The sequence below is a fragment of the Phyllobates terribilis genome, unplaced genomic scaffold, assembly GCF_046119375.1.
Source record: "Phyllobates terribilis strain yellow unplaced genomic scaffold, ASM4611937v1 Scaffold_1__5_contigs__length_1240528914, whole genome shotgun sequence".
Taxonomy (NCBI): domain Eukaryota; kingdom Metazoa; phylum Chordata; class Amphibia; order Anura; family Dendrobatidae; genus Phyllobates; species Phyllobates terribilis.
This window is the reverse complement of record NW_027362761.1, coordinates 953,437,353-953,509,441: the sequence shown is the minus strand read 5'-3', so window position 1 is coordinate 953,509,441 and position 72,089 is coordinate 953,437,353. Positions and strand designations below refer to the sequence as shown.

The window sequence follows — 72,089 nt, the reverse complement described above, 5'->3', positions numbered from 1 at the left end:
TGGGGCATTGTATTGTCTGGGAGTGGGGATCTGTTACCCTGAACCTTTTGGGTGGTAGATGGAGAAACTCCAGAATATATCCCGGAGATATAATATTTAACATACATGGGTCCCGAGTTACTGTCTCCCAACTTATGACAAAGTATCTGAGATGCCCCCCGCAAGCCCCTGGCGTCATTGCCTTTTTGAATCTGCACTGGCACCAAAAAGGAGGCTCTACCCCTACCACCTTTCCCTTCCCTCGATACTCCTGCCTTTGCGACGGACGAGATCTCTGAAAGGGCTGGAACTTCTTAGGCTTTTCCTCTGGAAACCCCTTTTTCTTATCAGAGGCCTTCTCTAGAATGTCATCTAGGATCGGCCCGAACACTCTTAATCCTGAGAAAGGAATAGCACATAATTTATTTTTAGATTGAACATCCCCCGACCATGTCTTCATCCAAATAGCCCGACGGGCTGCATTGGATAAAGAGTTGTTATGGGCTGCGAATCTAACCGAATTGGCGGAGGCATCAGCCATGAAACCTGTGGCCAATTTTAATAAAGGGAGAGATTCTATGATGTCCTCTCTAGGGGTCTTCTAACTGGTCAATCCATAAATGCATGGACCTTGCCACGGAAGTGGTGGCTATGTTTGTTTTCATCGTCGCTGCCGATGCTTCCCATGCTCTCTTCAATAAGCAGTCAGCTTTCCTGTGCAGGGGGTCCTATAGGATTAAGGAGTCCCCAAAGGGGATAGACGTCTTCTTGGATACCTTAGACACTGGAACGTCGATTTTAGGAATTTCGTCCCATATCTTTATATCTTCAGGTTCAAAGGAAAGCCGGAGTGTAAAGTCCCAGGGTACTACCAGCCTCTTCTCCGCCTCTTCCCATTCTTCTAAAATCATAGCCCGAATATGATGGTTTACGGGAAAGACTGTGCCTCTGGGTCCGCAGACCTCAAAACATTTCATCCTGGATCGTTTGGCTTCTTTTGAGTCTCTTCCACTTGCATGGTGCTCCTTACTGCTCTTAGGAGCCTGTTGGTGTTCTCAGACAAAAAGAGGTTTCTTTTGCCCACCTCCAGGGTGTCGGACACCATCTCTCCTTCTTCCTCTTGATCTGAGGAAAAGGACTGCATCTCTTCTTCGGAGCTTGCTTCCATCTCCCATCTTAGTCTCTTGGCACAGGGACCGGGCTGGGTTGTAGGAGCGGGGATGAGACTAGATACGGAAGCCTGCACATCTTTTATTATAGATCTCATTTCAGATGGAAGAGTAGACCTTTCTTCTTTAACAATTTTTGAGGTGCAGCCCCCACATAGATGTTTGCTGCTGGAGTCGCTTAGTTTTTTTGCTGCACATAGCGCATCTCTTGGTTTTCCCAGATACTTTTTCTCTGCTGCCCGAGGTAAGCGCTGTTTTGTCCTAATGTTAGCATAGTGCATATATGCATTAGGACTACTTAAACCCTCCAGCACCCCTCACTACATTGTGTTACTCGCAGGAACTGGGATCTAGCTGTATCCTCCATGGTGCAGCTGATATGGATACCCCCTACATGGACAACAGATGGCTTTTATCCTACCTTGTCCTCATGTTTTCATATTGCCTTGTGTTCCAGCCTGGAACGCACGCCGGAACCGCAAGTGAGTGTTGCGCTCACCTCCTGATGTTACCGGAAGTGAACCGAAATTCCACCACCTATTCTCCATGGACGAGCGGCGTCTCCCCGGCCGGCACGAGAGCTGCCACTCTTTGGGGGAAGTGGCTCAGGACCCCAGGGGCTCCTCCGCTTGACTGGGTATGGCTGAGTAACCCCCCTTGGGGGGGCTGGGGTGGGGAGGGGAGGGTGTCGGCCACCGGACCTCTCTACAGGGAGGAGAGGCAGAACCCCCCCCCCCGATCCTCCTGAGCCCGTCAGATAAGCCTTCGGATCCTCTGCTTCCGCTTCTCACGTACCTGTCCTTACAGGGACAGGAAAACCACTGAGAGATGTGGGTGAGAGGGGGCTTTTAATCTCTCACTTTTGCTATCCCTGTAAGAAGAGGAATGATGTCCTCTATAGTGCCGTCAGGAGGGATGTCCTAGAAAGAAGCAATTGGAGCCAGCGAACATCAAAATACAGCTGCCAGCCCAAGTACGGCGGTTACCGGGAATCAGAGAGAAAGGAAAACATAATTTTGGCAGAAACCAGTCTGGAACTTCAGACCCATGTCTACCTCGTAGTGACACTAAGCTAAACTGAATAGCTTGGTTACCAGTAGGTTGGTATAGCGTGCTGAGAAGTAAACTTTTTTCATAGTTGTAATTCTTGGTGTCAGTAGCGTACACCCATGGTTCCTTTGTCTCCCAATGAAAAACCATGATTTTTATGCAGGACAATGCTCCACTGCATGCATCATAATACATTTCTTGGCTTTATCGTAAAGGCCTAAAAGATGAAAGAATAATGACACGGCACCCCCTTCCTCACCTGACCTAAATCCTGTTGAGAACGTGTGAGACCTTCTTAAATGAGATATTTAAGAATAGAAAAGAGGGATTTTTGGTACTCATCGTAAAATCTCTTTCTTGGAGCCTTCATTGGGGGACACAGGACCATTGGTGTATGCTGTTGTCACTAGGAGGCTGACACTAGGCAAAAAATAAAAAGCTCCTCCTCCGCCGTATACACCCACCTACAGGCATCAAGCTCACCAGTTAGTGGCTAAAGCAGTAGGAGGAACTTAACCAATTAACTATGCAATGCCCAACGTGGCACAACCGCGAAAACTATATTAGATGCCCAACAGGGCCCACTGTAGCTACGCCCAAAAACAGGGAGGGTGCTGTGTCCCCCAATGAAGGCTCCAAGAAAGAGATTTTACGGTGAGTACCAAAAATCCCTCTTTCTTTATCGCTTCATTGGGGGACACAGGACCATGGGACGTCCAAAAGCAGTCCCTAGGGTGAGAGAACACAACAAAAAGGTAGCCACAGACTAGGTATGACTGCAGGCAACTGCTGCTTGCAGAACCTTCCGTCCAAGACTGGCATCAGCCGAGGAATAAGTGTGAACCTTGTAAAACCTTGAAAAGGTGTGGAGTGAAGACCATGTTGCGGCCTTACAAATCTGAGAAGCTGAAGCCTGATGGCGAACAGCCCAAGAGGCCCCCACCGCCCGGGTGGAGTGAGCCCTTACCCCCGGAGGAGATTTGTCTGAGACGCGATATGCTTCCAAAATGGTAGAACGTATCCAACGGGCGATTGTTGACTTGGAAGCAGGGAGACCCTTGCGACGCCCCTCAGGAACGACAAACAGGGCGTCCGAACGCCAAAGGGAAGCCGTTCTAGAAAGGTACACACGTAGAGCTCTGACCAGATCCAGTTTGTGCAGGGATTTTTACCCGAGGGTGCACTGGTGCCGGGCAGGAGGGCAAAACAATGTCCTCATTGATGTGGAAAGAGGAGACTACTTTTGGCAAAAAGGAGGGCACTGGCCTGAGAACTACCTTGTCCTGATGGAAGACCAGAAAAGGCGACCGACAAGAGAGGGCTGCGAGCTCTGCAACCCTCCTAATAGAGGTAACAGCCACCAGAAAAGCCACCTTCCAGGAGAGAAGAGAGGCTGAGATGTCCTGAATGGGTTCAAATGGGGGCTGTTGAAGGACGCTCAGGACCATATTAAGGTCCCATGGATCCACCAGGGGGCGGTAAGGCGGCACTAGGTGAGCCACCCCTTGCAGAAACGTCTTGACCTGAGGACGGAAAGCTAAGTTACGCTGGAATAGAATAGACAAGGCCGAAACTTGGCCTTTGAGAGTGCTTAGAGAGAGTCCCGCTTTCAGGCCAGACTGAAGGAAGGCCAAAATGACCGGTAGCGAAAAGGACATGGGAGCTAGCTGATCCTTTTCACAGTGACGAAAGAAGGCTCTCCAGGTTCTGTGGTATATGCGCGAGGTTGCGGGTTTCCTGGCACTAATTAGGGTCTGGATGACGTTGTCCGCAAAACCAGCTTTCCTCAACACTGCGGCCTCAATGACCATGCCATTAAATTCAGAGACTGAGAACTCTGATGAAGAATGGGTCCCTGAGAGAGGAGGTCCGGATGGTCCGGTAGTCGCCAGGGGGAGTAGACGAGCAGGTTTACTAGATCTGCGTACCAGACGCGTCTGGGCCAATCCGGGGCTATTAGAATTACCGGTACTCCCTCTGCCTTGATCTTTTTGACGATCCAAGGGATCAATGGTAGAGGGGGAAAATGATAAGGGAGCTGTAACTGAGACCATGAGATGACTAGCGATCGCAAAGGGATCGCGGGAGCGGGCTACGAAGGATGGAACTTTGTGGTTTAACCGAGACACCATGAGGTCGACGTCCGGCGTGCCCCATCGTCAGCATATCTGATGGAACACGTCGGGATGGAGAGACCATTCTCCTGAGGCAAGGCCCTGCCGACTGAGGAAGTCTGCCTGGAATGTGCACTGCTGAGATTGCCGGAACAGTGTTCTCGGCCCAAACTAGCACTCTTGTCACCTCTTTGAAGACGGACTTGCTGCGTGTTCCTCCCTGACGGTTTATGTACGCCACCGCCATGGCGTTGTCCGATTGTACACGGACTGGGAATCCTGCAAGGAAGTCCTGCCAGTGACGCAACGCCAGGTAAATTGCCCTTATCTCCAATATATTGATCGGTAGGGAGGCTTCGTGGAGACTCCAACGGCCCTGCGCTGTGTAGTTGAGGAAGACTGCGCCCCAACCTATGAGGCTGGCATTGGTTGTGACCATCTGCCAGCGAAGTGGTAGAAAATGACCTCCCAGGTCTGAAGGAAGAAGGACGAGTCCACCATATTAGTGACCTTCTGACATGAGGAGGTAACCTGATGCGTCGATCTAGAGACGACAGGTTCTTGTCCCATGCCGACAGAAGGGCCAGTTGAAGAGGCCGGGTATGGAACTGGGCAAACGGGACTGCTTCCATGGCTGCCACCATTTTTCCCAGGACACTCATGCACAGGCGAAGGCGGCGTGGACTCGGGTCGGAGAGAAAATGAATCCCCCGGAGAGTGTTTATCTTCTCCCTTGGAAGAAGGACCCGGGCATGGGTCGTGTCGAACTGCATCCCTAGAAAGGTTAAGTGCTGAGATGGAACCAGGGAGGATTTGTCTGTGTTGATCAACCAGCCTAACCGAGAAAGCGTGTTGAGGGTGATCTGGAGACTGTGGAGACAGTCCCTGAACGTGGGACCCTTGATCATTAGGTCATCGAGGTAGGGGATAATTACAATCCCCCTGGCTCGTGGAATGGCCATGACCGTCGCCATTACCTTTGTGAAAACCCTCGGGGCGGAGGCAAGCCCGAAGGGGAGAGAAGTGAATTGGTAATGTGCGTTCTGGAAGGCAAATCGAAGGAACTTCTGATGTGGTGCGCAAATTGGAATATGAAGATACGCATCCTGAATATCCACTGAACATAGGTATTCCCCGGCCTCCATCGAGGCGATTACCGACCTGAGGGACTCCATTCTGAAGTGCCGTACGCGTACCTGTCTGCTTAGTTGTTTGAGGTCTAGGATTGGACGTAGTGAGCCGTCCTTTTTTGGAACGACGAAAAGATTTGAGTAGAAACCTGAGCACCTTTCTTGAAGGGGGACTGGAACTATAACTCCTGAACGCAGCAGGGAGGCAATGGCCTGAAGGAAGCCGGGAAGTAGAGATGGATGCGGGTGGCGGGACCTGAGAAATCGTGTTCTTGGTATGGCGTTGAACTCGATCTTGTAGCCTGAGGTCACAATCTCCTTGACCCAGGCATCCTCTATTGCCGATACGCAAGGGTCTCAGAACAGAAGAAGACGGCCGCCCACCCTGGGAGAAATCCCAGGTGGGGGTGACCCGTCATGCTGAGGAAAAACTGTTGGATCGTGATCGGGATTCAGAGGGCTTGGAAGAGCGACCCTTTGCGCGCCAGCTGGGAGTGGGCCTAAAGGTAGGCTTACGTTTGTCTTGCTGTGCTGGGGTACGGTCCTGTTGAGAGGAGGATCCTGGTTGAGGGAACCGACGAAAGGACCGGAACTGAAGGTAACGTTTTCTAGGAAAATGCGATTAGGTCTCGGCTGAGGAAGGGAAGTGCTCTTGCCCCCAGTGACAGTAGAGATGATCTGGTCTAATTTAGACCCAAACAGTCTGGAGCCCTGAAAAGGGAGATTTGTTAACGATTTCTTGGAGGCCGGGTCAGCGTTCCAAGCTTTCAGCCAAAGAATCCTACGTATAGCGATGATGTTGCTGGAGACGCGTGCTGAACAGGTAGCGGCGTCAAGGGATGCCGCGAGGAGATATTTCCCTGCGTGGGTGATCTGATCCGCTAGGTCAGCCAGATCGTCTGGGGAAGCCCCAGAGAGGATGCCCTGGCTAAGCTGTTTGGCCCATGTGGAGACTGCCTTTGATACCCAAGTTGAGGCGAAGGAAGGACAAAAGGAGGTGCCAGCAGCCTCGAAGGCTGACTTAGCCAAGGCCTCAACCTGTATATCTGTAGTGTCCTTGAGTGAAGAACCGTCTGGAAGGGACGGTACTGTCTTAGCCGAAAGACGAGAGACAGGAGGATCCACAGAAGGGGACTCCGTCCATTTGCTGACGAGGTCGTGGTTAAATGGGTATAGCATGTCTAACTGTTTCTTTCCAGTGAAGCGCTTCTCTGGATGCTCCCATTGTTTTTGAAAGACACCATCAAATTCTGAATGGTTAGAAAAGGTGCGTGCCGGGCGCTTAATTCTCTTGAAGGAAACGGAGTAGTCCTGAGAAGGGCTCTCGTCCTCTTTAACATGCAGAGTGTGATTGACGGCCGATCTAAGGCTGTCAACCATGTCATGGACTTTAGAATATTGGTCCATGTCGGATCCAGAGTCAGAATCTGATTCCGTGTCAGATCCCGGAGCGGCCTCATGGGAAGATGTGTGCGATGCAGGGAGCAATTTAGAGTATGGAGAGCTGGAGGATGAGCTTGTGTGAGTCCGTTTCTGAGAACGTGCCCTCGGTCTGCCCTTAGGAGGGGGCAGGGGTGCCTGCGAATCATCCGTTGGAACGTTCGGAGCACTGGTGGACCTGCACCAGAGATTGAGATACCTTGGTGAGATCGGAGACAGACTGGGACATAGCAACAGCCCACTCCGGAGGAGGGGGAGTTACCTCGTCCTGGGCGGCAGGGGGGGTCTTGGGGTGCCAGCATGGTGGGAGGCCTGCAGGTCGAGCAAAAGGCCGTTGTCAGACCCGCGGGCCACTTAGTACTGCAAAGAGCGCAGGAGTAGTATGTGACTGTGTGAGCAGGACGGACAGAAAGCTCCCTGGGTTTGGGCATATGCGCCTGACCAGAAATACTGCAGAGGAGGGAGCCTATGTGGTGCCAGAGTAGGTCCACACCCGGTCTGGAATGTGCACGGTCCCGTATCCCCCTTCGGAAGGTCAGGAGCCGCAGAGACAGGAGCAGGGCTGCGGTGAGGAGGCAGTCAGACAGATGCTGCTGCCGGAGCCAGACAGAGAGCAGCATAGAGGGGCGGAGCGTGTTTCCCTGAGCGAGCTAGGGGAGCCAAAGCTCAGATAGGTAGAGGGGATGGGGGGCGGGCTTAAGAACTTGGCCGCTGCTAGGCCCCCGGGATAAAAGTGGGCGTGACAGAAGAGTCATAACACTCCACAATCCTGATTGGCAGTTTTCCGAGAGAAAGCGCAGGCAGAAATGCCGCGCAAAAAAGGGAGAGAAACGGGGGGGGGTTTCTGTGAGGGGCGCCATGCTGGGGAACGCCATTGAGTACGAGGCCCTCGGTTCGCTTCCCGATGTCTGAGGGGGGGGCGTGGCCAAGTGCTGCAGTAGGTAAGCGTCGGCGGGGAAATGAGATGCTTCCCTTATTAACCCATGATTTGCGGGGCCCGTGCGTAGCCGAGATCTAAGGGACCTGGGAGCAGGGAGGGATTGTACCTTTCCCGATGACTGTCTTGCTCCTTCCCTCTGGGGATGTACACAGGAGGTCCTCCGTGGATAGGAGGGATCCTGGCTTTTCCTCCTTCCCGCACTGACCGGTCCTGGACAGTGCAGGAGACGGCATCGACCCCAGAATCTGGGGGAAGGTCACCGTAGTGACCACCGTCTCCCTCCCAGACCACTCCGAGGAGGGGGCTGGGGTGGGGAATAGGCAAGGGCTGCCACCAGGAATCACCCTGAGACACCCGAAGGTGACAGGGGATAGGTCCTGCCCAGCGGGTCCAAGAGTGGGCGATGTGGGAAGTGCCACACCGCTCTCTCGGTCGCTTGAGAATGGGGATAACAGGGGACGCAGCGTTCCCTGTTAACCCTGAAGAGCTGTATCTGAAAAATAAAGAAGAAATGTTAATAAAACACAACAGGGTTGGATCTGTGAAGATCCAGGTCTACCTCCTACAGACACCAAGCTCAAACTGGTGAGCTTGATGCCTGTAGGCGGGTGCATACTGCAGAGGAGGAGCTTTTTCTTTTTTGCCTAGTGTCAGCCTCCTAGTGACAACAGCATACACCCATGGTCCTGTGTCCCCCCCCAATGAAGCGATAAAGAAAACTACACCTCTCTGAACAGTGTCTGGGAGGCAGTGGTTAACAGAAAAAATAATTGATGAGAAAATTAACATCTTTCATTTAGCTGCATAACAATTCTGCACACAGACAGACAAAACCTCAGTCACAAATATTCATGTTTATGAACGTTTTGGATGGACCAACAGCACTGTAGTTGCTCAATAATAAAATCAAAAATTGCTTAATTGTGCACAGTGAGTAGGTTTCAATGGTGTACTGTGTGTCTTCACCCTAAATTTGGAAGCAAGAATTTTAAAAGGGTTTGGAAACTACTTTAGAAGTCCTTTTCATGTGAACTAACTTCCATAAGGGGTCTTTTGTAACCTCTAACCCGAGCTGCTCCCCTGGACTCATGATCTCTGGCTGAGAATCTTCTGCCATCCTAAGATGTCACATCAGATTCTCAGAGTTCTTGAAGACCCAGCTCTCCCATATGCCTGCACATTTCTCCCTCCAGAACTCTCCCTTGTATCTGTATGTGTAGATCAAAGCATAGATCTTCCTCATGTGCATGCATATATGAATTTCTGATTCATAAACTAGACAAAGCTGTACCAAGTTTGGGAAATCAGTAAATCCGGTTCTTCTATAGCAAAAAAAAAATATATATATATATATATATATATATATATATATATGTGTATGTATGTTTGTTACACAGCTATATTCTCATTATGTATACACACTTATAGAACGCCCACGAATCATCCATTCGTTACACTGGAATACGATTATAGTCAATGAGGAGGAATAGGGAAATAAACTAAACTATATTGCCAGGGCTGGTGTTCTGGTCCTTTGTGTTATTTTTATGCACCGTATCAGTGATTTTCATGCAGCAATATCCTGGACAGGACATTAGGTTGGGGCTGTAATACTGGGGGAGGAGTGAGGTTGAGGCGGAATTACAAGGGGTGTGCTCACTGCTGGCCTGCAGTCCAGCTGAAGGGCTGTGAGGAAATGTAGTCAGAAGACAGAGAATCCTGAAGTGATGGCTGTGACACCAGAGCTGATGCCAGTGGACACGAAGCAAAGCAGAGAAGCACTAAACATGAAACTTGGCTGAACTAAGTTTGGGGTTCTTAGAAATATTACTCTATGGTATTTATGGCATAAACAGATTGAATTAGGGTAGTGGACAAACACTAAAAAACTCCAATACTGTTATAATTGTATATAGAGTGCAAGTATGGTATTCACCCTTTGATAACTGTCTTTCATTCCGTACAAAGCAGGACAAAATTGCATCAGTTTTACGTAGAGAACTCATTTAACTCCTTCACGACCTATGACGTACAGATACGTTATAGGTCACCTCCCCCTCTTTAATGTGATGAGCCCACATCTTTTCTGGCACATAACTGCTTATTTGAGCAGCCGAAGGTGGAATCGCAATCCACCCATGACTGTTAACAGGCTAAATGCTGCTGTCAATCTGACAGCTGCATTTAACTTGTGCTTACCAGAAGTGCGTCACAAACCACGCCCATCGGCAACCCTGTCACATGATCCAAGGGCACCTATGGGTTGGCATGACAGCCAGGAGTCTGCAGAAGACCCCCGTGCTTGTCATTGCAGGTCTCCTATGGACACAGGCGTTCAGAGAAGATGATCATTTTTGCTACATATAGCAGGACTGAAGCCCTGCTATGTGTAGCACAAGCGATCAGAAGATCGCAGCTTCAAGTCTCCTAAGGAGACTATTGAAGCAAATAAAAAAGGCTCTAAAAAATATATAAAAAAAAAAAAAAAAAAATTAAAATCACCCCTCATTTTGCCCCAAAATAAAAAAAACAAAAAAACCCCACACATTTGGTATCGCTGCGTTCAGAAACGCCTGATCTATCAAAATATAAACTAAATTGATTTGATCAGCAAATGTCATAATGAGAGGAAAAAGAAAAAAAAAAAGTGAAGAGCCAGACTTAATTTTTTGGTCGCCATAACACATCGTATCTACCCCAAAATGGCATCAATAAAAACGTCAGCTCAGCATGCAAGAAATAAGCCGTCACCCAGTCCCAGATCCCGAAAAATGAAGACGCTACAGGTCTCGGGAAAATGGCGTTTTTTTTGTGTTAGGGGTGTTTTTGTTTTTTTATTCCAAACTTTGGATTTTCTTTCACCACTTAAATAAAAAAGAACCTTTACATGTTTGGTATCTGCAAACTCGTAATAACCTGGAGAATCATAAATGGCAGGTTAGTTTTAGCATTTAGTCAGCATGGTTATATATATAAAAAAAAAAAAAACCACACCAAAAAAACAACAACAACACAATAGTGGAATTGCTGTTTTTTGCAATTTTACAGCACTTGGAATTTTTTCCCTGTTTCCCAGTACACTACATAGTAAAATCAATGGTGTTGTTCAAAAGTACAACTCATCCCGCAAAAAAACAAGCCCTCGCACGCCCATATTGTCTGTAAAATAAACAAGTTAGAAAATCCTAAGGTTGTGAAGGGGTTAAATAGGTTTGGCACTACTTTTGAAGATGTAGCTCTTCCTATGGTTGATGAGAAAAGGGGAGCTGATCAATAAAGAGCCTTAACGCCTCTCGAGAGTGCCAAGCAGAGAAAACACATTCTTAGGATAGAAGGGAAAAGGATCCCTCTTATAAAAAGATCAGATGGGAATACCTCATTTTTACTGCTGCTCTTGGGAGTTCTGCAATCTGACAATGTGGCACCGGGAGCAGAGAAGGTTGTGCACTCCTGCCTAAGTGACCATATTTTTTATCACTTAATGATTTCTTCATGTGTGTACAATCTAAGTATTGTTTTAAAATGATGACACTAAAGCAAACATTTAGAAATTAAGCAGACAAAAATGTATTTTTCTGAACAATGAAAGTAAACAAATGTATACAAAAATTGTTTTACTGTTAATTACAGAATACTTGATAGCAATAGAGAAGCAATAGAGAAGGAAATAACGCACACATTAACAATAACACATTTCACGAAGTCCATTTTATTACTTCAAATGTTATGGTAAAAAAATGTCCAGCACAGCTGTCTTATTTAAAAAAAGGAGAGTTAACTACAATAAGTACGTCCCTAGTATAATAAACAGCTGAACGTGATGTCGTTGAATGACATAATAGTCGATCAGTGTACAGTACATCTTATGAAGACCCGTAAAGCAAAGTACTACTTCTGAAACTTATTACAAACAGAATATACACTCAAAGCTTAAGCTTCTTTCTCCTTCCTCGGCCATCCGGCGCACCATCCATCTTCCGTTTTTGAGCCTGCAAGAAGAAGAGGTTTTGATTGAACACTATAATTCAACATGAAAGTAAAATCGTAGCACCAGTCTCCTTTAGCTATAAGTGAATACTAGACACAGTAAAAGATGGCCAACTATCATAACAGGCCCTTTAACAGATGCTTGCAATATCTCAATTTGAAAGTTCAGACAAGTGTCCAAGACTCTGTCCCTAGCCAGATAAGCATCACCAGGTGGGTATAAGAACAGTTTGAGGCCATGTTCACACGTTCAGTATTTTACCTCCGTATTTGTAAGCCAAAACCAGGAGTGGAACAGTCAAAGGAAAAGTAGAATAGAAACACGTCACCACTTATGTATTTATCACCCACTCCTGGTTTTGGTTTACAAATACTGAATGTTTCCTAATATGCGAAATGTCAAATATTGGACTTGCACATCTAACTAGCACAACCTGTCTACCTAACAGAAGGTTAGATTTGAAGCGTTACCAAAGCAAAAAAAAAAACTTACAGAAGATGGTGCTTTTGGTCCACGTTTCTTTTTATCAGCTTTTTCCTTCTCCTCCAATTCAAGGTTTTCCCTTTCAATCAAAGTGATCAGAGTATTACATCTTCTTTGCAGTTCCTAGATATTGAAACAAAATAAAAAAGGAAATTTACAACTTCAAAAAGTTTTTAGACCTTTTATGCAGTGAAATAAGATTGACTTCCTCTAGAGCAGTGGTTCTCAACTCCTGTCCTCAAGACCCACCAACAGATCATGTTCTCAGAATTTCCATTCGCACTGCAAGTGATGGAATTATCACCTGGGCAATATGAAGGAAATCCTGACCTGTTGGTGGGTCTTGAGAAACACTGCTCTAGAGCATACACGTTAAACTCTGGCCCACAGGGTGGTTATATTTGGCCTGCGACACCAGAAGCGCCACTCTTGTGGGCCCATTCTACGGTATGGAGGACTATGTGGGGGGCCCATTATACTGCATACTGGTTGGCCCATGACTTTGTCCAAGTTTTTCATTTTGGCCCTGTGTTTCAGTTTGACGTCCCTGCTCTAGAGGCAAACAGATTTCTCAAATATACTTCATTACTAAATGAAAGGAGTACATGGGAAGATTAAAAAGGTATTCATGACATAAAAGGTGTATGTGATTTAGTAAGTTAGTGTCCTTCACCTTTTAGAATGCAGGGAATATGCACCAAGTAGAAATTGCAGCCTGCCAAAAATTTCTCACCATTGCAGTCCTTGACTTCAGGAACCAGTCAAATCTGAACTGAGGAGAGTTCCTAATGCACTGCCTGAGTTCATCATAAACATTTTCTTTATCAAAACCAAGTTTGTGCAACATGCAGATTAGAAAACGATCTTCTTCCTCAGTATAATTTTTCCCCTTGTTGGTGCCGTAAGATATTCTCAGCTGATGAAAAGGTGCCTTGTATCTACCAATCTACATTAAAAAAAAATAATTATACAGTACTCTGGCCACTAAAAGAAATACAACAATGCCTGAAAACAGAAGATAATTTCCAATTACCTTTGTGTCCAATGCTTTCTTTATGCTTATTCTCCTCTGTATCCTTGCTTCTCCTCTTTCTATTTGAGCCATGATTTTCTCTATGTCTTGGAGTTCATTACATCTTTCCCAAAACACAGCTTAAAAAGTGGAAAAAAAGAAAATGATACACCGCTTTAGTATACATATTCTATTTTCACATCTAATGGTACTCACATTTCGGCAAGCCGGACAAAGCCAATGATAAAGCAATCATTAAGAATAAGTTACAAAACTGCAAATTTTTTTAGTATCAAGATATTCAATGTTGAGAAAAATGTAAACCAGACAAACACCAATACGCCTGTGTACTTGTTAGTTTCATTAAAAAAGTGGGGAAACGTTATAAAAGATTTACTAAAGATATTAAGCCTCGTTTTCCAAGTAAAATAAATTTCTACAGCTACCCTGACTGCAGAATGCTGAATCCCAACAGTGTGTAATATAGATACTGCCAGGATTCCACTTTTGTCTGCTCGAGCAGTCGTCATAGAGCCATTCATATTAGAAGTGCATACTGGTGGTCACATGCTGGCAAGAACGTTTGCGGGCTTCTTCCAATACATAATTGAGAGAAGCAGGAAAAGTTGTTAGTCAACACGTGACCACCAGTAGGCCCTTTGCTTATGAGTAGTCCATGTGACGACCACACGAGCAACCCACTGAGCAGAACCTTAACAGAGTTCATATTAAACACTGTCAGGACTTTGCAAACTGAAGGTACACTGACTGCAGAAATGTAGATTTAGCCTGGATAACCCCCTAAAGGAGGTAAGCTTCCCCTGCACCCACACTCCAATGATTGTTGCAGTGGATTCTATATAAACTGCAGATGTTAAATATTGTTGAGGTAATGAAGGGCAGCAGAAAAAGCAGTACCTTAATATTACATACTTAAAAAACTAATGGGATATTTTGCCAATACACCGGGCCATCGGCTACAATCAAACAGGAATGCCATTTTTGTGCAGCTAATTAGTCATAGTTTGCTGCCCCAAAATAAGACAGTATCGCTTTTGCAATAAATGTTGTTGCTATCTCCTCTCATACTTTTCAGGTTCTTTTTCACTGTGTGCCTAAGAGATACGATACAAGGGGAGAATGAATATTTACCTGAATAATCCATTACATCATCTGGAGTCTTCCCTTCCACTTCACGGGCAATATTTTCAATGTCATCCCTTCCCCATTTTTCATTGGCTTTGATAAACTGATTGAAATCTCTCTTGTTCCAGTTGGTGAACCCCTGAAGAATTTAAAGAAAAAAAACAAAAACAAAAACAGGCCCGTTATAACACTGCAATGAAACTGTTCTAATAAAATGTTCCTGTAAATGCATGCATTAAAAAAGCTAACTTTAGTGCATATAGCGCATGCAGAAATATATGCATTTTACATAGGTGACCATCACTTCCTCACACCTGTGTTAGCAACTTTTCCTTTTCGTCTAGCTCTTCATCATTAAGTGGCTCTGCTTCATCAATTTTCAACTGTTCCTCTTTTTGCGCCTGGGCTGCATTGGGCAAATCTGGATTGCGAGGTACCTGAGGAAGCAGAACACAATATTAGAGAACAATAAGAATTAATTTTGACCAATACAAAAAGCGTAAAGAGTTTAAGTGGTACCTTATACCCAATGGTTTTCCTATAATAGAGAATTTCTTTTTCCAGCAATTCAAACAATCGTGGAGGAAAGAACTGGAAGTCCTGAACATTGGGCTGCTTCGGGGGCCGTGGAGCCTTAAATGATAAAAATCAGGATATTTTTTACAGAGCAAAACAAAAACAAAAAAACTATTCATACTTACTTTTGGTATTTTTGGCTCACTGACACGAAGTGCTTCTCTAAAATAGGCGTCCACAGCATAGTTGGCTTTTCTTTCACGTTTTGGAGGTTCAATCCACTCTGTAAATGCCATCTAGGAAACCAAAGCAATTTTTGATGCTACATCCAGCGACCACCACAGATTTAGGAATGATAAATAAATAATCTTTATTTATCTAGCGCCAACATATTCCACAGTGTTTTACTATTCAGACAATTTTCAGACATTATCGGCACAGTCCCCATTGGGGTTCACACTCTAGATTCCCTATCAGTAGGTCTTTGGAGTGTGGGAGGAAACCGGAGACCCCGGGGGAAACCCACGCAAATACAACATACAAACTCCTTGCAGGTTAATCTTACATTAAAGACAGCTGAACCTGTCGACATCGATAGGTTCGGCTTACAGTAACGGTGTAGTAGCTGGATTTTAATGAATGATTAAATGTTGAAAATTTTCAGAGTAAAATCAGATTTACGATTCTTCCAGACAGGCATTGGCCTGATTGCTATGCATGAACTCTGCACGTTAAAACTTTTATTTTAAGGGGCTCTTGTGTATCTAATTTTCTGTTTGTCTCACACTTTTACCAACTAATATTAAGTCTTATGCATTCTAGGAATGAAAAACATTATACAGGTCTGCGACTAAAAAGCTGTTTGATCATTTTCATATAATTTCCATGTATTTTGGTGTTTTAATAATGAAAAAAAATCCTAAACGTCAGGACTTGTCACAAAGCTATAGGTTCTTCTGCAAACTCTGGTGTGAATCATCGGAAAGCCGCTTATTTTCTTTTCCCATTATCAATAGGAACTGCGTAATTGGCTGGTGGCAGTCAGGTGGTTAGTGACCTAATGAAAGGTCCTTATGCATTCAAGAAACTTGCATTGGAATTTCATTCATCAACCGTGTTTCTCCAAATTAGAGTTATGGCTTTGCGGAAGAGTATTAATTCGCCTGACCGTTTGTTTCATTTGTGGTGAATATACAGTGTTGAATCAACAACTGAATATTACAGACTTTGTGAAAAAGTATACTTTGCATACTTCGGACTAAAACTTGGAGATCAAGATAAAGTTTGGGCGCCTCAAAGTGTGCAAACGGAAATTGGATCAAGGGTAAGAAAAAAGCTTTCCGTTATGGGATTCCTTTGGTATGGCGAGAGCAAAAGAACCATAGTGACGACTTACCCTTTCACATTGCAAGAACAAAAGTATAATTCCAAATGGAAGCATTCCATTTCATACCCCAATCGTCACTCAGCAATTTATCCCATCCCCCATGGCACAGATATACCAGTACCCAAGGCCCCAGCTACCTTGGAACAGATAACTAGCTCCGATGAAGGTGGAATCATACTTGAACCAGATGACGAATCAAGGTCTGACTTTGAAGATGATACAAGACCAAAATTTTTTTTCCAGGACGAGATGAAGGATTTAGTAAGAAACTTGAATCTGCTCAAAGATGCCGCTAAGTTACTCAAATCAAGGCTCAAAATTAGGAATTTGTTGTTACCAGGAGTGTCTTTTTCATGGTTCAGACATCGTGAAAAGGACTTTGTTCCTTACTTTGCCCAGGAAGACAAGTTGGTTTATTGAATCGGTGTCGAAGGTTTGACGGGTCAATTCAAAATCCAATATGATTGAGCGTAATGGGGTCTTTTTATAGATTCTTCAAAAAGATGTCTCAAAGCCGTTTTACTCCACAACGGCTGTTTTTACGCCTCCATCCCTGTAGGTCATTCCGTGCACTTGAAGTAAACCTATGAGAACTTGGAATTGTTTTTTCGTAAACTTAAATATGAAGACCAGAGTTGGCAAGTGTGTGGGGATTTGAAGGTCTTGTGCATGCTGCTCGGGCAACAAGCTGGGTATACCAAATACCCTTGTTTTCTGTGTGTGGGACAGTCGAGATCGACAAAATCACTGGACCAAGAACAGTTGGCAGCTGAGGGTGCTCAGTCGGTGAAAAAATTTTTTCCTCCAACCAAGAAACTTTGGTATCTCCCTATAAAGTTCTTATACCAACTCTCCACATAAAATTAGGCTTGATGAAGCAATTTGTAAAATCACTTCCAATAGATGGGAAAAGCTTCAAATACTTGGTCACAAAGTTTCCAAGCCTCTTGGAGGCAAAATTTAAGGAAGGTGTGTTCATTGGACCAGACATTAGAAGGCTTATAGCTGATAAAGAGTGTCAATACTATGACGGATCCTCAAAAAGAAGGGTCGATTGCATTTAAAGAGGTCGTAGACAAATTTTTAAGCAATAAAAAGAAATCCTGACTACAAAAAGATCGTTTAACGAATGCTGAAAGCATTTCAAGCTTTAGCTTGCCTAATGAGTTTGCAAGTGCATTTCCTCCATTCCCACCATGACTACTTTCCTGAAAATTTGGGAGCTGTGAGTGAAGAGCAAGGTGAACGATTCCACCAGGACATTAAAGAGATGGAAAGAAGATACCAGGGAAAATGGAGCATTACAATGATGGCAGACAACTGTTGGATGCTTCAGAGGACATTCCAGATGCTACTCACAAGCATAAAATGTACCAAGAGGAGCCTCACAGGGGAGAAAAAATAAAAATAGATTTTAGTGAGTGTTAGTGAGCTCATTTCAGTTCAAAGATGATTTATGAAAAATTTCTAATAAATGAAAATAGAGTTATAAAAGTAATTTTTTATTTCACGGTACTGCCTTATTTAACATAGTTACCTAAATTGTCAGGAAACGTGATGTCCTATGACAAAACGGAGGTCATTTTCAGATTCAGCGCACCAAAAAACAAAGATTACGTGGAATAACCAAAACAGCTCTTGAAATTTTATTTTTTGCAGACCTGTTATTTTTGCAAAATTGAATAAAGGCGCCGGCATGCATAAAGCGCTGAGTGACATTTCTGTACGTTCAGAAAATATGTTGAGAAGGGGGTTTGAATTTAAAACCTAAAGTGCCAGATATTGTTCACATTAAAAAGTTAAGTGTTTACACAGATACACAAAAGAAAAAAAGAAAAACACCTTTTGCTTTTCTCTGTAATCTTCACCTTCAAAGTTGTATACACTGGAATCTGTGTCCATACTGAAATTTCTCAGCGAGCTTTCACCCATGTTTGATAACTTTTCTTTGAGTTCTGCAGTCTAGGTTGGGAATATCCAAATTAAACAGGCATTAAACACTAAAGTAATTAAAATACTTTTCAGAAATGTCCAGTGTGAAAGCACACGTACCTTTCTTTCACCCCTTTCTAGGATAGCATCAATATCTTCATCAGTGATTTCACTGTCCTTTGAGGCAAACACGTGGGTAGCACCATGTCGGATCATCTGAAGCATTTCATCCTTTCCAAGCTTATTTAAGTTTTGGTCCACCAACCTTCCTGTTCAACGTATGGCGTTTAAATTGTAAAAGAAAAAAGCTATTAGCGGATTATACACTCGATTTATTACACAATGTATTACCGTGTGCCATTAGTAAATAGTGAATCTTCATGGTCTTCTAGATGGAAAGGAGCTTAAAAATTGCCATTTCTCTCATGTATTTAACTTTCATAGTTAAAGCACCACTTCAGCGTTTTTTTTATTGTGGTGTTGGAGTGCCCCTGGTCTGATACTCACCCTCAGCCTCCCTAATTTTCTACCACCGCTGCTCTAGAAGGTGTTGAGCAGTTTGTGACGTGCTGTGATCCGGAGGTCACTTTTCAATGCAAGTCTGGGGAGCCTCGTTCTGACTCTCAGACTTGCATTGAGAGCTTGTGATCGTTGCTTCTGGACTTCCGGCTGTCAGAAGCTGCAGTCCCAAGAAGGCGCCGTAAGACCAGAACGGTGCCGAAAGAAGGTGAAGACAACACGTAAGAATAAGACTATGGGCAGGGACCTTATATTAGAAGCACCATGTCAGCACTGAAAAAGGTCTAAAAATAAAAAACAGCTGGAATGGTGCTTTAAATGGAACAGACACGCACTTCCCAATCCATGGGCAGTATGTGTGGCTGAAATCAGACAGATGCGGTCTAAAGCATGTTTGACACAAACACTGCTGCCCTGGAGTATCAGGTCTCTCCCTACAAGCAAGCAGGAAGGGACTTGTCAGTCACTGGCAGTGAATGAGAAGCTGTCAGGGATCCACCTATTTGCCTAATGTCGTGTGACTTGGTCCCGTGCAGCTTTTAAACTAGGTTTTTCTCTGAAACACTGCAGCATTAAACATATGGCAGAAATCACACAGCCAGTGTCTGATACATGATGCCCGTGGATCGGGCTGCATGTCTTATCTGTCACCTTCCCTTTAACAGCATACACACAATCTGAAGTTACAGCAGTGCCGTACGTGCTTCTTAGGAAACTACATAAGAGCCAAGCAGTCGTTTACAAGAGACATACCTTGTTGAATAACTATGGAGTCCAGACGCAGCTTCATCTCTGCTCGCTCCACAATACGTTCTTCAACCGTGTTGTCTGTTATGTATCTGAACACTCTCACGGTTTTCGTCTGCCCAATTCTGTGGGCTCTATCCTAAAAATGTAATGGAAAACCATAAATGAAGCAGGTTTTCATGTCTGAAAGGCTCATTAAACAGTTAACCCATTGGTGACTTGGGATGAGGGATTGGCTTCGGGTGCCATATGCGGAGAGCTAGAACTTATTTTTGGTTGACAGCTGTATAAGGCCTAGTTTTCCCCAGGGTGAGCTTTCGTTTTTATTTGTACCATCGGGACGACTGATCTTTATCTTATTTTTTTTAATTTCACATTTGGGTGACAAATTTTATAAACTATGTAACAGCTCTCAGTTAACCTCTTCCAACTGCAGCAAATTTTAAATTTTTTCCCTCCCCTTCAACTAGGAGCCATACATTTTTCTGTCCACATAGCTGTACGAGAGGTTTTTTTTTGCAGGACGAGTTGTCATTTTGAATGACACCATTCATTTTAGTATGTGATGTACTGAAGAAAATATTTCCAATTGTGGTTACATCGCAAAAAAACAATTGAGTTCTGCAAAATTATATTTCTGTCAATTGAGTTGCATGAAGACTTGTGTTGCAAACTGACCTTTTTATGGTTACCATTTTGGAATACACGCAATGTTTTGAGCACTTTGTTGTATTTATTTATGGAGGTGCAGTGACCAAAACACAAAACTGCAATTCTGGGGTTTTGTTCTATACGCCGCTTTACAGCACGAACAAATACATTTATATTTCGAGCAGACTTCTGGATGCATCAAAATGGTAAAAATAAGATAGAGATATATATCTCTCTCTCTCTCTCTATACACACACACATACATACAATTTAAAGATGACCTACTGATATGATTCTCCAGGTCATTACGAGTTCGTCGATACCAAACATGTATAAGTTCTTTTTTTATTTTAGATGTATGTATATATATATATATATATATATATATATATATATATATATATATATATATATATATATATATATATATATATATATATATATATATATATATATATATTCCAAAGTTTGTAAGAAAAAAAAAAAATAAAAAATGGAGCCATTTTCTGAGTCCCGTAGCATCTCCATTTTTCGTGATATGGGACGCGTCGAGCTGATTTTTATTTTTTTTTTATTGATACCATTTTGGGGTAGATACAATGTTTTCATTAACCGTTATTGCATTTTATTACAATGTTGCAGCAACTAAAAAAAAAGAAAAACGTAATTCTGGCATTTTGATTTTTTCTTGTTATGCAGTTTACTGATAAATCGGATATTTCTGAATGCAGTGATAACAAATGTGTAATTTTTTTTACGGGTTTATTTTGAATGGGGCGATTTGAACAATTTTTTTTATTTATTTTTTTTTACTTTCTTCGATAGTCCCCTTAGGAGACTTAAAAGGAATCCGTCACCCCCTAGGAGTTATCAGACCGCTACTATGGGCATACAGGGTATAGAAATGTAAATCTATACATACCTGTATGGCTCATAGTAGAGGTCTGATTGCAGAGAAAAGTAGTTTTATCTCTTTGGTTTTCAACTGGCTTGGCGTCCGGGGGACACCAAGCAATGCCCGCCTATTTGATTATTATTTCCCTAAATCGCCACCTATCAGCCTAGTTACCATTTTCCCTCCCTCCCCACACGTCACAGGGTGGTGTAACGTGCGCTTTCCTTCCTCACCTCGCGGCGCATGCGCAAAGCGCAGCTCATATAGACCGCGCTGTGTTTCCTCCCGGCTGGGTTTGTATGAGCACAGTGCTGCAGAAAACCTTCTTGTTATGCACCGGGGGTCACTGGAGCGGAAGTCACAGTGACTCCCCGGCGCCTGCACAATAGAGCACGGCAAAGATGGGCTTTAGCCCTACTATGTGCAGCAGAAACTATGACCGCCAGCCACGGGCAGCATTCTCATAGGAGATATGCAGTGACAAGCATGAGTGTCTTGTGCAGACCCCCGGCTTTCATGACAACCCATCGGCGCCCCACGATCATGCGACAGGGGCGGGTCTTATGTCGTGCATTCGGTTTGCGCAAGTTAAATGCTGCCATCAGATTGACAGAGGCATTTAACATGTTAACACCGGCGGCTGTTAAAGGCACATGACAGCTGATCAGCCGTCATGTGCCAGAAAAGATGCGGGCTCGAGCAGGAACACGCATCAAATGCAGGGACACAACCTATGATGTATCTACAGGTGCTTCTCACAAAATTAGAATATAATCAAAAATTAAATTTATTTCAGTTCTTCAATCCAAAAAGTGAAACTCATTCTATAGAGTCATTACAAACAGTGATCTATTTCAAGTGTTTATTTCTCTAAATGTTGATGATTATGGCTTACAGCCAATGAAAACACAAAAGTCATTATCTCAGTAAATAAGAATAATTAACAAAAAACACCTGCAAAGGCTTTCTACGCGTTTAAAAATGTCCCTTGGTCTGTTTCAGTAGGCTCCACAATCATGGGCAAGACTGCTGACTTGACAGATGTCCAGAAGGCAGTCATTGACACTCCACAAGGAGGGTAAGCCACAAAAGGTCATTGCTAAAGAAGCTGGCTGTTCACAGAGTGCTGTATCCAAGCATATTAATGGAAAGTTGAGTGGAAAGAAAAACTATGGTAGAAAAAGGTGCACAAGCAACTGGGATAACAGCAGCGTTGAGAGGATTGTTAAGAAAAGGCCATTTAAACATTTGGGGGAGATTCACAAGGAGTGGATGGCTGCTGGAGTCATTGCTTCAAGAGCCACCACACACAGACGTATCCAGGACATGGGCTACAAGTGTCGCATCCTTGTGTCAAGCCACTCATGACCAATAGACAAATGCCAGAAGCATCTTACCTGGGCCAAGGAGAAAGACCTGGACTGTTGCTCAGTGGTCCAAGGTGCTGTTTTCAGATGAGAGTAAATTTTGCATTTCATTTGGAAATAAAGGTCCGAGAGTCTGGAGGAAGAGTGGAGAGGCACACAATCCAAGCTGCTTGAGATCTAGTGTGAAGTTTCCACAATCAGTGATGGTTTGGGGAGCCATGTCATCTGCTGGTGTAGGTCCACTGTGTTTTATCAAGACCAAAGTCAGCGCAGCCGTCTACCAGGAAATTTTAGAGCACTTCATGCTTCCCTCTGCCGACAAGCTTTTTGGAGATGGAAATTTCATTCTCCAGCAGGACTTGGCACCTGTCCACACTGCCAAAAAGTACCAATACCTGGTTTACAAACAACAGTATCACTGTGCTTGATTGGCAGCAAACTCGCCTGACCTTAACCCCATAGAGAATCTATTTTATAGAATCTATGGGGTATTGTCAAGAGGAAGTTGGGACACCAGACCCAACAATGCAGACGAGCTGAAGGCTGCTATTAAAGCCACCTGGCTTCCATAACACCTCAGCAGTGCCACAGGCTGATCACCTCCATGCCACATTGCCTCATTGATGCAAAAGGAGCCCCGACCAAGTATTGAGTGCATTTACTGAACATACATTTCAGTAGGACAACATTTTGGATTTTTATAACAGCTTGAAAAATGTTTTTAAGTATTCTAATTTAGTGAGATAATGACTTGTGTTTTCATTGGCCGTAGGCCATAATCAACATTTACAGAAATAAACACTTGAAATAGATCACTGTTTGTAATGACTCTATATAATACGAGTTTCACTTTGTATTGAAGAACTGAAATAAACTTTTTGATGATATTCTAATTTTGTGAGAAGCACCTGTATGTGTCAGTTCATGAAGGAGTTAAAGATAAATCGATCAGCTATTACAGAACAGCACAGTATGTTCTTCTGTCCAGTAAGGTGTAGTTTACTGCAGTGTCCCCCCCAACTACAGTCCTTCGGGCCAACCAACAGATCAGGAGTCATTACTTGTGCAATACTACGGGAATCCAGAAAACGTGATCTGCTGGTGGGCCTTCAGGAATGAAGTTGGGGGAACACTGGTTTCGAAGACCTTCCACTTGCAGCACACATGAGAATGATTTATTCACTCTACCACCACATATACAACACAAAAAAACCCTCAAGTCTACAATAAATGTGATACACATACCATAGCCTGAAGATCAACTTGGGGGTTCCAGTCAGAATCGTATATGATTACAACATCAGCCGTAGCGAGGTTGATTCCAAGTCCTCCAGCACGTGTGCTCAACATAAAAATGAATTTAGAACTACCGGGAGCATTGTAAGCCAAGATGGATTCCTGTGAAATACAATAATAATAGAACCACGCTCTAATGTGTGTAATAGTAGCTGAAACCGACAAGTACTCACTTGTCTTTCATCATGTGGCGTTTGTCCATCTAGGCGGCAATATTCATAATTTCTCCACATGCAATAATCTTCTAAGATATCCAAGACTCTTGTCATCTGGCTGAATATCAGCACACGAGACCCTAGTATGAAACAAAAAATAAACAATTAGCTTCTTAGCATAGTAAACAGTGAATATACATATTTTTTAATAATTTTATTTTTTTAAAGGGCCTAACAGATACAGTGGAATCTTTGTCCTCAAATACAATGGCCAATATGAACAGAAACAGAGTCCACAGAAAATCTGCTTGATAAAAGGTCTCACCGAATAATCAGAGTAACTGTACAGTTGAAGTATTACATATTCTTAAACCTTAGGGTGCAATTCAGCATTGACAGATGTTTCTTTACCTTGCTCCTTTAGCTTTGGGAGAAGCTTGTCTAGCACGACCATTTTACCACTATTTGTTGCCAAGTGCATATCTGTGGTATATGGAGGGCCAGGCTCCGCACCATCAAAGAGGTAAGGATGATTGCAACACTTTCTCAGCTGCATCAGGATGTTCAACAGCCTCATTTTATCAGTCTTCCCTGAGGAGTTCAAGATGTCAATGTCTTTCATTAAAATCTTTGTATACCTAGAAAAGAAATAAGGCAAATTAAAATAAAAAAAAAATCAAGTAAACCAATATTTTTGTTATACAATGGACATTAAAGTAACATTTTTCAGGGCACTCGACCCCTATGTGGATAGGAGGAATACAAAAAAAATCTGCATGAGCCACTTCGCACTTCATTTCAGCTTAAAAGGGAACCCATCATGTTCTGTGTACCATATAAACTGCCCCCATTACGTTGTTAGTAACGTGCAATGTACATCACTAACACGCTTTTCCATTAAAATTGGCGCAAATATAATGTGTATAAACCACTTTATATATTTATATCCTACCTGCTCGTTTAGTCATAGGAGTGTGATTCCTCGCATTTAGTCATCGTTGGCGCTGCTCAAGCATTTGAATTCTCAGTGTTCCCAGCGCTTGCGCAGTATTTGTCACCGCCAGCTGTGCTTGTATGTCTGGGAGCCGGGAAATGGGCTGTGACGAGCGGCTCTGGCAGCACACAGAAGCTGAGAACTACACAGCTTCACTGCACAGGCGCGGGGAGCCGCTCACAGCAGCGCATGCGCGGCTCCCATAGAAGCACGGTCGGGAATACTGAGAATTCAAATGCATGGGTGGCACCAACGATGACTAAATGCGAGGAATCACACTCCTATGACTAAACGAGCAGGTAGGATATAAATATATAAAAGTGGTTTATACACATTATATTTGCGCCAATTTTAACGGAAAGATCCTAGTTACTTACCGGTAATGGGATATTACAGAGCACATGACAGCACCACCTGAGAGAGGGTATCCGCCCATCAAGGACCGGAACCTACTGAATAAAAAGGCGGTACCTCTCTTCCGCATGAGTTTTTGTTTCAGTGCATGAGAGGGCCTTCGAAAAATAGGTTAGTACATAACTACCACCTAAACATTTCTTAATAAAACACCCTAAGAAGTGCACACCATAAGTGATAAAGGGGAGGGAATAGGGTGCTGTCATGGGCTCTGTAAAATCCCATTACCAGTAAGTAACTAGGATCTTTTCCCCTTCTCCATTGACCGCACCACCTGAGAGATTTAGAGAGATCAGACACCAGAGGGAGGGATCACCGCTTGCAACACCTTCCTCCCAAACGGACAGATCAGTAGAAGAGGAAAGGTCAAGAAGGTAATGCTTGTAAAATGTAGCGGGGCATGACCAAGTTGCCGCCTTACATATGATGTCGATGGGCACATCCGCCTTCTCAGCCCAGGAAGCAGCTACAGCTCTGGTGGAGTGGGCCTTCAGTTTCTCTGGAACTGGCAGATTGCTAGAAGAGTACGCTAAGCCAATGGTGTCCCTGACCCACCTAGCTATGGTCCCCCTTGTAACCTTAAGCACTTTCTTAGCCCCCTGAAATGAGATGAATAAGGCGTCCCTTTTTCTCCAGGCCTTCGTCACCTCCAAATACTGGACTAATACCCTCTTAACATCTAAAGTGTGAAATTTTTGTTCCTCTGAATCTCTAGGGTCAGGATAGAAGGAAGAGAGAGTAATTACTTGTGTTCTATGGAATTTGGAGGCTACTTTTGGAAGATAAGACCAGACCCGGCCTAAGATTACTCTATCCATACACACCTGAGTGAACGGATGGTTAATTGACAGCGAATGCAGATCACTAACCCTACGAGCTGACGTTAGAGCTACCAGCATGGCTGTTTTTAAGGTGAGAATTTTCTCCGAAACTTCCTGTAAGGGCTCAAAGGGAGGCTTGGTTAGCGCTTCTAGAACCAGATTAAGGTCCCAAGGAGGCATCCTTGGAGTAGGAATAGGTCTAGATCTACTGCAAGCTTTAATGAATCTAATGATCCACCTATTCGCTGCCAAGTCATAATTATATAGTGCCCCCAGAGCTGATACTTGTACCTTAAGCATGGGGTTAGCCACCAGTACCCTTAAGCCTTTCTGAAGGAATTCCAGGATGGCCCCAATAGGAACCCTACCTTTGGCAGACTGACCCGAGGTAGATAGAAATTTAGCCAAGGTTCTGCCATAGATCCTAGTCGTCACCGGCTTCCTACTCGCCAGTATAGTAACTAGACCTGGAGAAAACCCCTCCTGCGTTACAAGTGACCTTTCAAAATCCAGGCCCGATTTTTGGGGATGGAAGACTGGGCCCTGCCTGAGGAGATCTGGGGTGTCCGGAAGAATCCATGGATCCGCTTGGGACATTCTCTTCATCCAAGTGAACCATGGTCTCATGGGCCAAAACGGGGCGATCAATATAACCCTCGCCTGTTCTTCTCAGATCTTCCTCAGGATAGTAGGGATCAGCATTAGAAGGGGAAAGGCATAGGCCAGGGAAAAGTCCCAAGGAATTTGCAGCGCGTCCACCGCAAACGGCTTCTCCTTTGGATTCAGGGAGCAAAAGATTTTGGTTTTCCGATTGTGTTTTTTTGTAAACAGATCTATCTGAGGATGTCCCCATCGGTCGACAATCTGCTGGAATATCGCTGGATTCAATTCCCATTCTCCTTGTTTCAAGATGTGTCGACTTAGAAAAATTGGCTTTTACGTTCTCCTCTCCTCTTATATGCAGCGCCGAGAGCGTGAATAGATGACTCTCCGCAAAACGAAGGATCTGATCCGCTACTAACATCAGAGAAAGGGATCTGGTACTCCCCTGACGATTGATGTAGGCGACCGTCGTTCGGTTGTCCGACATTATCCGGATGTGATGACCCTGAAGAAGAGAACTGAACTCTACTAGCGCATTTCTGAATGCAAACAGCTCCCTCATGTTGGAGGAGAGACCCGTCTCGCTGTCCGACAAGAGGCCTTGTATTGAATGATCTCAGGTGAGCACCCCAGCCTTCTGCGCTTGCGTCTGTCGTAATCGTATCTGACACATGGAAAGACCAATGAACCCCCAGAGATAGATTTACCGGATTCATCCACCAGTCCAGAGAGTTGATTACTAAACTTGAAAGGGATATTCTTCCATCCAGGCAACCTCTGAGCCGTTTGTCTGCTGTCAGGATCTCCTGCTGAAGACGTCTGGAATGGAACTGGGCCCACTGAACTGCTGGGATACAAGATGTCATCGTACCCAATAGAGACATTGCATTTCTCAAGGTCATGGATGGATTGCCGATTACGCGTGTTATGAGGGAATTGATCTTCAGTTTCTTGTGCTCCGGCAGAAGACAAGTCTGGTTTTCCGAGTCCAAAATGAGACCCAGGAATGATTGAACCTTTTTTGGTTCTAGTCTCTATTTTTCTAAATTTAACATCCAACCCAGGCCATTTAGACTGGCCATGACTTCCGCCAGTGCGCAGAGTTGCTTTGATCTGCCCACCACTAAAAAAATCGTCCAGGTAAGGGATGACTAGGATATCTTTCTCCCTTAGATGTGCTGTAACTTCCAGGATAATGTTTGTAAAAACCCTTGGAGCCATGGAGATGCCAAAGGGAAGAGCAGCAAACTGAAAATGCCTTATGTGCTTGCCGAACCGTACAGCTACCCTCAGAAACTGTTGGTGTGCAGGAAAGATTGGGACATGGTAGTAAGCGTCCTTCAAATCAAGGACGCACATATAACATTCTGGAAACAACATTTTTATGGCCGATTTTATTGATTCCATCTTGAATGGCCTGTAAATCAAATGGTCGTTCAGCTTCTTCAAGCTGACAATGGTTCTGAAGGAGCCATCCGGCTTCTTTATTAGGAAGAGAGTTGAGTAAAACCCTCTCCCTTGCTCGGGTACAGGTGTTTCTACAGGAACCCCCCCTTCACAACCAGAGTGAGTACTTCCTGTTGCAGGGCCATCTGTTCCCTTAGGCCTCTGGGGGATGAAATCCTGACGGTGTTTCCGGGAATGTTTTTGAACTCCAACTTCAGCCCCCTCCTGATTATCCCTAAAATCCAAGCACTGGACGAGATTTTTTCCCAGGCGGGAAGGAAGTGGGACAACCTTCCTCCCACCTGGGGAGGTCCGTCACTTAGGGGCTCTTATTCTCAGAGGAAGGACCCCCGAACATGAAGCCTCTGTTATTCAGCTTCCTGTCTCTCCAACCACTCTGGTCTCTGGGAAACTTGCTCCGATTGCACTTCCTCTTCCGAAAGGAGCTCTTATATCGGGGAACAGACACAGTAGGAAACCCATGTTTCTTGTCCGCGGCCTTATCCAGAATGTCATCTAAGGCCATCCCGAAAAGAAAGTCCCCTTTGCAAGGGATTGAGCAGAGTTTAGATTTTGACTGCACATTCCCTGGCCAGCTCTTGAGCCATAATGCCCTACGGGCTGCATTAGAAAGATTTGCTGACCTGGCAGCCAGCCTAACTGAATCTGCCGATGCATCTGCAGGGAAAGCAGCCGCCCCCTGCAAAACAGAAAGACCCCACAGAATTTTCTATCTAGAGACATTCCCTTTGATCTGGTCCTCTTAACTGTTGAAGCCAGATCATCATAGACCTGGTGGCTGCCACTGCCGGTTTCAGAGCCCCAGCTGAGGACTCCCAGGCCTGTTTTAGAATAGACTCCGCCTTTTTATCAAGCGGATCTTTTAGGGTCCCCAAATCCTCAAAAGGCAGTGTGGATCTTTGAGGACTTTGCGATGGCCACATCAATTTTAGGGGTTTTGTCCCACTTCGCTGCAGCCTCCTCTTCAAAAGGGTATCTCCGCTTAGAAGAAGATGGCAGCTGGCCTTTCCCCGCTGTTTTTTTCCATTCCCTATCTAAGAGTCTTGATCCTCTCATTGAAGACAAAAAAGGGGGTGGGGTGGAAAAGCACAGTGCTTGTGTGAACCTGTATGGAAGTAGAATATGCGTGTAGATCCAGTGGTCTGCTCACCTGGGTGGGTTGTGCAGACCGCACAACCCAGGTTAAACAGCTGCTGGTGCTGATAGCACTGCCACGATGCCTTCAGCGTCTCCTCCGGGTTAGCAGACGGAGCTTCCAATCAGGGTTTCGGGTGGGATCACGTGGGTGATGACATCATCGCAGGTCCTACAGGTCCTGCAGCTGAAAGTGTATCCAGATCTCCGCAGCCCCGAGCCACAACTCCCAAGGGAAAAGTGAACAGTGTGCAAATTGAGGTGGTCAGTGGGGCGCTATGAACTGGATAAGGCGCTGGATAAGGATAAAACAAAGCTCTTTATTGAAGTTCTAATGCCCACAACGCGTTTCTGCAGCGATCTGCTGCCTTCATCAGGTGGAGTTAAGATAAGGAATTCCTGACCGCCATCTGGATTAAGGTTTTTAAATCCATTGAAAAACTAGGGGGACTCCTCTGCTATAGTTTTCTGGATACAACCAGAGCAAAGGTTCTTAGCACAGGAGCTGGGAAGGCTAACTTTACATAATGCACACTCTTTATTCTTGGAACTACTCTTTTTTGGTTCCTAACAACCAGAAAGAAATGAAAGGAGAGAAAAGAGAAAAAACAAGAGCACATTACTAAGGTGAACTTTCACAAAGATCACTCACCACACTGCGGTTCAGACTAGGGTACCGGAGGCGTTGGTTGCCGTTCACATGAACGCTCCCATCTGGCGGAGGTGGATTCACGAGATTTCTTCTGACTGGTTCTGCTGGCACTCGTATGACCCCCACTGCTGTGGCTCTGATGATGAGAAGACTCCCACTGCTCCGGTTGTCTCACATTTTGCTTGAGCAGTTTAAGCTGCTTAGGCGCTTGTGGCTGCTGCTGTTCCTCCTGCGGCTCCTCACTCATGATGACAGGGATGCAGACACCACCATCTTGACTGCTTCTCATCCTTTTAAAGCATAAGGGGGCTCCACCGCCCTTGGGCCCCTCCCCTTTCAGCAGCAGTGTGCTCTCTCTTTTTGTCATTTAATTTTATCTATCTATCCATCTATATATATTTTTCACTAAAATAAATATACTTTTTTTTTCACATGCCAGCTGGCGCACTACGCCGCAGGATCCCTCCTGCGCGTGCGCAGACCCAGCGGCTCCCGGCGCGCTTGCAAACGGCGATGTCCCTGTAAAAATCGCACACCGCGCAAGCGGGCTTCCGGCGCACTCGTGCTAGGGTGCAACACGACCCCGCGTGTGCGCAGCCCGGACTTCCGGCGAGCTATGTCACTGGGCGCGACGCGACCCTGCACGTGCGCAGCCCGGAAGGCCTGCCTGCCGGCGCGCCCAGCCACGGTCACCGTGCGTGCGCAGACCTGGCCGCAGGACCCAGCGCACGCGGGAGAGGACCCCGGAAGGCGCCCCCCCCCCCCTGTACGCAGACCCAGGTACCAGCAAGATGGAGCTGGGAACAGAGGACCCATCTGCTGCTTCTTCACGGCCTTCAGGCCGCATCGATCCCGGGATCCAACTCCAGATCCCACGAACAGGTAGGCGAGGCACCACCTAGAGAGGCTCCTATCAAGGACAGGAACCAAAACTGATGCGGAAGAGAGGTACCGCCTTTTTATTCAGTAGGTTCCTGTCCTTGGTGGGCGGATACCCTCTCTCAGGGCGTGCTGTCATGGGAGAAGGGGAAAAAAAGCGTGTTAGTGATGTACATTGCACGTCACAAACAACGTAACGGGCCAGTTTACATAGTACACAGGACATGACAGGTTCCCTTTAAATACTTGTCGAGTGATAAAACAGCATTAGATAGCTGAAGAAAGGATGGAGTGCAGAGATCAGAGATAACAGGTGTGTACGATGACCTATGCACACAGGGGTTCTTGAACAAAGCCTCAGTAGGTTATTAGGTAATATAACTGCACCATTACAAAGAGCTTTGCAGACTAGTACGAGAGTATGGAATTTAACTGCACAAAAAACATGGCAACCAATGTAATAATGAGAGGAGAGGCATTCGTAAAGCCACTGAACAGAAGGTTCAACCTGCCTCCCGCATCAAAGGAGTTGTGCCAAGTCTGGCAGTCCTCCATTATCCAGAGGATAGGGGATAACCTGCCGATCACTAGGATCACAACAGATATGGAGAATGGGGCTCTTCAGAAACTCACCAGCAATAGATAAGGGCTTTGCTCAGCTGGTTTCCAGCACTCGCATTAAGAATGAATGGAGCAGAAGTATACATACTCATTCTTTGCTCCACAATCAGATCCCCCTTCTCAAGATTAGTGGGGGTCCTAGTGGTCAGATACTCAGCAATCAGGAGTTATCCACTATCCAGTTGGTAAGGAACTTTTAAACTTGGCACAACCCCTTTAATGATTGCGGATAGGAGATTGGGGCTCCTTCATTATGCAGGAAGAAATAATTACAGATTTGGAGCAAAGGTATTCTTTAATGCTTACCATTCTCTTTGCATTTTACTAAGACCGACATAGATTTTAACTTCCTTCTTTGGGGGAAGACTCTTTTCCACATCAGCTTTTATACGTCGCAAGAGGAAGGGTCTCAATACCTACACATAAAAGGCACATATCAAAAAAATGTCCCACACAGGCTTTACTTCATTTTTTCGCCGAGTGGAGTGAATAATACTTGCCAAATGAAGACGCTCCACCAATTTTTGATCCCCAAGACAGTTGTTGGTATCAAACCAAGAGTCAAAATCCTATAATAAAAAAGGTAAAAGTGAATAAGACAGACTTCACTCTGGTGCAGAACAGGATAATCCTCTCAAGGGGCTAATAACCGTTATGCAATCACTTACCTCTGCAGAGTTAAATACATCTGGAAGCAGAAAATTCAGAAGTGCCCAAAGTTCATGTAAATTGTTCTGAAGGGGGGTTCCAGTTAGGAGGAGACGATTTGTAGTCTTAAATTCTCTCACAATTTCAGAGAGCTGTACAAAAAATAAAATTGATAAATAAAGAATAAAGTGCACCTAAGTAATATTTATAACATTCTGCAGAAGATATAAACCTTAGATTTTTCATTCTTGATTCTGTGAGCTTCATCAATAACCAAGTATCGCCAGTTAAACTTCTTGAATACAGATTTCTCCTTGATGAGCATTTCGTATGAGGTCACACAAACATCCCATTCTCCTGGCAAAAGAACATCACGAACAAAGGCAGCCTATAATAAAAAAAAATTATATTGATTAAAAGCAGGTAAATGAACACATTAGGAAAACTGATCTTTATACAGTACAACATAAAATAGTATACATCACAAATCACTTTCTAGCAATCATTCTGATGAAAATCAGATGAGAGACTTACTCTTTGATCCTTGTCACCAATAAGGCAAATTGCAGATAGGGAGGGCACCCATCTTTTGAATTCAGCCATCCAATTGTGCAAGGTAGACTTAGGAACCAATACCATATGTGGTCCAGGAATGTTCCTGTAATGTTTCATATAGCCAAGAAGACTAATTGTCTGCAGAGTCTTGCCAAGACCCTAAGTAAAAAAAAAAATAATTTGATATTGACCTAAAATGTATCACATTATTCCCTCAATGTCTAATAGAATTTATCAGCAGGATTTCACCCCCCCCTCCCAAACGATATGCATGTCACGCTTTCAAAAGTCAAGTCCAGCCAATCCGTTCACCAGTTAGAGATATTAGTTTAAGTGATTGAATTGTTATGCCAATGAGGTTGAAAAGCTATTTGTAGGGCTGAAGCCTCTGTCACTCCAGCTCTAGTCCCAGCCACCTCCTGCTCGACTGAAGACACGCAGCCGGACCCCCACAGCTACATGAGTGAGAGTAGCTGCAATACTCTGCAATGATGTTTTGGAACGTCACTGAAGAACAGGAGCCAAAGCCCCTGTACGTTTTAACGTCTATATGCGATTTGGAAGTGGTTAAGTTACAAAGTATTACAATTAGTGCCCGCTCACAATTTTTGATAAGGAACTGCATTAAAACAATGTTACAAATGACTACAATGATGCTGGGGGCAAGATGAAGGCCTACCAGGCTGCAGGCAATAACATGGCCACGTTAAACCAGTGCGCAAGCTCCAAGTGGCAGACGCAATCAAGTTCTGCTTCAGTTTTAGGCATGTTAAGGCTGTGTGCCCACGATGATTTTTTTAAGTGTTTCCACAGTGGCAAAAACGCTGCAGAAACGCTTAAAAAACGCAAGGTAGAAGGCCTGCCATGTTCCCCAATGATAATCCACATGTGCTGTGCACATGCTGCGGAAATTTCCGCTGCGGATCATCATTGCGGAAAAAAATGCAGCACTACCAATTATTTTGCGGAAGTGCTGCGTTTTCGCCGCCATTGACTTGCATTGGAACGCATGGAATCCACATCACTGTATATGTAGATGCGCATTCCATGCGTTCTAATGTGCGGATGGTACCCAGGTCTAGAGAAGAGGAGACTCTCCTCTGGACCCGGGTACCATAGAAACTGAAAAAAAAAGAATAAAATAAAAAATAAATATTATACTTACTTTCTGGCGGCCTCCGGTGTGCCGACAGCTCGCGATGGACTGGAGGACCTGCGCTGACGTCAGAGTCATGTGACGGGTCACGCGATGCTGAGGTCGGCAAGTCATTCAATGTACTGCGATCTGCCGACAAGGGAGAATGGAGGGAAGCAAGACTCAGGGGGCCATCGGAAGGCAAGTATAGATTTTTTACGGTCACACTATATAAATCCATGCTGTTTGCATGGATTTATATAGTGTGACCAAGTTGTCAAGCACTTTCCAAGTGATGCTAAAATCGCTCGACAACCCGCATGCGGAAATGCATGTGAAGAACGCTTCACTTCCGCTTCTCCCTGGCAGGAAAAACGCATCTACAATCCGCATGCGTTTTTTCTGCCAGGGAGATGCAGAAACGCTCAGGAAAAAATCCAGAGCATTTCTGCATCGTGGGCACATAACTTTTAGGCTATTTATAAAAATGACAAAACATATACTTCAGCCTAAATATCTCAAATCCACCTTTGATAACTTTAGGACATTCTGGAAAAATGCCTAATTTGCTCCTGAAAAGCGCCAGTAGACCCCATACACGTGAAATAGTGGGCTTGTCATACTGCAATCAGTCAGTATGTCAAAATTCTCTAGTGTGTAAGGTGGCCCTTGTCAATCATATGCATCTGTTTCAGTCTTATAGGGCTAATCCGGCCCCACTCACTTCATATCGGTGGTGAGAGGGATTGGTGGTGTCATATCTACACGTCAGTCGGAAGGGGTTGTGCGAGTTTTTTACCGTTCAAAGGAGTTATCCCATTACAGTACTAGGAAATGCCAGGAATTGATACGTGGGGCTCCAAACAATAAAGACCGGACATACAGTTAAAGTAACTATAGCACAGAAGCTTTCTTGGTCGAGGAAAACCCCTGCCATCAAAATTAAAGAATAAAAACCAGGCACTTTATCACATACCATTTCATCAGCCAGTATGCCATTAATGCCATTCTCATACAATGATATGAGCCAGTTCAAGCCTCTGACTTGATAGTCCCTTAAAGTTCCACCTTTCACATCTGTAGAAACAGAAAATAGTTGTGATACTAGACTAAATCCTAGCGTAAAGTACTCAACATTAACCATTTCAAATAGAAATAATTAGAAATAATTAAAAATGTCTTCATGATAATCTGATGAACAACTAAACTGTCTTTCAATTAGAGAAGCTGGCAGGTACATAGTTAAAAGCTGCATCAGCTGTGTTCCGAAAGGTTTATTCTTTTTCATCTATTTGTACCCTGAATGCAAGACTGAGCCACTTTCCAACTAGTCTGAGAAATCTTCTACAATTTTGCTGCTGTATAGTTAGCAGCAACTCCTTCACGTAGCAGATTGTCTCGCTGCTTCTGACATAGGTCATCCACTGCTTCTGGGACTCCCTGCTATGTGAACATGGTGTTTTTTAAACCCTGGTATATCCGGTGAATTATTGAAGCAGAAGACACTTTTTAAATCCGTATGCGGCTTTCAAATGGAAGATACCTTAAGAATAGTAAGGTCACCACTTTTAGCCACTTCATGGCTTTGGGAGCCTGAAGTGTTTAAAAGAAGCGCAAAAATTCTAAGCATATGAACATGTTCATTATTTTAGGCAGCATAAATAAATCAAGAATACTACTAATTAGCTCTCCATAGCATTTAACTGCTCCAACACATCACTCATACTGAATTGCTTACTTTTAGGACACCTTCACATGTAGCAAATTTGCTGTGGATTCTCTGTGACAGATCTGCATGTTATTTGCCAGTCAATAAAGACGCCCAACTACTGCAAAAAGGCAGACTAAAAAGGTCTACCACGGGGATGGATTACCCCGGTCTTGAAAGCACTGTACAACAATCAGAAAAACTTCACATCATTGCACTCACACGATGGGGAGTCTTCAAATCTGGTGCAAACATTGGTAGTCTTAGCGTTTTCAGTTAGAAGCTCTTCATCCTCCTCCTGCTCCGTTCTTCTGTGTCGGTTACTGAAACATTATGCATAATATTATCAAACATGGGCAACATTCACAGCCTAAAGTAAAAATGATGCTGGAAAATCCTAAATGACATTATTCAGTTGTAGTGACCTTTTCTAAGCCAACCCTTATTGAAATCTCCAAGTAAATGGTGTATATTTGGGGGGCAAAAAAACCTCTCTACAGTGGAATGTAATAAAACTAGTGACGAGATTTATTTAGTGCCAAATGCAGAGCATAAATATAGCACTTAGGGCAAGGTTCACACATTCGGGTTTTAAAGAGACCAAGTTAAACTCCCTATCTATTGCTTGGAAATTAGGTGTTTTAGACTCCATACAAATGCTGTGAAGGCTAGTGAAAGGGAAAAACAAAAAAAAGATCTACGGGCCGGACACAGATCTCCAGATAATATCTATCAGATGGACACTAATCTGCCTACGGAGTTTATTTTTAAATGAAAGACAAAGATCAGAAGAACAGACTGTCAGTCATTACATGTCTCACACTGGTAACAAACCCTTTTATTTAAAATAATCCCTGGAGGCAGTTTCCCAGGGAGATCTGTGCCCGGTCCATAGATCTTAACAGCTCGTTTACATATTAAGAAAAATGAGAATTTCTCTGGGATAAAGACATCCAATTACAGATATCATTTTACTCAGCTTCCTATGAACTACATGCCCATATAGACTGCTTAGGAGGATTGCTCCTACTGACAGATTCCCTTTAACATAGGTAAGGATACAGTCTACTGAAACATCTAGAGATTTGAGTCATTCCTACATAACAGACACATGTAGTATAAGCAGGGCTGTGAAGTTGGTAAGCCAAACCTCAGACTCCTCAATTTCCATGTCACCGACCCCCTCATACATAGCTCATGTTTAAGTGATAAATTTACTGTAGCACAGATTCATCTCAGCTAAAAGTCAAGACCCTTAGATCAGGAATAGGACATTTCATAACTTTCCCAAATGCTTATGAAAAAATATTCCCCACAAACTGCATTGAACTACTGTACCCAATTTATTATATATTTTAGGAGTCGGTCCATTTTATACTGACTCCACAGCCCTGAGTATAAGTGTATACAACGTACTCTCCTGCGGATATCAGATTCTGCTTCTCGTCTTTCTTTAACCTAGGACGACCAGGCTTCATTTTTAATGGAGACGTTGGCGTTTTTTGTGCTGCTGGTTGAATGAAGTGTGCAAACAACTCCGTTTGTTTCAAAAGGTAATCAAATCTGTTGGATCGGTCTACGCTCTGAGTAAGGAAAGACAAATTTAAGTGAAAAAAAAACACATCTAGAAATAAATGTAAATTTACAAATTAGAATCAGTTTACACATTCAAGTTTTGATGAAGATTTATGTGTGACTCACACCTATAGCTCAAGTTCCCGGCTGTCAGTCAGTGATGGGTACAGTTAGAGTCGCAGCTCACTATGCACTGAGCGGTGACTGAAGCCACGCCAACCCATCCCAATGACTGAAAGCCTTAGGCTGCCAGGAGGAATAAAAGTTAATATCCTCCTGGCAGCAGGGCTCTCAGTGCGGGCACAAGGCAGCTTCAGATAGCTATTAACTATCATCATTTTTTCCTTTTTTTACATGACAGGTTCCTTTTAACTAATGCGTTTTATTGAATGGGGCCAATCCTCACATAGATCTGTAGCTGAAATTGGAAGGTCAGCCTTGGTTTTTACGAGAGGATTTACAGAAGAAATCCATGTGAAATTAGGCAAACCCGTGAAGTGAATGTATCGTAATGTTCCAATACACAGACAAATAAACAAAAATTCTTAGAAAATTTGAAAATAAAAAACAACTTCCATGTAACGCTGTAATAAAAGTTACCCTTTTCTCTTCATAACCACCAGGGTCCACTTCATTGCTTTCCTTCGTTTTATTAGGGGACTCATTCTCTTCTTTTCCAGATTCCTGTTCCTGCAGAAAAATATATTGAATGTGAGAAATTAAAATAATGTCCACAAAACAACCAAAGCATTGCATAAACAGAGCTTTAAGTTCTGTAACAAATTACTGCAAGTTAAACTGATACATAAAACAAGGAACCAACAGGTTTAGAAAACGAGAAAAGAACCAGAGACACGTTGTCTGACATATTCAATGCATGGTCATTCCTGTCAATGGCCAAGGGTACTCTGGTACCCAAGGTTGTGGAGTTGGTGTTCATTTTGGTGGAGTCGGTATAAAATGGACTGACTCCTAAAATAAATAATAAATTGGGTTCAGTAGTATATTGCAGGATGTGCTGTAAATGTTTCCATAAGAATTTGGGTAAGTTATGATATGTCCTATAAATGTCTGTTCTGTTCCTGATCTAAGGGTCTAGACTTTTAGTTGAGATGAATCTGTGCTGCACTTTATGTACATGCTCAGTAGCGAGGCAGGGCTGTGGAGTCAGAGTCAGGGAAATTGAGGCGTTGGAGGTTTGGCTTACCGACTCCACAGCCATGAGTCAGTTGCCACCTGAGTAACTGCTGAGAGTGTAGTGCACTCCGATCTGAGCAGTTTAACCTCTTAGATGCTGCGGTCAGTCGTTACACTGACAATCGAAAAGTCGGAAATAGTACGAAGTAGAGGAAGGTGTCTATTCTGATGCTCATCGACCACCCTGCAAAGTGATCATAGGGTGCAGATTGCATTGTCATGACAGCTAGGGTACCCATTGTTCACCACTGATTATGAGCTATCCTAAAAAAAAAAAAAAAAAATCAACACCACCAGATCAGTAGAGATCCGGTACCAGGTACACTCACCAATCAGCTGTTGTCACCTCAGCCAGCTAAGGTTATATGTAAACCGCGCATGGAACAGCACAGCTCTGTACCCCAGAGACTGCAGATCAGCTCCTATTCAATTACCTGCTGCGAACAGCTCATCAGTGGGGGGGGGCGGGGTGTCAGACCTCCAACAATCTGACTATGATGACCTATTCTAAGGATGTCATCAACAAAGTAGTGAAACACCTTTACTCTATGCTATGCAGAATGCGCCAAAACAATTAACTCACCTCGTCATCTTCTGCTACTCTTAAAACGCTAGTGGGAGGGACCCCTGAAGGTTCAGCTGGAGGGGCATATGACCACAGCAATCACATGTCCGTCTGGAGTGAGGTATACAAAGACCAGGTTCGTGTTCGGCTCAGAGGAAGTTTAGCATGGCAGCCGAGTGGTAGGTAATGGTAGGGCAGGGGACTTTGTGCCATTATTTCACTGCTTGTTCACATGCTTTGTTCTGCCATTGAGAAGAACGCAGCATTTTACAAAACCAGCAAAGTGAATGAGATTTTTATAGTCTCATGCACATGCTGCTTATTTTTTCCTTGCAGATTTGAACTATAAAAGAGCTCTTTCATACGTCTGTGTCTCCGAGACGTGTGGTGACAGTTTCCACAAGTCCCGGAGACACTGACACAAACAGTTCCATTCAAATCTATGGGTCTGCGCACATGTCAGTGTTTTCACACGCTAACATGTCCGTTTTTGGACCTCCGCACGGATCCATGCAAACACGTAATGCACACGGATGCCATCTGTGTGACATGTACCGGCGCTTGGTAATCAGCGGTACAGTTAACGCTGTTCCCAAGTGCCGGGTGCTGAACGCTGCCCTCATCATGGTTCCCTGCCGGCGCAGCGATCAGCACCAGCAGGGGATAATGATGAGAGTAGTAGTGTCTCCTCCCAGTGTCTCCACCTGTAAAAATAAGAATAAAATAAAAAATCGTTATATGCACCTGTCCTAAGTGTCCCCCGCTGTAAATCCATGTGACCGATCAGCAGAGGAGCCGGGGAGAATGACTCCTGCAGAGAGCGGCCCCCGAGCCGTGCTGAGCGACTGGTGTCCTGTCACTCACTGAGCGCAACTCTTTGGCCACTCGCTGCAGGAGTCATTCTCCCCAGCGTGAGCGGTCGCATGTATTACAGTGGGCGACACTTAGTACAGATGAGTATAAGGATTTTTTTATTTTATTCTTATTTTTACAGGTGGATACTGCAGAAACAGACACTACAACCCTCATCATTGTCACTGCTGGTGCTGATCGCAGCGCTGGCAAGGAACCACAATGAGGGCAGCATCCAGCACCCGGCGCTCGGGAACAGCGCTAACTGTACACTGATTCACAAATTCTGATGCAGCACACGGTTGCCACACACTGATATCTCCGGTACCGGAAATATATGGAACTGTGAAACCGGCCTTACAGCATTTTTCTCAAATCTGGAGCATTTCAATTCTTTCAGCTGCATTTTTCCACCCATTTTAATGAATGAGAAAAAAAAAACAAACAAACAAAAAAAAACGAACAAGTAAAAATCCATCAAACACAAGTGTTCAGTCCTCTCTTCGTATGAGGCAGGGATAGACGTGCCAGGACTGGACACAACTGTAGTAATGACAGGTCTTCAGCCTCTGAGCATTAAAGGGAACCTGTCATCAGGTTTCCCATGTAAAGTGGTGCCAGCACCTGGAAGCCCTCTGTTAGAGCATCCTACAATGATGTATATAAGTTCATAGGCGAGTTGTTTTTTTTACATATCAAAATAATCAGTCTGTTTTCTCATAAGACTTAGATCAGTGTGTGGTCTGTGTCAGTTTTTCTCCATCTTATCCCTTCTGAGAGTGCGTGCAAATCAGACTGCACTCGGGTGGCATCTGAGTATTTCATTTTTTCCACGGACCCCTAGTCTCGCATTGACAGTTTGAATCCAACATGTGTCTGCAATTAAAAGTCACAGACATGTGAATGGCAGCATAGACCATCACAGGTACGAGCGCTATAAATGAAAAATCGGACGTGTAGCTGAGCCCTCAACAAGAGGGTAGCAGAGATCCTGACAATGGTGGAGGGGGGTACAAAGAATATCAGGAAGGGGAAGAGATCAATGTACAATGACCAGGTCACCTGGAACCTGTATAACAAAGTTTCTGGGCCATTGATACATGTGGTGACAGGACACATGCCCATCTCCAGTAACAAAGGCACGCCCCTGGCACCGCCGGGATCACAGCCACCGCCGGCACCGGTGCCCCAGCATCACCCACGGTGCAGCCGGGGAGCTCAGTCCATTGTCTCACCTAGTGCCATGTACACACTTCAGCGGCATCTGCAGCCATTGTACTCAGGAGTGGGGAGGACGGTGGTCACCGGGGGATGCCCCCTGCTGGTATGGAGGCCGTGCCTTCCGCAGTATCTGCACTCACCTGCATGGCGGCTCCAGCTGTGCCGGGCTGCTGCCTGTTCCCGCCGGCTTCCCACGCCTCCTCTACCGTCATCTTGTCTTCTTCCTCACCCTCAGGGGCCGGGTATTTCGGCTGCTCGGACATGGCTCCTCCGTACACGGCCACAAGTGGTAATAATGAGAGCAGAGCGGCGCCGGCTCAGGAGGGGGCGGCGCGATGCTGCACGAGGCTGGCGGGAGACGCTCCGGCTGGAGGCGCGCTTGTGCTGCTGCTGCTGCTGCTGCTGCCGGCTTTTTTTTCTTTCAATCAAAAGGTTGTAGAGTGGGCGTGGCCTGCACTGAATCTCGCGAGATCTATAGCTGCGTGTTTCGCTGATTCCCGGACTTGTATGACATCAGACACTCGGCTGCTGCGGCCATAGGATTCTACATGGCAGCGAAGTGACGCTCTATGTCCTCCTGTCACAGAGGGACTATAATTCCCAGAGTGCAATTAGGGAGACGCTCATAGTTGTCTAGCGCATTTATTTGCACGGCATGCTGGGATTTGTAGTCTGATCAAGCGCGCGCCCCCTTGTGAAGTGACGGGACCGGGCGGGAGGCGCAGAGGATGAATGAGAGGAGGAGACCAGGAAGCGGCTCCGGAGGGAGCACCAAACCTCGCGAGAGGACGCGGCCGGGCGACGCGCTCTATTGTATTTCCTCATCTATTGTTCCGAGTTTGGCGCCATGACTGACTGTAATGACTGCGGGCGGTCGGCTCTGTCCTCGGTGTGGGCGCAGCTGTCACTGTGACACCCCTGATATTACACTGCCCGTATACAATCACACGGTTCATTAGCTTTTGCCTGTTTCTAGCAGTCTCAGCAGGAGAGGGCAGAGTGCGCGCAGACATTACAGTAAAAGGAAACAAGAAAAGGATGTGTAAGGCCGAGGTCCGCAGTGTGTATATAGACACGGAGCTGTGTGTACTGGTCAGTGGGTATGGAGGGCCATGAAATGTACCATGGATAGAATAGCTCATCAATGTCTGATCGGCCGGGGTCTGACTCGGCTGCTATAGGTGGCTGCCGGCAGAAGTGCTTGCCGAGCTGCTCCGTCTACTTGTGGTCGAGGCTCGGTACTGCTCAGCCGCCTCCTATTCAGCTCGCTAGAAGGCGGATGTGCAGTACCCTGCGGCAGCCATTACAGGTAGACGGAGCACCTCGGCAAGCGAGCCCCTCCGGATGGCCGCCGCCACCACCGATAACGGCTGGTCGGCCAATCAGATATTGATGACCTATCCTAAGGATAGTGGACAACCTCTTTAATGGTGGAATACAGATTGAGGTGGGAGCCCTAGATGAAGTATGCTGCCTTGATGTGATTTCTGGTATGACTGCACAGGCAACATACAATCCAGGGAGACTAATACCTAAACCTGACAGATCCCTGTTCAGACTGGTGAAAGCCCTGGTCTGTCCCTGACTGACCGCGGAGGTTGACACGCTAAGATAACGCAATGGTGCCCGCACTCGACAGCTTCTTACCCTGAATGTCCTTTGCAGCTGCTAGTATCACTAGATTAGCAATTCCCTAACGAGGAAAGGAATCACATGAAGCAGCTGCAACTAACACAAACTACAGCAAAGTGAATGAATCCAACAAAGAATATCAACAGCAGGAAATACAAGCAGGGGAAGGTATATAAAGCTGCACCTGAAAGTGATAGGACAGACAAACAGCAAATGAAAAACACCTGTTACCCAAAACCGACAGAAACAAAGATATTGAAACACCCAAAGAAAAGTTGGAGCTGTTCTGGCTCAGTGGAAAGAGATGCCGACCACAGGATCAAGGGTTCAAATCCAGGTGCCTGACAATTTCTATGGGGAAATTTTGGTTGTCATTATACCGATAATGTAGGCTCAGGGGTATCACTACTGTGGGGGAAACAGGAGCTGGATGTAACTACTCGGGGGAGGGGGAGCTCTGCATGTGCTGTCACGCAAGGTGAGGGAAAGACTAACTGCAACACGAAGGGAAGAGGGGGAGGAAGCCCAAACACTAGGGAAAGGGGGAGTGGAGACCCTTAGGCAGATCAAATATCATCCTGCCTACCCTATCGTCCCTATATAGGTTCCACACCTATCGCCGAGCAGGAACCTAAGCCCTGAATGTCCCTAGAGCATGGCCCTAGATAGAAATGGGAACGGGGTGAGCACTAGTCAGGCCCCACTACAAACTAAAGACAACAAGGTAGACAAAGAGGCTACACTTAGCTTGAGCAGACACCAGAGAGATAACGCCAACTGTCCTCAAAGGGCACCAGAGAAGAAACTAGCCGATTGCTAGTGTTCCAAGCCTACACAGAAGTACATAGAACTATTAGCGGCTTCTCTCTGGAGAAACTGAGACTCTTTACCCAGCAAGGGTGTGTCAATCAGCAGCAGAAGGTGAAGGTCGCTGCTGGGTCCTAAAGGAAGAAGGATATAACTATACTACAGAGATGAGGGAATCAAGAAGGCGTCTGCAATGCCAAGAGCAGTGACCTTCTACAGCCGGCTCCTGAGCGACTGTCACACTTGACACACCCGTGACAGTACCTCCCCCTTCTACAAGTGGCCTCAGGACCAGGTTTCTCAGGATAAGAGATGTTGAACGAACAAAGTAGCCTGAGGGCATTCACCTCTGATGCCGAAACTCACATCCTTTCCTGTGGACCATAACCCTCCCAGTACACCAAGTACTGTAGGGAACGATGCTGGAGGCAAGAATCTACAATCCTCGAAATCTGAAACTCCAAATTACCATCAACCATGATTGGGGCGGTGGCAGGGGAGAGGACTCAAGAGGTTCTACATATTTCTTGAGCAGAGACCTGTGAAAGACATTGTGCATCTTAAGGGCCTGAGGTAGCTCAAGACGAAACACTGCCGAGTTAATGACGGCAGTTATTTTATAGGGACCAATAAATCTAGGTCCCCGCTTCCAGGAAGGAACCTTCAACCTGATGTTCCCGGTAGACAACTACACAAAGTCATTCACACTTAGGTCCGGACCTGGCTAGCGTTTCCTGTCAGCCATACGTTTGTACCTGTCTCCCATGATCTTCAAATTACTCAGAACCCCCCTGCCACACCAAGGAGAGTGACAAAGTAAAACGTTCCTCCTCAGGAACTTCAGAAGCCCCTCCCCCACTAAAAGTACCAAACTGTGGATGGAAACCGTATGCACAAAAGAACGGTGACCTGCTGGTAGATTCTTGGTGGTGATTATTAATAGCAAATTCTGCCAACAGTAAGTAAGATGCCCAATCCTCCTGGTTTTCGGAGACAAAACACCTGAGGTAAGTCTCTAAATTCTGATTAATGCGCTCGGTCTGCCCATTTGACTGAGGATGGAAGACAGAAGAAAAGGACAGCTGCACCCCCAGTCGAGAACAAAAAGCTTTCCAGAACTTAGAAACAAACTGGGTCCCCAATCTGACACCACATCTGAGGGAACCCCGTGAAGCTTCACAATCTCAGTTGTAAATACCTGAGCAAGAGTGTTGGTATTCGGAAGTGCCGGTAATGCGACAAAGTGAACCATTTTACTGAACCTATCTATAACCATCAAAACCACAGTCTTGCCTGCAGATACCAGTAGGTCAGTAATAAAATCCATGGACAAGTGTGTCCATGGCTTTCTAGGAATAGGTAGTGGAATAAGAGTACCAGACAGACTTGTACTCTCGCTCAAATACTACAAGCAGACACATATTCAACCACATCCCTATGCAACCCTGGCCACCAAAAACAATGAGAAATGAGGTCCGCAGTTGCCTTACCACCTGGATGACCAGCAAGCACAGAGTTGTGATGTTTCCTATTACTTTGCGGCGCAGATTAGATGGGACAAATAACCTCCCCGAAGGGCAGGAGGCAGGGGCGTCCCCCTGAGCCTCCAACACCTCACCCTCCAGTTCAGGGTACAATGCCGAAATGACTACCCCCTTCTGCAAAATAGAGACCGGGTTCTCATGGTCACCACCACCAGGGAAGCTCCGGGACAAAGTATCAGCCTTGACGTTTTTGACCCCTGGACGGAAAGTGACAACAAAATTTAAACCTAGTGAAAAACAGGGACCATCTGGCTTGCCTAGGGTTGAGACGTTTAGGTGATTGGAGATATGACAGATTCTTATGGTATGTGATAACCGTAATAGGATGGACTGCCCCGTCCAACCAATGGTGCCATTCTTCGAATGTCAATTTAATCGCTAAAAGTTCCCTATTACCCACGTCATAATTTCTCTCAGCCGAAGATAATTTCTTGGAAAAGAAAGCGCATGGACGCCATTTACAAGGGGACAGACCCTGAGACAACACAGCCCCAACCCCCACATCCGACGCATCAGCTTCCACGATAAAAGATTGAGAAACATCTATGAATGCCACAAGACAAAAAAGAAGAGAAGGAACTGCAATAGATTGCAAATGATGAATCTGTCCTCTTGTCTAGAAGTGCATACAATTATTTACAGAGTAGGCTATGCTCTGTAAGAAAATAAGCTGAACTTCAGTCTGATACATAATGGCAATTATCAGAAACATTTTTCTAGTTGCTGAGGTAATTAGCTCACAAAGCAAGAGGGCTTGCCTAGACTAAATACTGTACAATTGTATGGAACAGAGGTAGACAATTAGTTTTCCTATGTGGCCACATGAGATACTGTGACTGTTGTGAAGGGCTGAACTAACTGGCCGAACTGAATTCCTCTTATTATTATTATTGTTTTATATCAATTTTTATCACTTAATATTGAGCAGAATTAAGTCTGTTGAGTAGCTGCTATTGCTAATACAAGTTACAATGGAGCTTATTATAACATGTATTCTTACCTGTAGCAGCTAATCAAAACCATATAATTTTCACATTTTTTATAAACTTTATATAAAAAACTAAATCACACTGCTCTTGTTATTCAACACTTGTATTTTGATCAACCGCTCCCAATACAATATGATGACCCACAGTCTCCAAACACAGGCTCCCTCGTCAAAGCCCAGGCGAAACGTGCGTTGGTCGGTTCCTACTGTGGGGCTTGTACCTGCTTTCATGCACTGATTTCACTTTATATTTATTTACACTTGAGGCAACTATATATATTATAAATGATCTATTTTGAATGTGGTGACTTGTATTTATGTGTCCTATGAATTTATAGCACTTGCTTTTTAATATTCGTTCCTGGCTCACACATATATATAATCTTCTCATTACTTTGACTCATATTTATGAATTAATAACTTATATTTATTATTTAATCTTCAGCCACTTTAGTATCTGGTTGATTTTATTTATTTATGAATTGATTATTTAAATTCATATTTTTTAAGCACTAGTCACTTCATTAATTAGCGTATTGAGTCTGAATCACCTCATTTTATTCAATTGGTAAATGGTTAATATTTAATATATTTATATAAACACTATAAAAACATTGTATCAATGTAATTCTGACATGATATTATATGGAAAAATTATTTTCTGGTACACTCCTACACTATGTATTTTAACTTGTGTTATATCTTCTCCCCTAAACTGCTCTTATCAAGTCTTTTTGGTCTATAAATAAAATTATTATATTGTATCGAAGATTTTCTGGTTGTATGTCATGTTTATAGGTTTCCAGTTTCCAAACATAATATGATGTCCTCACATAGTATGATGTCACCACACATCCCTTCAAACAGAATGATGTCCCCTCTCAGCTACTTTACACAGCATTATGTCAACATTCTTCCACCCCTGTAGAATGATGTAAAAAAGAAAAATACCTAAACCCGTTCCCCACAGCTCCGTATACTGAGGCACTGCTGGCGTGATGTAGTGACGCAATCACACCTGCTGTACTCTCAGACACACAGGCTCAATGATGGGAAAGGAAGCTGATGGCTCCTGTTACATCATTGTAGTCACTATGCCACAGGCCGGGCTTACCCTAGAGGGGTGTAACTAAACAACTTACTGGTTTTCGCTAGAGCCTCTGATGGTAAATATAGGCTTGTCCACAGGTAGTCGCCAGGTGCCACTCCCAGGCAGTCCCGGACCTGCAGCTGACCCATGGGTCAGAGCAGGTATGCAAGGTACAGAATGGCAAGACAAAAGCGTAGTCAGGCGGTCCGAGGTCGGGGCAGGCAGTATGGATTAACTATACAAAGCCGGTGTCAGAAGAGGTCAGACAGAACAGGAAAGCAAGGTGAGTCAGAAACAGGGAAAATGAGACAAGAAAACACACTGACAGAACGCTGGAGACAGATAGAAACAGAAGCCTAAGTTCATGCAGGAAACAGAAGAAGGAGCAGTCTAATATATCCACTGCTGGCTCAGGATAGGCTGGTCAAGGTAAACCCTGCAGGACACAGCAGGGTTAAATTCCTGCAGGATCTGTCCGCACCTCCCTATAGCCAGGTTGAGACAGCAGGGATACACGTCAGAGCTGGAAGGGCTGCATGAGCAGAACAATGAACGCTGTGATTAGCACAGCGCTGGGAACACGTGCACGTTATCACCGTGACACACTGGTATCTACATCCCGAGGATGCAGATTTCAGTGGAAGTGAGATGCCCTGCGGAGGGCAGACGTGATATGCTGGAAGCCACTCCATAAAGCCCTTTGCTGTCCCAGTCCATAAGCCACACAGGAATAGCCAAAGGGCTGCATGTGGCCGGCGGCCGCAGTTTATCCATGTCTGATATGGAGAGATATTGCTACTTTTGAATGTAAACAAGAATATTGTCATTCACTTACACCAAACTAATGTTTGAAAATATTGAGAAGATATAGAGATTTAACCCCTTCACGCCAATAGTCTCCATGGGAGACTAGAAGCTGTGATCACCGCTGCGTGGCGCTCATAGCAGATCGGCTCCTGCAGACCCCGGGTTGTCATGCCAAACCATCAGCGACTTGCGGTCATGTTAAATACCGTTGTCAGATATTGAAATATCAAAACATACACAGTATTCAAAATTTAAAACATTGTTTCACATAGCAAACAATGAAATAAAGGCAAAGAAGAAAAAAAAATTCAAAAACATTTTTATATTTTTTCTCTCTTTCCTTTCTATATATCAATTGTTATTTCTGCAATTTTCTGTTCAACATTCTTTAGAGGTTTTTTTTGTTATAATCTCTTTATCTTAATCTGTCCTGAATCATATATTGTTCAGAAAAAACGCAGAGTGTGAACAGATACAGATCATTTCACCATAGAGGATAACATTCAAAATGTAACTGGGATGACAGCTATCCACTTTTAATGTTATTATTTACCCACACAAGGTTTTCCATAGTGACATAAATTTTATACTATATAGTATCCCCCCCCCAAAAAAAAAAAATCTTCCTCTTTGATCCTTTATTTTTTTTCTTTTACCTTAATAGATATACATAAGATCATTACGATAGTTAAGTCCCAAAGGTGACCTAGTATTTAATTAATAAGATTTTTTCCAGTCCCCTCCTCGTTTGGGTTTATTAACTCTGGCACATCCGAAAAAAAGTGAAAGCCTCCAAACTTCCTTCATGCAATTCAGAATTTTTTTTGGCAGCGCCCGAAGTGTTAACAGTTTTTTCTTTTTAGGGTATGTGCTCACTGTCCGGCACCGGCCGCGGTCCCGACGCTGCGGAATAGCCGTCGGTGGCTTCCGCTCATTGTGCAGATGAGCGGCGCCATTTTTTTTCACCTGCGGACTCGCCGGAGAAATTGACATGCTGCGGTCTGCAAAGACTGTGGAAGTGAGGTTCAAAGGACCCCAACCCTTTGCTTATCCCTTGCCAAATTAACTTATTCAAGTGTATACGTGAAGCTTTGATATCGGACAGACAGAGTCAGATACTGAACTTCTCTTGAAGAGAAATGGCGCAGGAAAGATGTGTTTATTATTCCAGCATAACATATATATCTATTCAGTATAAAGGAAGGTCCCAGTAGGGTGTCGCCCTGAGGCTATAGAGCAATCACAGTAGTCTCTGGCCCATGGTATAGATAAGTCTCATTATGTTGTCCTATGGGGTTAAATGTTTCCTCCCCAGATATTCTCCTCATTCCTCAGGATATTCTCTTGGGAGGTGTCATGTTGAATCCTTTGTCTCGTCTCCGTCTTGTAAACAATTTGAAAGTCCACTTCTATAACTAATTCCAACTAATCCTTTCAGGATATTTATATAGTGACACACGAGTACAGATATCTGATATATATATATATATATCAAGGTTTTCATAATATATTAAAGTGAGGGTATATATATGACTAAATGATAAGAAATATATGCAAAACAAGATTCATAACATATAACAGAATATAAGTATAGATATTTAGTATACATCAGAGTTTCATATAATGTTTTTTAGTAGATTTTAGAATCTTATCTTTAACAGTCCCCCCTAAAAACATTTTTGAAACCCTTCATTAGACCCCCTCTCTGCTTAGCACTTGTAGAAATACATAGCAACAATTTCATACAAAAGAATATAGAGGTTACATTTAATAATATAAATTCTAGATATAAGTAAATGAATACTGCTTCCACAGCTCCCTTCTCCTTTGGCAGTGGGTGAACGCTCCAGCCGAAGTGCAAACACACAGACCCGCCCACGTACTTCTCCGCCCCTAGTGGGAGGAGCCAGCCGAGGCTGGATTCCCCAGACAAGCCTGTCCGCTACACTGCCGGATGGACACGAACTCACACAAACCACGACAAACAAGGGAACTATACAGCTGCCACAATCAAGTGTTAAGGCCCCTTCACACACAACAAGATCGCCAGCGAAATCGCTACTGCGTGATTGGGCCTTTGGACTTATTACTTAAGACTGACTGTTTAATCTGGATTGTTGTCAAAGATTCTTCTATCCAGTTATTAGTTTCCTCATCAGTCATTACCATTATAGGATCCACAGTTTTTTGTATTAATTTCCGTATACAAGGAACAACACAACATGCCATCATCGCTAGTATAATCATTATTACAAAAATTGCCATCCCCACCTGAACTAACCATTTCTGCCAGCCACTCATCCATGAGAAATACTGGTCCCATGGATCCTTGATCCCTGAATTTTCTTTAAGTTCTTCTGATAAACTAGTAACTTTCTTTAGAGCAATTGTTACTTTGCCTGTAGGGCCAACATTATCTGGAATATAGGTACAACAAGAGTCCCCGAACATCTTACATACGCCCCCTTCTTTCCTGAGTAATTGCTACCTGAGACTCGGGATTCTGAGCGCTCACAAAAACAATGCAGTAAAGGATATACAGTCTGATGGCTGTGCTGGTGCTGGGGTCCTCTTGCAATGTGAAGCGTGGATCCAAGTGGCCTTCCCTTCGACTTTGACTGATGTAGGTGTCACCAAGATCATTTGGAATGGGCCCTCGTATCTGAGAGGACTTCCGGACGTGCTTTTTAACGACCACCCAGTCTCCAGGTTTGATTGAGTGAGTATGCTCGTCATTGTCAAGATCTGGGATGGAAGACAAGACTGCAGCATGTGTTATTGCAAGTTCTTTGGACAATTGTATTACATAGTTAACAATAGTATCACTACCTGCAACCATCTCTTGGGGGAAATACCCTCCCAACCTTGGGGCTCCTCCAAACAAAATCTCATAGGGAGTCAGTTTGTGTTGGCCTGTCAGGGTGTTTCTGATTGAGTACAGGGCAATGGGAAGACCGTCTGGCCAGGGAATTTGTGTCTCCTGATTAATCTTCAACAATTTGGACTATAAAGTACCATTCAATCTCTCAACCTTCCCACTACTTTTGGGATTGTAAGGCGTATGAAAACCTAAGCTAGTTCCTACCATACTCCACAGATCCCTGTAGAGTTGGGCCGTGAATGCTGGTCCCTGGTCACTTTCTACTACTTCTGGTACCTCAGATCTACACACAACCTCTGTCATCAGTTTCTTAGCTAGCTGTGGTGCGGGCTGTCATTTTAGTGACTGGGTAGGCCTCAGGCCAGCCTGAAAACATAACCACTATTACCAGAACATATTCATATTTCCCTACTTTGGGCATCTGAATATGGTCAACTTGGATTCTCTGAAATGGGTACAGTGGTTTTGCCAGATGTTTTGGTGGAGTCTTCTCTGTTTTTCCTGGATTGCAAGTTGCACAGATCAAGCAGGCCTTTGTGTATCGCAGAATGGGTGTTGATATTCCAGGTGCCAAGTATAATTTGTTTATCTTTTGGAACATCTGATCTTTTCCCAAGTGTGTGGCTCCATGAGCCCATGAGATTGCCGCTGGGTATAGTGTTCGTGGAAGGCATACTCTTGGACCTAACATCCATAGGCCATACTTGTCCTGCTTGGCTCCCGACTTCTTCCACTCTTCTTTTTCTTCTGCTCCAGCTTCTGCCTGATGTTTGTATAGTAAGGTCCATGGTGGTGTTATATGTTCATTCTCATTCTGATCTTGGATTTGTCTCTGACTTCTTGTCATAACCATTGTTTGGGCTGGGATTTGTTGTTCCTGCTGTGCCACTTCTGCTGTCTCTTTCCCTGGGCACCACTGAAGGGCCGCGTCCTTGGCTGCTTCATCTGCATAATGATTACCCAGGGCTTCTTCTGTATCCAAGCGTCTGTGTGCTCGGACTTTGATTACAGCTACTTCTTCTGGCAACTTCAATGCCTCCAAAAGGTCTTTTACAAGACCTGCGTGTTTGATGAGTGTCCCGGTGGCTGTAAGAAATCCTCTGTTCTTCCACAGATAACAGAAATCATGTGCCACACCAAAGGATAGTTAGAATCCGTATAGATATTAATCTTCTTGCCCTCCCCTGCCTTGCAAGCCTCTATGAGTGCAACTAGCTCCACCTCCTAAGCTGACATGGACGGGGGCAATGGGCCTATTGAGACAGGCTGGTCCATTGTGACTACTGCGTAGCCCGTGTGGAATCTTCCTGCTTATCAGCAAACCTAGAGCCATCCGTCCACATCTGGAGGTCTGGATTGGGGAGGGGCTCTTCTTGGATCTTCAAATTATGTTGTACTTCTGACATCATCTGTTCAATGCAATCATGCTCAAGAAGATCTATATTCGGGCCGTCTGGGTCAAAATCATGGGGCCTGAGATTAACGGGAGGAGAATTGTCCACATCATCCCCCCTGGAAAGAGGCAGCAGAGTGGCAGGGTTGAGTACTGTACATCTGTGGAGAGTGATGTTCTCAGGAAGCAAAAGGGAACACTCAAGACGGACATGTCTTTGCGCAGATAGGAATCTTGGCTGTGTCTGAGCAAGGATAGCCTTGAGGTCGTGAGGAGCCATAACACGGGTTTCATGTCCAAGGATCACATCAGTCGTCTTGTCAAGAAGCAAGTGTGCAGACTGAACAGCTCTGAGACATGAGGGGCGGCTCTGGCAACAGGATCAAGCCTTGCTGAGTAGTAGGCAACAGGTCTCATGCTGCCTCCATGTTTCTGGGCGAGAACTCCAGAGGCATGTCCCTTGACTTCGTGTACAAACAGGTAGAAGGGCTTGATATAAACAGGTATGCCCAAGGCTGGGGCAGATACGATGGCTTCTTTTAGCTTCTCAAAGGAGTCATACATCTGGCTGGGTATGTTATGACCATAGGCGATAAGATTACCTTCTCTTAAGACATCATGGGATAATCTTCTTCATCTGTAGTTAACATGGCAGTGACTGCTTTCTTCTGCTTTAATAGACACAAGAGAGGACAAATCTTGCCACGTAGCTGAGTATGTCTTCTGAATAGCCAAAACTGCACGGTAGAAAGGCATGAGTTGTTTCTCTGGGTCTGGCAATTGGTTGCAGAGTGTCATGGCCTGAGTCGGTGTGAATTTTACATACATGATAGGTTCTGGTTTGCCAAGAGCAGGTGGTGGCGTGATAGGCTTAAGGGTTAAATTAGATGGTGGTCTAGGTAGGCCTGGCAGCAACTTTTCTTCATCCACATCATTTTTAATTGGTACCGCTGTGATGGGAGTCACATGTGTTTGACAAGCATCTTTCATTGCATTGTAGTGTCAGTCTGTTTACTGACTAGACGTATCTCAGTTAGATGGCAAGAAGGCTTAGAGGCCTCTTCTAACACTGTCTGTACTAGCTCCCTTGCACATGCTCTGACTGGGTATCCAAAGATACCGGAGCTAATTAAAGGAAGTGCTATAGTCCTAATTCCAGCAGTCTTATTTGCAATGTCTAATGCTGCATGTACAGTCTGGCGCAAGAGCCGTGCACTATTATCTGGATAGGAAGGGTCATAGATGGGCCCCACTGCATGAATAATAGTGTTACAGGCTAGATCGCCTGATTCTGTAACTGTGACCATTCCTGGCTGGAAGGGACCATGTCGTCGTACAATATTAACACTTTCTCTTTGAATACTGTCTCCTCCTGCCATAACAATATCTCTAGCCAGACCACCCCTGTGCTGCAGGTGGCTATTGATAGCATTCACTATAGCATCCACCCGCTGAGTGACCATGTTCCCTACACCCACAGAGATTAGTACCCCAGCCCCTGTCTGACACTGGGTAATCATTTTCTCAAAAATAGGATCCCAGTCCTCTGGGGGGCCCGACACAAAGCTACCATTATCCACATGTTGATATGATGGGGCAACAGATGGAGCCCCTTCACCTGACTGAGGGACAGGTGATGTAAGAGCTGGGAACATTGGTGTCGGAGGTGGGGGAGATGCTGAGGTAGATTGCTGAGGTGGCGTGTAATATTGTCCTTGCATAGTCACAACCGGATATATAGAAACTGGTGTAGAAACTAATTGGGCATTAGGCTTTGGAATATCTGTCGTCTCATTGTTATCAGGCCTTCCGGGTGGAGTAAGATGGCCACCACAGGAAGTACCTTTGGGTGGGACTTCATTTGAGTCATGCATTCCAAAGGTGGGAGGGCACCTGGGTGGTGTGTCTGTCCAGGAGCAGTCAAGAGAAGGCGCTGTGGCTACAAAGTCAGTGGGGAGGGGGGATGGTCTATGAACTCCACAATGTAAACCATTGTTCGGACAGTCTAAAGTTTGCACATCACTCCTAGAACATGTCCACCTCCTGAGGCCATTATAAGGTGGTGGCTCAACAGTTTTCAAAGCAACATTAAAAACATGGCGCTTAACATACATGTAATATACATCATCATTATCATCTGTTCTCTCTTCCTCTTCCCATCCCTCTTTGCTATGTCATTTGCCATAGCCGCAGATAATAAACCTGTTTCCTCTAGTTTACCCCCCTTTTTCTTTTTCTTTTTTCTCTTTAAAGCTATTTTCCACAGCCCCTGCTGAAGTCTTCCCCTCCTATTCATTCCTACAATGTCCATTAACTGTTTAACCCTAGCAAAATACTTAACCCCTTCCCTGTTGGCCGGCCACCAGTGTGTGAGCCGTATAGCTGTTATTCGACACCAACTTTCTTTGTGAACAGTCTCAAGAATTTTTGCATGTCTGACGAACGTTGACACAATACAAACAGAAAGACGGACCAGACAAAGTCAATTCTTGTGTCAGTATGACTCAATGAAACAAAATAATCTCCTTATAATAACCGCAGATACTAGCTGGCCAGCCTAGCTTCTGTTTCCTACCCTCGTACGTTCTATCTTCCAAGAACAGGACGTTTTTTAGGGAGCGATACAGAACTGCAAAACTTTTTTTTTTTTTTTTACCTTCCTCACATCATCCCCCCTACGTTCTCTCAAGAACAGGAGGTATATGGAGATGCAATGTGGGATTACATCCAGGAGAATACTCCGTTCACAAGTCACACATGACAGCCCATCCACTAAGTCAGTCTCAAACACAAACAAATTAGAATAAGCAAAGGTTACAGTGGATTGGAATGTGAGTGGGTTTCGATAACACCAGCAGGGTCACACCTACCCCCACTTAAGGATTACCACAACAGACCGACTCGTGCCCTCTGCTAATCTATGAATGACTGGAAACACAAGAAAGTCTGTAATTAAAGTGTAATTAACTAGACTTACCGTGTAAGCAGGGTGATCAGGCCCATCCAGTCATCCACGATCCACAGCTGGACACCTTCATTCGGTCTGCCCTGGTGTGGTGCCCGTGTGGTGCCCCACGTTGGTTGCGCCAATTGTGGAAGTGAGGTTCAAAGGACCCCAACCCTTTGCTTATCCCTTGCCAAATTAACGTATTCAAGTGTATACGTGAAGCGTTGATATCGGACAGACAGCGTCAGATACTGAACTTCTCTTGAAGAGAAATGGCGCAGGAAAGATGTGTTTATTATTCCAGCATAACATATATATCTATTCAGTATAAAGGAAGGTCCCAATAGGGTGTCGCCCTGAGGCTATAGAGCAATCACAGTAGTCTCTGGCCCATGGTATAGATAAGTCTCATTATGTTGTCCTATGGGGTTAAATGTTTCCTCCCCAGATATTCTCCTCATTCCTCAGGATATTCTCTTGGGAGGTGTCATGTTGAATCCTTTGTCTCCGTCTTGTAAACAATTTGAAAGTCCACTTCTATAACTAATTCCAACTAATCCTTTCAGGATATTTATATAGTGACACACGAGTACAGATATCTGATATATATATATATCAAGGTTTTCATAATATATTAAAGTGAGGGTATATATATGACTAAATGATAAGAAATATATGCGAAACAAGATTCATAACATATAACAGAATATAAGTATAGATATTTAGTATACATCAGAGTTTCATATAATGTTTTTTAGTAGATTTTAGAATCTTATCTTTAACAAGACGAGCCGCACGTCAGTGTCCGCGGGTGAGCCACAGGTGCACAGAGACGCATAGTGGACATGGGATTTCTAGAAACTCATCCACTATGCTGTAACATCTGGACGCTGCGTAATGGCTCTTTCACACGTCAGTATCTCCGGTACGAGTGGTGACCGTTTCCACACGTACCGGAGACATTGACACATGCAGACCCATTAAAATCTATGGGTCTGCGCAAATGTCTGTGTGTTTCCACGGACCGTGCAAATGTCAGTGTGTTTTCACAGACCGTGTATTCGTGTGCTCCACACGCTGACATGTCCGTTTTTTGCAGATACACAGTCTGCAAATGTGCCTCACGCTGAACACACACGTATGACATCCGTCTGTCATCAGTGTGACACGTATCGGCACCTAGGAATCAGCGGTACAGGTAGCGCTATTCCCAAGTGCTGAACACTGCCCTCATCATGGTTCCCTGCCTGCGCTGCGATCAGCGCCAGCATGGACGCTGATGAGGGTACTAGTAGTGTCTTCTCCCGCATTGTCCCCACCTGTAAAAATAAGAATAAAATAATAAAATCCATATACTCACCAGTCCGGAGATGTCCACCGTTGTAATCCTCTGACCGCTGCTGCCGAGGAGCCGGGGAGAATGAGCGCCTCTAGAGCTGCGCTCAGTAAGTGACAGGACACCGCTCCTGAGCTGCAGCTCTGGAGCCGCTCATTCTCCCCGGCTCCTCGGCAGCAGCAGTCGCATGGATTTGAGCAGGGGACACCTAGAAGGACTTGCCTCTTTTTGCAACTGCAGTCCTGTCCAAGAATCCTAGCCAAAACCTCATCCTGATTGAGTACTGGTATTTTCTGATGATTGGTTTAATGCAATTAAATTGATTGCTATGAGGCTATGTTCACGCACATTGTGTTTTTCATTGTTTTGTGCTGCCGATTTTTATGCAAATTTTCAGCCTCGTTTTGCAGTACCAGCAAAGTCTATGAGAACCAGAGTTTTCTGTTCACACATCATGGTTTTTTTGTTGTTGCGTATTTTGTGCCTTGCTTGCATTTTTGGAAATTAGAGCATGTCACTTCTTTCAGCGTTTTTTCACCCATAGGAAGTAATGGGTGGTGAAAAAAAACGCTTAAAAAATGTTGAAAAAACGCACCAAAATTTGCATCACCTTTTTTTTAGCATTTTTTCAGGGTTTTTGATGGCAAAATAGAATCGGGTTTTTTTTTTTTTCACAGAACTTTATGTACATGCATAAATAGAGACAGAAGGACAGTGAAAAAAAACGCATCAAAAAAGCACCAAAACTGCAAGAAAAATTTTGAACAAAATGCCCTTGAAGATCAGGTTTTAGAGCATATTTGTGATGCAAAAAAAACTATGATGTGTGAACATAGCCTTAAGGAAATGATACCTGGTTTTCTAAATACACTCCTGTGAAAAATTAAAGCATCAATATTTCCAAATTCATTTTGAAATGGAAATAATGCTCGGATTGAAACAAAATTTTGCATGGCTATAGGCCAGACCCTGAATTTAATGATACGGAAATTGTTTTGCTGTTTTCAATTCAATTTTAGGGGCTGCAGCCCTCTAAACACCCCAAATGGGAAAGTTACTATAACAATGCTAAAGAAGTTGACTTTTCTCTGAAACTGTCGAATGGATTGGTTTGAAAATCTTGTCAGTGATGGTCGATTACCTATCATTTGTGATGCTGTCAAGTTCAACCTCCTACGATAAAACTACCCCTCCGGTGCACCCCTAAACTCAAACCCTCCCAAAGGGTTGAAAATGGGGCGTACCTAAGCGGCTACCTGGTTTTCACTGGAGCTCCTGAGGGTGAAGTCAGGTTTGAGCTGCAGATACCCACCAGGTACCACTCCTAGGCAGTCCCCGGTACTGCAGCTGCTGACTCCAAAGGGGCAGGTACGCTGACACCAACCGGATTCGGAGGCACAGACAAGGCTGGATTTGGAGCCTGTTCGGATAAGTGTGGTTTAAGGGTTCAGGTACCGCCGGTGCAGTTTCAGGGTTCAGGTACCGCCAGATCGGTCTCAGGGTAATGTAAACACTACACAGAGATACAGGAACAGATTCAGGATAACAAACTAACTACAATGGATTAGGACAGTGGACCTGGCAACATACAGTTACTCACACAAGAGTTGTAGAGAACCTACAGTAGTTGCTCAGGCACCTCCCTATTGGGGAGGGTGCCTTTTATACAAAATGCCTCCCAGCTATTGGCTGGTGGCATTTTTCAAAGTGCACTCGCTCGCTCCCCTGTTCTTAAAGGCACGCCGGAAACCTGTGCGACTTGCACAGGAGACAGGGAGGAGGGAGCAGGAAAGAGGATGCCGGCATGGCCGGAGTGGTTAGTATGTCGGTCTCCATATCGGGAGGAGGAAGAGGGACCGCGCAGGGACGTCGACATAGCATTACAACAGGTGAGAAAACCTGTAAGGCTATGTGCCCACGATGCAGAAATGCTCCGGATTTTTCCTTAGCGTTTCTGCATCTCCCTGGCAGAAAAAAACGCATGCGGATTGTACATGCGTTTTTCCTGGCAGGGACATGCGGAAGTGAAGCGTTCTTCACATGCATTTCCGCATGCGGGTTGTCAAGCGCTTTCCAAGCGATTTTAGCATCACTTGGAAAGTGCTTGACAACTTGTGACCGAAAGAATGTTTAAAAATAAATCTATACTTACCTTCTGATGACCCCTGCAGTCTTTCAGAAGCTCCGTCCTGGCTGCCGGCAGATCGCGGTACACTGAAGGACCTGCCGACGTCAGCGTCGCGTGACCCGTCACATGACTATGACGTCAGCGCAGGTCCTCCAGTCCATCGCGATCTCCCGGCAAGGGAGGACGAGCGCACCGCGGGCCATCAGAAGGTAAATATAATATTTATTTTTTATTTTATTCTTTTTTTTTTTTACAGTTTCTGTGGTATCCGGGTCCGGAGGAGAGTCTCCTCTCCTCTAGATCTGGGTACCATCTGCACATTGAACGGATGTATTCCGCATGTGCTTATTTAGTGAAGCGGAATACATGCGTTCTAATGCAAGTCAATGGCGGCGAAAACGCAGCGCTTCCGCAAAATAATTGGTAGTGCTGCGTTTTTTTCTGCACTGATAATCCGCAGCGGAAATTTCCGCAGCATGTGCACAGCACATGCGGATTATCATTGGGGACCATGGCAGGCCTTCTACCATGCGTTTTTTAAGCGTTTCTGCAGTGTTTTTGCTGCTGCGGAAACGCTTAAAAAACGCATCGGGGGCACACAGCCTAAGAGTTTCTGATGCCTTGATAATAATTCCATCACCTCTGCAATGCTAAAGAAACCCTAAAAACATGATCTGTTTGAGGGCCTTGAAGACTGGAGTTTGGGAAACACTGCCTTATACTATATACTGCAATACTATGGTACTGCAATTTATAGGGAGATCTCGGTTCTCCTATATAGCTGAGCTTCATTGGAGGACCAAGATGACAGCCTACAGGTGCCTTTAGCAGGCCTACAACTGCCATGACAACCCATCAGTTCCTAGCAATCACATCATGGGGGGGCTAATGGAGGCCGGTAACCATGTGCGTTGTCAGTGATGTAATTTAAATGCCGCTGTCAAAAATTGACACAGACATTTAAGTGGTTAAATCGGAGTGAGCACCAGCCGCTGCAGTTACAGGGAGATGACGGCTATGTAAAATAGCCGATGTCTGCCTGGTATGAAGCAGTGTCAGCTCCTGACACTACTTCATACAGCCCTTTACAACCTATGATGAAAATGTACGTCATAATAAAGGTGCAGATTTACAGAGGAATAAGGCCCAAATGAAAAACAGGCAAAAAACACCAGAAAGTAGACAAAAAAGGCTCAAATACAGCAATGAATTGGGCCCCATGGGCCTTCATCAATTTTGGAACTAATCTGTTAGAACTGATTTGGTGATTAGTAAGATCTCAGAATCCACAATTCACAAGTTAGTACTTGTCTGCTAGCACGTACTGCTGCTTTAATGGTCAATCATTAAATGTGCATTAATCTCTGGGGAATATGGAATTGTATATATTCTTACTGTCATTCTCAGTAATATACATGAAGCATTAGGTTTTATCTACAGGACGTTTTAGACTGAACTCCTTTTCTCGTCATGTACATGGAAACCATCTTTATTTTCTCTGCTGCTGTAGGACTGCCAGGGAATCTTCTACTACTTTATATCATTGCCAGCACCTCTGAAAAGGTTGCTGCTTATGAGATTTTTTTCATGCATCTTTCTGTTGCAAATATCTTGCAGCTTATCACACATATTAATTGTGCCAAACAGGGATAATGTTTGCTATCCAATGTCTGTTCCATGCAAATCGTCTCTCTTTATATTATTTTGCAGCAGGACAGCAAGTATATGGATTACCGTAATGCTTGATGTTTTCTATTTGATCAACCTTACGAATAAGTATGGATTTTTCCGCTCTATCTGTTTGAAAAAGTCTTATGTGCACCTCTGTCTGGCACTGAATTGGATAATATGGATTGCAATTTGTGTACCGTACCCTTCACTTGTTCCGTCCGATCGTCCGAAACAGAGCAACGTCCACATGAATTATACTTGCTTCTGTTCCTTTTTCGATGTTCTAACTAAAAAGGATTTTTTTATAAAAAACTATGATATGATATTCGGAACTGTTTTTCAATGTCTGGCTATCTTACTAATGTGTTTGGTGAACATAAAAGTTTTATGGATTCTCCAATTCAAACATCAACAAGTCACATTTTTACATGGAATATCACGAGGGCAAAAGAGTTATCGAGAGGTCAACGCCATTAAAGTAATCACAAGCTTGTTGGTATTTTTTGTTATCTGCAATACTTTAGATATGTTACTTCGAAACTTCTCCCAAGTACTTGCAGCTCATTCGAAGAATGATTGAACACCTCTATCTTGCTGTTTTTCCTTTCATTTTGGGGTTTGGAGATCAGAGATTCGGAAAGAGACTAAGGAGCATCATGATTTATAGACCTTGTCAAAAAACTAATGTAAAGGAAATAGTAACTGTTTCTTAATGTAAATACTGCTACTGATGAATGTATATAATTAGTAGCCACATGTATTTTTAAGTATCATTTGTAGAACCTGTGGAATAAATGTAAATCCAGATCCTGTATATTCATAATTGATTGAGCAGTAATGCCAAAAATAAAAAGTAAGTTTATGTGGTGTAATATTGTACATAAAATATAAATAATAAACCATATGTTATGTGTAAATTAATGGATGATTATGAGTTTCCATTCTGTAAGTGTTTCCATTCTGTAAGTGCTCTACTCTGTCGCAAGAACCACCATAACACGTAAATGGCCATAATTTCTGAATGGAATAGTCAGTGTTTGTACACTGCTCAAAAAAATAAAGGGAACACTTAAACAACAGAAGATAACTCCAAGTAAATCAAACTTCTGTGAAATCAAACTGTCCACTTACGAAGCAACACTGATTGACAATCAATTTCACATGCTCTTGTGCAAATGGAATAGACAATAGATGGAAATTATTGGCAATTATCAAGACACACTCAAAGGAGTGGTTCTGCAGGTGGGGACCACAGACCACATCTCAGTACCAATGCTTTCTGGCTGATGTTTTGGTCACTTTTGAATGTTGGTTGTGCTTTCACACTCATGGCAGCATGAGACGGACTCTACAACCCACAGAAGTTTCTCAGGTAGTGCAGCTCATCCAGGATGGCACATCAATGCGAGCAGTGGCAAGAAGGTTTGCTGTGTCTGTCAGCATAGTGTCCAGAGGTTGGAGGCCCTACCAGGAGACAGGCCAGTACACCAGGAAACCTGGAGGGGGCTGTAGGAGGGCAACAACCCAGCAGCAGGACCGCTACCTCCGCCTTTGTGCAAGGAGGAACAGGAGGAGCACTGCCAGAGCCCTGCAAAAAGACCTCCAGCAGGCCACAAATGTGCATGTGTCTGCACAAACGGTTAGAAACCGACTCCATGAGGGTGGTTTGAGGGTCCGACGTCCACAGATGGGGGTTGTGCTCACAGCCCAACACCGTGCAGGACGCTTGGCATTTGCCACAGAACACCAGGATTGGCAAAGTCGCCACTGGCGCCCTGTGCTCTTCACAGATGAAAGCAGGTTCACACTGAGCACATGTGACAGACGTGACAGAGTCTGGAGACGCCATGGAGAGCGATCTGCTGCCTGCAACATGACGCGCCCCTGGGCCTGCTGCTTCGCGCGGCATCGCGCGCACGGGGGAGCTTACCCGGATCCGGATCAGATGGGGGTAGTAGTCTCGTGGCGGTGACCCGGTCCGTGCCCAGGGAGTCAAACTGAGTGGCTGGCAGTCTATTAGCAGTAGATGGTGGATGACTACGCCACCTGTTGAATGCAGCTATGGAGCTGCCGCTGCAGGGCAGACCGCTGAGGCCGGTGGAAGGATGGTGCAGCGTGGATGGTATAACCCCCAACGGGAGGGGTATGGCCTCAGGGCAGCCGACGTGGATGATGGGGATAGCAGGGACCACTCAGAGACGATGCGGTGTAGTTCAGGGTCTTTACTGGTGACAAAGATAGACCCTCCCGGAGTACTTGCTAGCAATCGGGGCCTGGTCAGTCCTTGAGCAGATGGGATCTCCCCTGGCCAGGCGGAGTTGTAGGCCTTCCCAACTAACTGTACTCTTCTGGCTACCTTGCTAGAGGCAGGTAAAAGTAGCCCACGTCCCTGAGTGTACCGTGTGGTGCTCACCCGTATGGCCGGTGACTCGGGGCCTTCTAATGGCTTCCGCTCCACGATGGCGGTGCTGGTCCCACGCGTGTGACCGTGCCTTCGGGTTTCTGGGCCAGAGGACCTGCAATCCCCTGCCGGTCGGTTTCTGCTGCTGGGTAGAGATTAGTCCCCACAGCCTCGGACTCCGGGTCCGGTGATACTTCTCAGTCAGGGCGAGCTCTGCAGCTGCCAGCCCCTGACTCCTTGTAACACTGCTCCCACAGAGCTCCTGATGTTCTGTTCCTATATTTGCTTCTTTTCTCTGTCTCTACTTCTTCTCTACTCACTAACCCTGCCTCAGCCCTAGGTTTATATAGGGGAAGTTCTTCCCCTCCCAGGACTGGGCAGGAGGTGTGGCATGCATAGGATCCCTGACCAAGAGACCTCCCACCTGCTCTCAGACGTAATATCTCTATCACTGTGGCAACCAGACCCCTGGGGTGTCACACAACATCCTTCAGCATGACCGGTTTGGCAGTGGGTCAGTAATGGTGTGGGGTGGCCCTGGGTTCCTCCTAATGCAGGACAATGCCAGACCTCATGTGGCTGGAGTGTGTCAGCAGTTCCTGTAAGATGAAGGCATTGAAGCTATGGACTGGCCCGCTCGTTCCCCAGACCTGAATCCGATTGAGCACATCTGGGACATCATGTCTCGCTCCATCCACCAACGTGTCACGTTGCACCACAGACTGTCCAGGAGTTGGCGGATGCTTTAGTCCAGATCTGGGAGGAGATCCCACAGGAGACCATCCGCAACCTCATGAGGAGCATGCCCAGGCGTTGTAGGGAGGTCATACAGGCACGTGGAAGCCACACACAATACTGAGCCTCATTTTGACTCGTTTTAAGGACATTACATCAAAGTTGGATTAGCCTGTAGTGTGTTTTTCCACTTTAATTTTGGGGATGACTCAAAATCCAGGCCTCTATTGGTTAATAAATTTGATTTTCATTGATGATTTTTGTGTGATTTTGTTGTCAGCACATTCAACTTTGTACAGAACAAAGTATTCAATGAGAATATTTCATTCATTCTGATCTAGGATGTGTTATTTGAGTGTTCCCTTTATTTTTTTGAGCAGTGTATGATCTGCATTGTACAAAATACTCTTGTATCTAATGTCCTGTGGCATAGTAGTTCTACATAGATTCAGGTTTCGAATACTTGCACCACTTGTCACATTTAAAAATGTTCATCTCCAAATCCATACCCTTTATTTTGAGGGTTTTCTTAAACTGTTCATTCTGGGTTTCCATATTCAGGTTTTTGGTACAATTTTTTACGCCAAAGCCCTTACTATGATTAAGACATTCAAACAGACATTCAAAACATGATTAACAGACATTCAAAACTCATAAATGGTTAATTATTGAAATGATTTTATCGGCTGTGTAATCCAAGAAATAGTACAAGTTTTTAATTTTATCATATTCTGAGTGCTGGATTTTTGCTCATAATCTTTGTAGTGCCCCCATGTACTCTGCCTTTTTTTCTCAGATTTTTGCTTAAGTCTCTAGATTCAACACCTCCAGGGCCATTGGGCCTACAGAACTATTTAAAAGTACACTCAGACCTGGCATAGCTTAAATGGCGCTTTCATTGTACAGCTGATTTAACTGTGAGGAACACCCACAAAAAGTACACCCTCTACGTCCTCCAGTCTTAATAGTGCTTTAGCATATTATATGGTCAGTGTTACGGATGCAATTCCTGGCTTGGCCATTGGTCTCCTGATACAAGTTAATAGCCTTATTTATTAGTACTATTGTTATGTTAGTTTAGATCAAGAGACCCACGGTTGGGCTGAGAATTATTGCCATAACACGGACCAAATTGTATGGTCTTGTGAATTAACCTTAAGTGTTGGACAAATGAATCCAACGCCAATTTCAGAATTCTGAAACATGGCATACATTTGGATTCTAGTGTTGGGCAAATTATGAATGTATTTCACTGTCCCCAATGTTAAATCCAGCCATCAGATTTATCCAATTGCTAATAGACTTAAAAAGAAACAAACATAGACTGTCCATTTATAAAAACATTTACATTTTGTTATAAATCAATGTTAAAACATATCAAGCACAGAAAATGGATCCTAGAAGGTTTTTACAAATCCATACTAGTTGGGGCAGACAACATACAAATCTCTTGGTTTATTAGTACAGTTGTGTTCAGCTACACAATACAATACAATACAATATAGTTAGGGACAGGGTTGGCCTGGGACTAAAAGTGGCATGTTGTCTCAGTACTGTTCTGGCTGTACATACAACCACAATGGGAGCTAAACACTGCAGATCTGTGGAGGTGTCAGACCCTTAAGATACTAATATATAAATTAGAACATATCGATAAATACAGTGCCTTGGAAAAGTATTCATACCCTGTGAGCTTTTTCACATTTTTCACGTTACAGACATAAACTTAAATGTATATTGTTGGAATTTTTTGTGATATACCAACACAAAGTAGCAAGTATTTGTGAAGTGTAAAGAAAATGATAAATGGTTTTCTAAATATTTAAAAAATATAAATCTGAAAATTGTGATGTGCATTTGTATATCCCTAAATAAAATCCTGAGTGACCAATTGCCTCCAGAAGTAATATCATTAGTAAATTGAGTCCACCTCTGCATCATTTATTCTCAGTATAACTACAACTGTTCTGCGAATGCCTCAGAGGTTTGCTTGAGAGCATTAGCAATCAGACAGCATTATAAAAACCAAAGAACACACCAGACAGGTCAGGGATAAAGTTGTGAAGAAGAGTAAGGCAGGGTTAGGTTATATAAAAATAGCCAAAGCTCTGTGCATGTCACAGAGCACTGTTCAATCCATCATCCAAAAATGGAAGGAGTATGGAACAACTGCAAACCTACCAAGACATGGCCGTCTGCTTAAAATTACATGCTAAGCAAGAAGAGCACTAATTAGAGAAGCAGACAAGAGGTCCATGGTCATTCTAGGGGGAGCTGCCGAGATCCACAGTTCAAATTGGAGAATCTGTGCACAGGACAACTATTAGTCATATACTCCACAAATCTGGCCTTTATGTAACAGTGGCAAGAAGAAAGACATTTTTAAAAGCAAGCCGTACGAAGTCCCGTTTGCAGTTTCTAAAAAGCTATGTAGGGGACACAGTTAGCATGTGGAAGAAGGTGCTCTGGTCAGATGAGCCCAGTGATTGGCTGCAGCAGCTATGAGCAATTTTCTTTGCGTAAATAGTACAAATATCTTAATGTCATCCAGAGAAAGGATAGATAATAAATATGTGAATTGCTTTAACTCCTTCACAACATTTGATGTACTTATACTTCATGATTTGAAAGTTGTTCCCGACCCATGACATAGAGTTACGTCATAGCGATCCTGCATGGCACAGGAGCTGTGAACATGCGATTGCCACGAGGAGCTCAGCTTAAGTGATAGCCGAGTCCCGACTGTCACAGCCAAGAGTGGTGCCCGCACCGATCACGGCTGTTTAACCCCCTAAATGGTGCGATCAATATCGGTCAACATTTAGGAGGCTAGGAGAGTGAGGGGGCTTCCTCTCCCTTGCGATCAACTTGACATCATCGCGAGGGCCTGAGGTCGTCATGATGACCTGCAGGTCTGCCAGCTACAGTGCTCTGTTTAGACCATGCCAGGTCATGGTCTAAGAGGCTTCTGTCAGTGCAGGACTGACAGGTATACTGCATTGCAATGCTAGTGCTTTGCAATGCATTATACCAGCGATCAGAGTAATAACAGTTAAAGTCCCATAGAGAGACTAAGTAAAAAAGTTTAAGAAAAGTATTAAAAAAATCACAAAATAAAGAACAAAAAAAAAAGAACAAAATATTGCACCAATAAATATGTATATTTATGTAGAAAAAACATAAACAAAAAAGTATACATATTTGGTATCGCTGCGTCCGGAACTATCTGATCTATAAAACTGTCACACTTGTTAACCCCTTCAGTGAACACTGTAAAAATAATTAATAAAAAACTTAGCAAAAGACTATGCTTTTTTATCATAACGCTAAAAAAAGTGGAATAAATCGCAGTCAAAAGGTTGAATGTAAATAAAAATGGTATCACTGAAAGCGTAATTTTGTCCTGCAAAAAACAAGCTGCCATACAGCTCCATTAGTGGAGAAATAAAAAAAAGCTATAGCTCTCAGAAAATAGCGATGGAAAAACAATTTTCTATAAAATAGTTTTTATTGTGTAAAGGTGGCAAAACATAAAAAAATTATATAAATGCGGTATCGCTGTAATCGTACTGACCCAAAGAATAAAGCTGTCTTATCACTTATACCGCACAGTGAACGGCTTAAAAAAACAGACAATTTGTGAATTGCTGGTTTTTGTTCATTCTACCTCACAAAAATTTGAATAGAAAGCGATCAAAAAACGTTCTGTGTCCAAACATGGTACGAATAAAAACGTCAACGCATCCTGCAAAAACAAGATCTCACATGACTCTGTCGGCAGAAATATAGAAAAATTATAGCTCTCAAAGCATGGCGATGCCCCCCCAAAAAAGTGTTTTTTAATGTGTGACAGCAGCCAGACATAAAAAAAATATATAAATCTTGTATCACCATAATCGCACCGACCCGAAGAATAAAGTCGCCTAATGGCTTATACCTCACGAGGAACAGCGTAAAAAATAGATAAAATCAATTCTTGACCTGCTATTGATTTGTTCATTCTCCCTCTCAAAGATCGCAGTAAGGCTCGGTTCAGATTTATCCTGCGCTCTGTGCTTAGAACTTACACTGGGATTTCCGTGTAAACCTCTGAAATACGTGATTGAGACGGAAACCCGATAGAAGATTCCCTGTAATGAGGCAGATTGAGTTACTGTGGGCGCGGTCTGGCCTAAGATCCAGTGGTGTCTGTCTTTTTAAGTGTGCATGAAAGTGCGGTCTACCACAGTTTTGTGCAACTCTAAAAGGGACACCGCTGAACAGAGGCCAGACGGAGTCCACAGTAACTCTGCTGCCTCACTAAAGTGAATGGATCCCTCTGGGGTTTCATCTGAATCATGTCATTCGGAGATTTACATGGAATCCCCGATGTAAGTGATCAGCATAGAGTAGAGGATAAATGTGAATCAAAATGTTATGTAAAATACTCATAATAAAAGCTTCATTTCAGTCCACAAGAAAAGCAAGTCCCCACTCACGTCCGTCATCTGTCAATGGAAATATAGGGGGCTTCCATGTTACTAGTAGCACGAAGGCTTTGGAAAAGCACTATGGCTCCTTGCCACCCAAAAGAAATTCAGCAAATTCTACGCTCCCAAATCCAAATGTCCCCCTCCCTTCTGAGCCCCAGTGTGCCTAAAAGCAACGTAGTGTCTATGGTCTGTTGGCATCTATCCGATCCATCGTACTAGGGATGCCCCAGTCTATCCCTGTCCCCCAGATTATTCCTGAAGGTGGAGACGCCGGGTTCTGCTTATCTGTTCCCTCCACTACCCAGGGAGGTGAGGGGCTGAAGTGTATAGGAAAACACTAACCAGACAGACAGGGTTAACAGACAGGAATAAAAGAAAACTACAATCATAGAAATCACTTAAATATAACAGAGGGGTCAACAGAGGAGGTATAGGAACAGGAAACCATATGTGAGAGGATAAAAAAAAAACATGCAAACCAATTCCACGCAGCAGTCTCCAGAAAAACTCTTCCACCACCAACTCCAAATACTGAACTTTGTCCTTCACCACAAAACCAGGAAGTAGTACTATCACAGGCAACTCCCAAGTGCCAGTAGCGAGCATATATACCAGAGGGGGGGTGGCCAACACTAAACAGCTGAGACAATTCAGGATGGAGAGCTCCAGGAGATCAACTGAACTGATTAACCATTGTCATGACCAAAAGGAAACCTGCACTGTTTAAAGGGATGGTGAAGCAGTTCTAATAAGCGCAGGAGTTCGAGTAACCAGACGCCGCAATCGTCTGACCCCACTTTGTTGTGACATCCCCGTGACACTAAACCACATTTAGCATCCACATGTTTGGCATTTCTGTAGCGATGAACGCCCGCTTAACTTACAGGGTACATGTCTCCAGAAGCATAAGCTGGGCATAATGTACTGGGCACTACAATGAACGGGCACTAAAATGACAGATTTGCAGTTTTCACTCAGCAACATTCACTACTGCTTTTCTCTGGAAAACACCAATGGAGTCAAAATCATCGCTACACTTGTAGATAAATTATCAAAGAGGTATAACTTCCAAAATGGGGTCACTTGAGGGGGGATTCTGCTCTTCTGGGACTTAGGGGCTCTGTATATGGAGTCTGCAAACTATTTTATGAAAATGTGTTCTCCAAAAGTGAAATAGCGCTCTGTCCCTCCCGGGTCTCGCCGTGTAGCTAAGTAGTACTATACTGCCACATATGGGGTATTTTCTCGTTCAGCAGAAATTGTGCGACAAATTTTAGTGCTGTTTTTCCCCATTTCCACATATGAAAATGTAAAATCTGAGGCTGAAAATTAATTTTGCCCTATGGTGTAAAATTCTATGACACACCCATGGTGTCAATATGATCACTGTACAAATCTGCTGTTTTGGCATCTCAGGGGCTCTCTCAGCGTGTCTCCCACTGGGTCATGGCACCCTCAAACTATAACAGCAAAATCTGCACTACAATATAGCTCCCTTTCCCTTCTGAGCTTTTCACTGTGTCTGAAAAGTATTTCCCAATTAACTGTTATTGGTGCACTCAGGACAAATTGCACAACAAACTGTGAAGTCCATTTTTTCCTATTAGCCCTTATAAATTGTGACGGGCAAGCATGCTCGCCACTGCTTGGTATTTGATCGAACATCCTGGTGCCCGAAACTCTCGGTACTTGATCGAATATCCAGATACTCAGGCGTTATGCTCGATTACCCGCCCTGCATGTTTTGCGGCTGATTTTCTGCCACTAAACATGCGGGGATTGCCTACCAATCACAGTAATGCCATAGCCATGTTGGCTACTGGCATTCCTATGATTGAATGGCCACATAGTGTCATCAGGTCTGTATAAGACCCGGCAACACCATGTTCGGCGCATTGTATCCGGAAATAGTTTAGGGAGAGTTTCTGCTGCAGAAAGGACAGTGTGTTGTATAGCGTTTCATTACCTGCTGGTGCAACATTAAACAAAAAGTCCTTTTCAGGGCTAATTCAAATAGATTTTAATCTCTAATAATACCGCTCTTATCTTAATTCGTAGGGTTAGCTGCTGGAGTAGTGATAGCGTATTAGTAGCATTTAGGCAGAGTTCATTGCATTACAGTCCTTGGTGCTGCCACGTACAAGCAAAAGTCCTTTCAGGGTCAATTTAAATAGATTCCATTCTGTAATAATACCGTTCTTATCTGCAATTAGCATAGAGTTAGCTGCCGGAATAGGGATAGTGTATTAGAGGCATTTAGGCAGGGTTCATTGCGTTAAAGTCCTTGGTGCTGCCACGTACAAGCAAGACTCCTTTCAGGGACAATTGAAATACATTCTATTCTTTAATAATACCTTTCTTAGCTGCAATTAGTGTAGGGTTAGCTGCTGGAATACAGATAGCATATTAGAGACATCTAGTCAGGGATTATTGCCTTACAGTCCTTGCTACTGCAACCTAAAACCAACAGTCCTTATCAGGGTTACATCTATTCTATTCCCTATTAATACCGCTGTTAGTTGCATTTATTGTAGGGATAGGTGCTGGAGGAGGGATTATCATGCACAGTGTAGGAAAGACAAAGTGCAACATAAAGAGATGAGGGGAAGGGAGCCCAGACACTAGGGAAAGGGGAAGTGGAGACCTCCTAGGCTGATCTAATACCCTGTCTCCCCTACCGTCCCTATATTGGTTCATCACCAATCGCCGAACAGGAAACCTAAGCCCTGTAAATCCCTAGAGCTATAGGCCCTGGATAGGGAAGGGGGGATGAGCACTGGTCAGTCCCCACTATAAACTAAAGACAACAAGGGACACAAACACAGGGGGGAGAAACTTAGCTTGAGCCGACTTCAGAGAGATTACACCAAACGTCCTCCAAACACCAGAGAGGAAGTAAGCATACTGCAACAGCTCCAAGCCTTCACAACGGAACATGTGAATATCACCAGCCCCACCCTGCAGCAAACTGAAAGTATTTAAACACCCAGGAAGGGATGTCAATCAGAGGAGGAGGGAGGTAGCCGCTGCATCCTAAATTAAGACAGATTTAAGAAGGCATCTGTAATGCCAAATGAAGTGACTGTCTGCTATATCTGACACACCCGTGACAGTACCCTCCCTTCTGCGAGTGGCTTTCAGACACTCAGGACCAAGTATCTCAGGATAAGAGGTGTGGAGTGAACGAACCAGCCTGGGAGCATTCACCTCTGATCCTGAAATCCACATCCTCTCCTCAGGACCATAACCCTTCCAGTGCACCAAGTATTGTAGGGAATGACGTTGGAGACGAGAATCTATAATCCTCTAAATCTGAAACTTCAGATTACCATCAACCATTATTGGGGGCGGCGGCAGAGATGAGGACTAAAGAGCTTCCACATATTTCTTGAGTAGAGACCTGTGAAAGACATTGCGGACCTTAAGGGCCTGAGGCAGCTCCAGAGGAAACGCTGCTGGGTTAATGACGGCGGTTATTTTATAGGGACCAATAAATCTAGGTCCCAGCTTCCAAGAAGGAACTTTCAACTTGATATTCCTGGTAGACAACTACACAAAATCATTCACATTGAGGTCCGAACCTGGCAAACGTTTTCTGTCAGCCATACGTTTGGAGCTGTCTCCCGTGATCTTCAAATTACTCAGAACCCCCCGCCGCACCGAGAAGAGCAACAAAGCAAAACGTTCCTCCTCTGGAACTCCCGAAGCTCCTCCCCCAGCAAAAGTACCAAACTGTGGATGGTAACCGTATGCACCAAAGAACGGTGACCTGCCAGTGGATTCTTGATGATGATTATTAATGACAAATTCTGCAAGTGGTAAGTAGGATGCCCAATCCTCCTGATTTTCGGAGACAAAACACCTGAGGTAGGTCTCCAAATTCTGATTGACGCGGTCAGGTCTGTCCATTCGACTGAGGATGGAAGACAGAGAAAAAGGACAGCTGCACCCCCAGTCGAGAAAAGAATGCTTTCCAGAACTTGGAAACAAACTGGATCCCCCGATCTGACACCACATCTGAGGGAACCCCGTGAAGCTTCACGATCTCTTTTATAAACACCTGAGCAAGAGTCTTGACATTTGGAAGTGCCGGTAATGTGACAAAGTGAACCATTTTACTGAACCTATCTACAACCACCAAAACCACCGTTTTGCCTGCATAAACCGGTAGGTCAGTAATAACATCCATGAACAAGTGTGTCCATGGCCTGCTAGGGATAGGTAGCGGAAGAAGAGTGCTAGACGGACGGGTATGCGATACTTTAGAACGCGCGCAAATACTACAAGCAGAATCGTGTTC

General features: G+C 44.3%; 1 protein-coding gene across 1 annotated transcript; it reads right to left on the bottom strand.

The window, feature by feature from the left end:
* Positions 1-11,515: 11,515 nt before the first annotated feature.
* SMARCA5 (SNF2 related chromatin remodeling ATPase 5) lies at positions 11,516-41,535 on the bottom strand. The gene is made up of 24 exons (XM_073642288.1): positions 41,098-41,535; positions 37,723-37,812; positions 36,964-37,130; positions 35,770-35,870; positions 34,816-34,916; positions 32,684-32,863; positions 32,382-32,537; positions 32,170-32,301; positions 32,002-32,070; positions 31,808-31,917; positions 24,328-24,554; positions 23,935-24,056; positions 23,711-23,863; positions 19,559-19,691; positions 18,407-18,555; positions 18,197-18,316; positions 15,153-15,263; positions 14,971-15,084; positions 14,766-14,888; positions 14,458-14,590; positions 13,327-13,445; positions 13,027-13,239; positions 12,303-12,416; positions 11,516-11,811 (listed from the first exon to the last, which is right to left on the bottom strand). The coding sequence occupies exons 1-24, from the start codon at positions 41,218-41,220 to the stop codon at positions 11,746-11,748; spliced, it is 3,126 nt and encodes a 1,041-aa protein (XP_073498389.1). The 5' UTR covers positions 41,221-41,535; the 3' UTR covers positions 11,516-11,745.
* Positions 41,536-72,089: the final 30,554 nt, after the last annotated feature.

What these genes read in the sequence shown, in the direction of transcription:
- SMARCA5 (XM_073642288.1), bottom strand. Translation starts at nt 41,220, where the DNA reads ATGTCCGAGCAGCCGAAATACCCGGCCCCTGAGGGTGAGGAAGAAGAC. An exon ending in ATGTATTTAACTCTGCAGAG is followed by an intron (nt 32,071 to 32,169) that starts GTAAGTGATTGC and finishes TTTTTATTATAG; the next exon opens with GATTTTGACTCTTGGTTTGA. An exon ending in AGGAAAAGTTGCTAACACAG is followed by an intron (nt 14,591 to 14,765) that starts GTGTGAGGAAGT and finishes TAAATTCTTCAG; the next exon opens with GGGTTCACCAACTGGAACAA.